Source organism: Acinonyx jubatus, chromosome C1 (assembly GCF_027475565.1).
Source record: "Acinonyx jubatus isolate Ajub_Pintada_27869175 chromosome C1, VMU_Ajub_asm_v1.0, whole genome shotgun sequence".
Taxonomy (NCBI): domain Eukaryota; kingdom Metazoa; phylum Chordata; class Mammalia; order Carnivora; family Felidae; genus Acinonyx; species Acinonyx jubatus.
In genome coordinates this window covers 150,184,816-150,256,904 of record NC_069381.1, presented here as the reverse complement: position 1 = coordinate 150,256,904, position 72,089 = coordinate 150,184,816, and the positions used below count along the sequence as shown (strand labels likewise).

General features: G+C 38.8%; 1 pseudogene; it reads left to right on the top strand.

Moving 5' to 3' along the window:
- The first annotated feature begins 40,853 nt into the window (after positions 1 to 40,853).
- LOC128314046 (peptidyl-prolyl cis-trans isomerase A-like) lies at positions 40,854 to 70,930 on the top strand (annotated as a pseudogene).
- Positions 70,931 to 72,089: the final 1,159 nt, after the last annotated feature.

The window sequence follows — 72,089 nt, the reverse complement described above, 5'->3', positions numbered from 1 at the left end:
TGCTACAAAGGGCCATATTTCATTCTTTCTCATTGCCACGTAGTACTCCATTGTGTATATAAACCACAATTTCTTTATCCATTCATCAGTTGATGGACATTTCGGCTCTTTCCATAATTTGGCTATTGTTGAGAGTGCTGCTATAAACATTGGGGTACAAGTGCCCCTATGCTTCAGCACTCCTGTATCCCTTGGGTAAATTCCTAGCAGTGCTATTGCTGGGTCATAGGGTAGATCTATTTTTAATTTTTTGAGGAACCTCCACACTGTTTTCCAGAGCGGCTGCACCAGTTTGCATTCCTACCAACAGTGCAAGAGGGTTCTCGTTTCTCCACATCCTCTCCAGCATCTATCGTCTCCTGATTTGTTCATTTTGGCCACTCTGACTGGTGTGAGGTGATATCTGAGTGTGGTTTTGATTTGTATTTCCTTGATGAGGAGCGACGTTTCATGTGCCTGTTGGCCATCTGGATGTCTTCTTTAGAGAAGTGTCTATTCATGTTTTCTGCCCATTTCTTCACTGGGTTATTTGTTTTTCGGGTGTGGAGTTTGGTGAGCTCTTTATAGATTCTGGATACTAGCCCTTTGTCCAATATGTCATTTGCAAATATCTTTTCCCATTCCGTTGGTTGCCTTTTAGTTTTGTTGGTTGTTTCCTTTGCTGTGCAGAAGCTTTTTATCTTCATAAGGTCCCAGTAGTTCATTTTTGCTTTTAATTCCCTTGCCTTTGGGGATATATCAAGTAAGAAATTGCTACGACTGAGGTCAGAGAGGTCTTTTCCTGCTTTCTCCTCTAGGGTTTGGATGGTTTCCTGTCTCACACTCAGGTCCTTTATCCATTTTGAGTTTATTTTTGTGAATGGTGTAAGAAAGTGGTCTAGTTTCAATCTTCTGCATGTTGCTGTCCAGTTCTCCCAGCACCATTTGTTAAAGAGACTGTCTTTTTTCCAGTGGATGTTCTTTCCTGCTTTGTCAAAGATTAGCTGGCCATACGTTTGTGGGTCTAGTTCTGGGGTTTCTATTCTATTCCATTGGTCTATGTGTCTGTTTTTGTGCCAATACCATGCTGTCTTGATGATTAGAGCTTTGTAGTAGAGGCTAAAGTCTGGGATTGTGATGCCTTCTGCTTTGGTCTTCTTCAAAATTACTTTGGCTATTCGGGGCTTTTTGTGGTTCCATATGAATTTTAGGATTGCTTGTTCTAGTTCTGAGAGGAATGCTGGTGCAATTTTGATTGGGATTGCATTGAATGTGTAGATAGCTTTGGGTAGTATTGACATTTTATAAATATTTATTCTTCCAATCCATGAGCACGGAATGTTTTTCCATTTCTTTTTATCTTCTTCAATTTCCTTCATAAGCTTTCTATAGTTTTCAGCATACAGATCTTTTACATCTTTGGTTAGATATATTCCTAGGTATTTTATGCTTCTTGGTGCAATTGTGAATGGGATCAGTTTCTTTATTTGTCTTTCTGTTGCTTCATTGTTAGTGTATAAGAATGGAACTGATTTCTGTACATTGATTTTGTATCCTGCAACTTTGCTGAATTCATGTATCAGTTCTAGCAGACTTCTGGTGGAGTCTATCGGATTTTCCATGTATAATATCATGTCATCTGCAAAAAGTGAAAACTTGACTTCATTTTTGCCAATTTTGATGACTTTGATTTCCTTTTGTTGTCTGATTGCTGATGCTAGAACTTCCAACACTATGTTAAACAACAGCAGTGAGAGTGGACATCCCTGTCGTGTTCCTTATCTCAGGGAAAAAGCTCTCATTTTTCCCCATTGAGGATGATGTTAGCTGTGGGCTTTTCATTAATGGCTTTTATGATCTTTAAGTATGTTCCTTCTATCCCGACTTTCTCCAGGGTTTTTATTAAGAAAGGTGCTGAATTTTGTCAAATGCCTTTTCTGCATCGATTGACAGGATCATATGGTTCTTATCTTTTCTTTTATTAATGTGATGTATCACAGTGATTGATTTGCGAATGTTGAACCAGCCCTGCATCCCAGGAATGAATCCCACTTGATCATGGTGAATAATTCTTTTTATATGCTGTTGAATTCGATTTGCTAGTATCTTATTGAGAATTTTTGCATCCATATTCATCAGGGATATTGGCCTGTAGTTCTCTTTTTTTACTGGGTCTCTGTCTGGTTTAGGAATCAAAGTAATACTGGCTTCATAGAATGAGTCTGGAAGATTTCCTTCCCTTTCTATTTTTTGGAATAGCTTGAGAAAGATAGGTATTATTTCTGCTTTAAACGTCTGGTAGAACTCCCCTGGGAAGCCATCTTGTCCTGGACTCTTATTTGTTGGGAGATTTTTGATAACTGATTCAATTTCTTCACTGGTTATGGGTCTGTTCAAGCTTTCTACTTCCTCCTGATTGAGTTTTGGAAGAGTGTGGGTGTTTAGGAATTTGTCCATTTTTTCCAGGTTGTTCAGTTTGTTGGCATATAATTTTTCATAGTATTCCCTGATAATTGCTTGTAACTCTGAGGGATTGGTTGTAATAATTCCATTTTCATTCATGATTTTATCTATTTGGGCCATCTCCCTTTTCTTTTTGAGAAGCCTGGCTAGAGGTTTATCAATTTTGTTTATTTTTTCAAAAAACCAACTCTTGGTTTCATTGATCTGCTCCACAGTTTTTTTAGATTCTATATTATTTCTGCTCTGATCTTTATTATTTCTCTTCTTCTGCTGGGTTTAGGCTGTCTTTGCTGTTCTGCTTCTATTTCCTTTAGGTGTGCTGTTAGATTTTGTATTTGGGATTTTTCTTGTTTCTTGAGATAGGCCTGGATTGCAATGTGTTTTCCTCTCAGGACTGCCTTTGCTGCATCCCAAAGCATTTGGATTGTTGTATTTTCATTTTCGTTTGTTTCCATATATTTTTTTAATTTCTTCTCTAATTGCCTGGTTGACCCACTCATTCTTTAGTAGGGTGTTCTTTAACCTTCATGCTTTTGGAGGTTTTCCAGACTTTTTCCTGTGGTTGATTTCAAGCTTCATAGCATTGTGGTCTGAAAGTATGCATGGTATGATCTCAATTCTTGTATACTTATGAAGGGCTGTTTTGTGACCCAGTATATGATCTATCTTGGAGAATGTTCCATGTGCACTCGAGAAGAAAGTATATGCTGTTGCTTTGGGATGCAGAGTTCTAAATATACCTGTCAAGTCCATCTGATTCAATGTATCATTCAGGGCCCTTGTTTCTTTATTGACCGTGTGTCTAGATGATCTATCCATTTCTGTAAGTGGAGTGTTAAAGTCCCCTGCAATTACCACATTCTTATCAATAAGGTTGCTTATGTTTGTGAGTGATTGTTTTATTTATATATTTGGGGGCTCCTGTATTCGGCACATAGACATTTATAATTGTTAGCTCTTCCTGTTGGATAGACCCTGTAATTATTATATAATTCCCTTCTTCATCTCTTGTTACAGCCTTTAATTGAAAGTCTAGTTTGTCTGATACAAGTATGGCTACTCCAGCTTTCTCTTGACTTCCAGTAGCATGATAAATAGTTCTCCATCCCCTCACTCTCAATCTGAAGGTGTCCTCAGGTCTAAAATGAGTCTCTTGTAGACAGCAAATAGATGGGTCTTGTTTTTTTATCCATTCTGATACCCTACATCTCTTGGTTGGAGCATTTAGTCCATTTACATTCAGTGTTATTATAGAAAGATATGGGTTTAGAGTCATTGTGATGTCTGTATGTTTTATGCTTGTAGCAATGTCTCTGGTACTTTGTCTCACAGGATTCCCTTAGGATCTCTTGTAGGGCTGGTTTAGTGGTGACGAATTCCTTCAGTTTTTGTTTGTTTGGGAACACCTTTATCTCTCTTTCTATTCTAAATGACAGACTTGCTGGATAAAGGATTCTCGGCTGCATATTTTTCCTGTTCATCACATTGAAGATCTCCTGCCATTCGTTTCTGGCCTGCCAAGTTTCAGAAGAGAGATCGCTCAAGAGTCTTATAAGTCTCCCTTTATATGTTAGAGCACGTTTATCCCTCGCTGCTTTCAGAATTTTCTCTTTATCCTTGTATTTTGCCAGTTTCACTATGATATGTGGTGCAGAAGATCGATTCAAGTTACGTCTGAAGGGAGTTCTCTGTGCCTCTTGGATTTCAATGCCTTTTTCCTTCCCCAGATCAGGGAAGTTCTTAGCTATTATTTCTTCAAGTACACCTTCAGCACATTTCCCTCTCTCTTCCTCCTCTGGAATAGTAATTATGTGTATATTATTTCTCTTTAGTGCATCACTTAGTTCTCTAATTTTCCCCTCATACTCCTGGATTTTTTAATCTCTCTTTTTCTCAGCTTCTTCTTTTTCCATAATTTTATCTTCTAGTTCACCTATTCTCTCCTCTGCCTCTTCAATCTGAGCCGTGGTCGTTTCCATTTTATTTTGCAGCTCGTTTATAGCATTTTTTAGCTCCTCCTGACTGTTTCTTAGTCCCTTGATCTCTGTAGCAATAGATTCTTTGCTGTCCTCTATACTGTTTTCAAGCCCAGTGATTAATTTTATGACTATTATTCTAAATTCACTTTCTGTTATATTGTTTAAATCCTTTTTGATCAGTTCATTAGCTGTTGTTATTTCCTGGAGATTCTTTTGAGGGGAATTCTTCCATTTCGTCATTTTGGATAGTCCTTGGAGTGGTGCAGGACTGAGGGGCAGTTCCCCTGTGCTGTCTTGAATAACTCTCTTTGGTGGGTGGGGCCGCCTTCAGTCCTGATGTCTGCCCACAGCCCACCGCAGGGGCCACAGTCAGACTGGTGTGTGCCTTCTCTTTCCCTCTCCTAGGGGCGGGATTCACTGTGGGGTGGCGTGGCCCATCTGGGCTACTTGCACACTGCCAGGCTTCTGGTGCTGGGGATCTGGTGTATTAGCTGGGGTGGATCGGCAAGGTGCACAGGGGTGGGAGGGGCAGGCTCAGCTCGCTTTTCCTTCGGAGATCTGCTTTGGGAGGGGCCCTGTGGCACCAGGAGGGAGTCAGACCCACCAGAGGGATGGATCTGCAGAAGCGCAGCATTGGGTGTTTGCATGGTGCAAGCAAATTCCCTGGCAGGAACTGGTTCCCTTTGGGATTTTGGCTGGGGGATGGGCGAGGGAGATGGCGCTGGTGAGCGCCTTTGTTCCCCGCCAAACTGAGCTCTGTCATCCCAGGGCTCAGCAACTCTCCCTCCCGTTGTCCTCCAGCCCTCCCGCTCTGCGAGCAGAGCTGTTAACTTATAACCTTCTAGATGTTAAGTCCCGCTTGCAGTCCGAACACACTGCGTCTGGCCCCTCCGCTTTTGCACGCCAGACTCGGGGGCTCTGCTTGGCCAGCGGGACGCCCCTCCTCCCGGCTCCCTCCCGCCAGTCCATGGAGCACACACCGCCCCACCGCCCTTCCTACCCTCTTCCATGGGCCTCTCGTCTGCGCTTGGCTCTGGAGACTCTGTCCTGCTAGTCTTCTGGTGGTTTTCTGGGTTATTTAGGCAGGTGCAGGTGGAAATTAAGTGATCAGCACAACCCGGTGAGCCCAGCGTCCTCCTACACCACCATCTTCAGTCTATTTATTTATTTTTTAAATATGAAATTTATTGTCAAATTGGTTTCCATACAACATCCAGTGCTCATCCCAACAGGTGCTCTCCTCAATGCCCATCAGCCACTTTCCCCTCCCTCGCACCCCCACCAACCCTCACTTTTTTCTCAGTTTTTAAGAGTCTCTTATGGTTTGCTTCCCTCCCTCATGAGGCCCATCTTTTAGACAAAGTGGGGAATAGCGGTAAGTCTCACTATGAGGATGAAGCAGAGCCGATGACACAACTGAGGTATGGAGGGCGTTGGATGTCTTGGCCAAGATCACACAGGTTGGGCACCTGCTTGCTTTTCCAAGGATCCTGATCCATTCCACTGAAACCATAAATCATTTAATTAACAAAATATTGCTGAAGGTGAATTAGAGGTTAAATTGCCTCTAATTTTGTACAAATGGAATAGTTCCTTTTATTATAGGTCTTGTACCACTTGCAGTGGAAAGCCAGTGTGATTATTGCTCTCCTCTGGGAACCTTCCAGGCAGCCATGGAACATCTAGCAGAGATGCTGGGGAGGTGAGTGTCCTCAGGAGCCATGTAATGCAATGGCAGTAGCTGATTCCAGGAGTGACAAAGACTAAAGGACCACATCATATTCTAAGGGAGTATTTAGGGCAATCTCACCCAAAAGTTTCAGAAGTCAGAGAAATCACATGCTATTCGGGAACAGTGGTTAGTGATGTAGGCAGCAATCCTAGGAACTCATTAGAGATCAGTAATGGGACTGGATATGGCTCAAAATTAAAACTACTTCTGAAAGGACTTATTTCCCATCACATGTGGCAGACGCATAACTCTGTCAAATTCAATGGGGAAAACTCAACAAATCTCAGGCGCTGATACTAGTTAGGAACTATTATGAACAGAGAGCGGTCCCTGAGTCTTAACTCCACTTGCTCTCGTTGTGAGAGAGAATTCTGACCTTTGATTACAAAGGATCTTGAAGCACGTATTCTTGACTTAAAGTCAAGCCAGGTAGCAGTCTGTGCAGGGTTTGGCGCAATGGGCAAAGGAGACAGAGAGACCTAGGCTCAAATTCCCATCTTCCCAATTACTGGCTTTGGCAGGTAATTTAGTCAGTTTTCTCATCTGTCAAATAGGGATGCCTAATTTGTTTTGGAAAGATTAAAGACAAAGCATACTATCTGGCACCTAGAAGTCTACCAATGACTATTGTAATGGTGGCTATTGGTTTTTAAAATGAGACGTGGACACACTAGCTTGAGATCTGTAAATGAGAATGTCAGGTCTTACAGGGATTGTTTAGATTAATAACTAACATCATGATAGATGTTTTCCTTTTTTTTAACTTTAAAAACTAAAAATTTTTTAAATCTTGAGCTGATTCTATGATATCTATCGACTGCCACTCAGCTGTAGGATTGCAAACATCTGTTTGGTAGCCTGAACCAGAGGCTCAAAGAAGTGAACACAGCCCTTGAGTAAGTGAAGAGAAGACCAGCAGGTCACAAATGGCAAAGTTAATCACGTGTTCCTTGGCCCAGTGGTGTCACTTCTCTGATCTGTAACTTCCTCATCTTTAAAATGGTGGCAACTGGAGTTATGTCTTCTTCACAAAATGTCTAAAGCACCTGGCACAGTAAAATAAAGTTAAAAAGCTTCTCCCTCACCCCTTCCTCTCCCATTTCAAAAATGTGAATCAATGGATGACAGCACTTAATGATAAAATACTAGGGAGATCTTCAGTGTCTCATGCAGGCCCCACACTATGAACTGTAGCAGGTCTTTCGTTAGCCTTTGGTCCTAGGAAGAACTAGAGACATTGGCTCAGAGCCTGGCTTGCTTGGCTGAGCCTTTTCTGCTCTCCTCGTGCAGTTCAGAACCAAATAAATAATTAAACTCTTAAGTTGAGTAACTGATTTTTAGCAAGTGAGTTTCTCCTACGAACTGCGACAGCATTTAGTTGAAATGGGTAGTGCGTGAACAACTATTTTACAGAGCCTACAGTTTTCTGCAAACCCCATACATATTCCTATTTTGAGTGAACGCTCTATTCCAGTAGGCAGAGGGTTACCTTAATAGCCTAAGTAGTGTGACTTCCAGATTGATCCCAGGGGCCTCTCATACTCAAAGCACCTAAGCTCTGGAGGATTCCTCGGGCAGTAGCCATACAGCTATATACACATGGACATTGGCTGCTAGGTAGGCTGTTATGTAAAGATAAGAGGGGATGACTGTCGCTGCATGGTCTGATTTTTATTTGTAGCTTTTGAAGACTGTTAGAATGAACTCTGCTTGCAAGTATCATTGTAACTGCAGCGTGTAAAATTTCCTTAAGAAAAGTCATTCCTTTTGCTTTTAAGTCATTGTTCTACTAGAAATCCCCTGTTGAAGTTTAGATTCTCCCAAGTCTCTAACACATTAATTTGCCATCAGTCATAGATATCTTAGAAGAGGAAAAAGTCTAGTTGTCATGCTAGGGGAGAGGAAGCACAAAGGAGGCTGAGAGGTTCTAAATGAAGATTTCTGTATTTTAATTTGTTTGGTCTCCGGACAGCTTTGATGTAGCTTGGCAATAGCATCCTGACTGAACCAGTGTGCTGATAAAGGGGTGGACTGGCTTAGCTTGTATCAGAAGACCTCAACCCCTGTAGGAACATACAAATTGTCCAATAATGTAGAGATGTGGTCACTGTCCTTCTTATGGCCCTGGAAAAGGGACATATAGAAGACTCATGGAAAAGGGTATCTATTTTATTTGTGGGGGTGGAGCAGGGGGGAGGTCAGATGATCAGAGGTGAGGAAAATGATAAGTAGTTATTCTGGCTTCATATGGATGAATATAAATTGGATTAGTCAAATAGTCTTACGATATGTTTTATGAAATGTGGATATGAGATCATTTTAGATGCCAGGTAACTCTTATGGAAACGGAAAACACCATCTAAGCCAAAATAGTGATTTATAATATGGACTATGAACACTAAGACTTCATTTCAACTTCAGTTTTTACCATGTCCCAGTTTATCTTTCAAGAAAAAAATAATATCTTTTACCAATATATCATGATAAAATAACCTTAAAGGTGGTCTGCTTGCTCTTGGAAAAGTTCTTTAAAAATTAGACCCCATTTTCCAGGGTTTTCTGGATGCTTCCTCATTCTACAATTTTATCTTTCATTATTTTCCAAAGGGTATACTCTATGTTAGTAAGTCATTCTTCTACTAACATACTCTATGTTAGTAGGTTAGTTCGAATCGCTGGCCTGATTCCAACATATTTATTCCTGATCCCAGGAATTTTTCATGCTCTCTCCATGTCTAAGAGGTATTTTCCCTTAATTTTGACATCTAATCCTGCTCATCATTCAGGGCACAACTCAACTTCTACTTCCTCCATAAATTTTTCCCTATTCCTCTAAAACTGTATTTGATATCTTGAGCGGGGGTTGGAAAACTTTCTACTAGGATAAGATAGTAAATATTTTAGACTTGTGGGCACACAGACTCCCTTACAACTCTGCGGTTGCAGCCATACATAATGCATTGAAGAATGATCATGGTTTGGTTCCAATAAAACTTTAGTCATGAACACTAACATTTAATATGGGAGGAGTGCTGGCTTCATGGACATATGACCTGTGCAAGTTGCTCAGAATTCTGCACTTAGAAGGATTTCATGCTTACTTTAGTACTTGGCTACTACCATACTGAAATTCTTAATAATTTTTTAACAAAAAATTTTTTGGCCCACATTTTTATTTTTCAGTGGGGCCTTAGATAGCCTATCCTGGGTGGGAGTACATATTCTATTAAATGTCAAGATTTACTGTAAAGCATTAGGAATTTAGACAGTGTGGCTTTAGTGCAGGGTTGTATAAATTGTTGGATTTCACAATTCTAAGAACAGAATAGAATTAAGAAATGGTGCATACTTAAATGGACCTTTGATTTATGACAAAGGTGGCATTCACTGCAGGACATTGGAGAAAGACTGTAAGATAAGGCTGGAAAAATTGGGTGTCTATTCTGAAAAAAAAATGAAATTGGATTTATAACTCATACTCAGAACTTAGTGTGGATTATAGACTTAAATGTAAATAGTACAACACAAAAGGCTTTAGGAGAGCATACGGGAACACCTTCACCCCAGAGTAGGTAAGATTTGTTCCACAAGACACAAAAAAACCGGTAACCACAATGAAAAAGATTTATAAATTTGACCACATTATTATGGTTGAAATGAAGCATGGAGCCCCACAGTCAACTCCTCAGAGTCTCTGTTTGACTCCACAGAGTCAAATACCAGGATCATAATACTGGGAATGTAGGATTAAGGGAAAAGGTTGTAGAGGGAATCAGAGAAGTAATGGCAGAGAGGAGTGAGGGCATAGAGACTATGTAGGCAATTTGGGGCCATTTCTCTTCTAAAGACAAATGATTATAGCCCATCGATTATATCCACATGTTACCTAAACTCCTTTTAGTGGAAAGTATAACCTGTGGGGATTGTTCCAGCTATCTATTCCAGTGGAACAAACCACTCTGAAACTTATCGGCTTAAAAGAGTAGCAATCATTTATTGTGTCCAAGAATCTGAAATTTTGGCGGGGCTCGGTAGGGATAGGTGGGACAGCCCAAACGAGGAGAGAGATTTGCTTCTAAGATGGTTTGTTTATATGGCTGGCAAGTTGATTCTGGCTGTTGGTTCCTCTGCATACCTACCTCTCCATGAGAGATCTTGGGCTTCCTCACAGCATGGTGGCTGGGTTCTAAGACCAAGTATCCCAAGAGAATTGGGAAGTGTAAGCTGCCAGTGTCATTTACACTGTGCTTTACGGGTCAAAGAGCTACATATCTAAGGGGAGAGAATGTAGACCACATTTATCAATACATAGCATGTTTAAGAATCTGGGGACCAATCTTCCACATGGACAGAAGCAAATATAAAACCTAAGAGATGGAGTCGTGAATTTGATAGCCTGGATGATAACACAAGATTTAATAAAGAGATATCTGAGGCAGTTACTGGAACTGCTGTGATCTGGGTTTGCCTTGGTGCACAAAGGAGGTGGATCCATGCACAGTTTTCTTGGTGCAGAAGACATGCATTTGTTCAATGCTCATGATTTTTTACATGATCTGTTTTCATAAATAGTAATTGGAGAAAGTCCTGACCGTTTGGAAGCGACCAAGAAAAAAATGTTCGGGTTTTAGGTTTTTGGTTTAACTAATTGAACATAACCCAATTTGGGGGAAAGTAAATATAAAACCCTCAGTTTTAAAAGGGACATTCTTTTGCATATGCTTAGTATGCACAGCTGCAAAACTGTACCATAACAATAAGGCTGATCACACTCAAAATGACCAGGGGCTGCGAAATAAGTAAATAAATAAGCTTCTATTTAAAAATGCCTTTAAATGTTTCCGAGTTAGGAAATTGCTAAAGTTTGCCTAGGCTACACATGGAGAAAAACTCATACAATTAAGCTTTGACAGTCATATTTCTGATATTGGAGTGGCTTATAAAAATTGTAGGATGTCTTCAGGAATAGAACTGATGGTGAATGATTCTGAAGTCTGTTTGATCTGTAGTTCGCATTACCAGGAGAAAGGAAAGAAAAGGAAGGGGTTTACCTTTCCGAGTGCTGGGCACTGGATGGAGTGCTTTTTATCTGTCATCTCATTTATCCCCCAAACCACTGTCCGTGGCAGGTATTAGCAACCCTATTTTTACAGTTGAAGAAATTGAGGCTCAGAGACACCAAATAACTTGCCCAAAGTGCCACAAAGTAGTTTTCCCAGGTAGGATTTGAACCCACGGCTGTCTGATTACAAAGCCCTTGCTCTTTCCAATATATTAAACTGCCTCTGAAATCAGAGGTCTGTCCCCAGCAAGAACTTGAGAACTTGGTGGTGTTCAGTTTGATATTAAAGGAAGAATTGTGAAGTATTAAAAATGCTGCCCATTGAAGCTAATGTATAATTTTACCTCGTGTGTCTTTTAGGGTCATAAACACTTCATATTTCTACATGAAAGTATATAAAAAGGAGTTGACATATGGACATTTTCACACTACCTTCGAGAGAAGCACAAAATCAGGCTGCGAACGGGCATGCTTAACCTGCAATGGGCTTGATCGTCAGGCATGTTGGAATCTCCACCGCAAAAATAGGCCAGTGAGAAAGAATAGGAAGCTAGGGGAGGAAGCCACCAAACTCGTGGCCTGGGTGAAGCGATTCGAGTTTAGTGCTGGCCTTCGAGAGAGGAAACCGACAGTCCAGTATAGTTTCCAAAGGAACCTGGTGAACCTGAAATGGTGCGGGCTGGTGTCATCTATTATCCAGCCGGAAAGTGAGGCGGTGGCCACATTCCACCAAATTGGGGGCAGCGTTATGTTTTGGTATTATGTTTTGGTATTGTCAGTCATATTGGGAGAGGGGACCAAGCCATTGGAGAGGGTCAAGGGCCAAAATCCAGCTTTCCCTACTCTGACAAAAGATAGGAAGGAAACCAAAGACTCAAGTACATGGACTGAAGTGTAGAGCTGAACTTTAATTCTGGAAGGAAATTGGAGCACTAAACAGGAAACTTAAGGCTGAAGCCTAAGCATACAGACTGGAGGAGACGGCAGCAGCAGGAAAAGGCTGTATATAATACGACCGATACACCACTGTCTAGTGCTCAATGAAGGCTCATCAGATACTATAAAACTAATTCCAGACTCCAGTGGCTGGTGAGTCTGAGCTCACAGAATATTCTGCTTCCCTGGCTTTGGATTAATTTAAGAGTATAAAAGACATAAGATCTTAAGTGCAGAAGGGTCTGAAAAGATAGTGAAAAGATAGCAGCTGAATGGGCAGAGCAGTAAGTATGAACTTTTATTCAATCATTCCTTCAATTTTTGTTCACTCGTTAAACTATCTATTCCAGGTCTTTATGCATATAGGCGTAGTGAATTTTGTTATTATACAACATTTCAAAATATAGGCTAGTAAATACTGCTTATGTAAAACCATGCACGATTACTTAATTTGGTCTGATACTTATGTCTGATCAATCAGCAAGCACGAAATCAGTACGTGCCTATCACGCACTAATCTCTTTACCTTATCAAGAAATGCTATCATTTTTGATAGCTTTCTTTTTTTAAATTTTTTAAAAAAATTTTGTTAACATTTATTCATTTTTGAAAGACAGAGAGAGACAGAGCGCAAACGGGGGAGGGCTAAAGAGAGAGCGAGACACAGAATCCGAAGCAGGCTCCAGGCTCTGAAGTGTCAGCACAGAGCCAGACACGGGGCTCAAACTTGTGGACCGGGAGATCATGGCCTGAGCTGAAGTCAGCCGCTTAACCGACTGAGCCACCCAGGGGCCCCGGTTTTTTGATAGTTTTCTTTATCAATAATTACTTATTTCTCTATTCTCTCCCTTGAAACTCCCTTTTTTTCCTTCCTCAGCACGAAAAGATGTTCAAGTGTCTATGAAGCAAAAGAATCCTCCTTCGATCCTTATCAAGCCTTAAAATAATACTCTGTGTGCTGGACACAGTTCTAAATGTTCTGTATTTAGTAACTCATAACAATCTTATCAAGTAGATAATAATATTTCTCCATTTGATGGATAAGGACATTGAGGCTCAGAAAAGTCAAATGAATTGTTCCCGATCATATACAAGCAGTCCAACTCCTCGTGTGTCTTTTTGCCACTATGTTGTGTTCCCCTCTGGGATCCTCTTTACCTCTCTGCCTACTTTTCTTCTCAGTCACTTTTCTTGATCAACTGTCCTATCAGATTTTATCACCTGCATTCCGTTCAATTCACACACCTCTCCAGATTTTGTCTGGCCCCTGCTGCCTCCTAGGTCCTTGGCTGCTTGCTCAGTGGACAATTTCCATATACCCAGCTGTCTTCTCAGCTACTGCTTATTGTGGATTGTTCCAGGACAAGGGCTGGGCCCTGGCCTGGCTGGGTCACACTTTTCCAGGAAAGAGACACAGCTGTTGCTGCGCCAGGGTCTGAGCTGACCAGATCCACAAAGGCTCTGGCTCCTTCCACCACTTGGGACTCGGAGGCAGAGCTGTGTGGCAGTGACAGCCCTGGAAGGCTGTGCCGCATAGCTTGGGAGTCAGGGGGCTTAACAGCCCTGACGGTAAACTTTGACAATGGGAGAGAAGAGATACAGGATGGGGCAGGAGGAGAGCCAGCAGATAAATTTCTGTATTTTAGATTATTCCTCACTGTGGGTGGTTCCATATGGTCTATCCAGGCAACAAGCAGCTGGCTGGATTTTCTCAAAAATTTGAGATTCCATTTCTCAATGAAGCATTGGCTTCAGCGTCTCTTTTCTATGGATATTGAAGATACTAAGTGTTCTTCCACTGCCGTGGGCTATATCCCCACTTCTCAAACTGTTTTCACGGAGATTACCAGTTGATCTCATTGCTAAATTGAATGAACATTTTTCAGTTCTTATTTTGTTTGAACTCTCCACTGCATTTAACATTTTTGACCATTTCTCCCCAGTACATCGTGATAATTTATTCCCCTGGTCCTCTTTTCACTTGGTCAATGCTGCCATTTGTACCATTCACCTGCTGTTTCCTTAACCGGACGTTAAATGTTGGAGTTGCTCAAGATTCTCCCTTTGTCTCTCTCTCTTTTTTTAAAAATCCCTCTTTAGTTATTTCATCTGCTCTTGTGGTTTCAACTACCTGTGGTTTAATAGAGTCCAAATGCATTTGTTTAGTACAGAACCTTCCTCCTGAACTTCAGAGCCTGGATTTCTATTCCCCATCTGAATATTCTATAAACACATGCCACTTGTCATGTGCAAAACTAAACTTACACCCTCAAGTCTATATCACTGTTGAAGATCTTTCATTTATACTTCAAGATCCACTTTTCATCCTTAAGTACCCAGCTTTGGGCTCAGGAAGGTGGATCTGTATGGACTATCACAGCTCTGGAGAGCAACCTCTTGCTCTCCAGCTTCTGATTGAGTTCAGCCATTTGGCAAGCACAAGTGGGGCAGGAGAAGGTAGAAGGAGACTAACTCTGGTTCCTTATGGCCCCAGCATCCTCCTTAGGAGGTGGCTGTGTCCCTGGTTACAGGGTCACAGCTGTTGGCAGTCAGTCCTCTCTACACGGCTCTTTTGGACACTTTTTATCAATATGCCATAGATTCTATCATATTACATTGTAATTATTGTCTTCTCTGTCTTCCCCACAAAACTTCCTGCAAGCAGAGACCTTATCTTATTCATTTCTCTATCCTTAATAACTGTCTTAGCTCCTTATAAATAATAGTATGTCCTCAATAAGTGCTTAGGGTTTAAAAATGTTTTCAAATCTATGCCAAGTAGAAAACAGAGAGAGAATAATAAGATTTTGCCCCACTCTCAAAGAATTGGAAGTTCATTTGAGGAGCTAAGACTGCCATGTGGAAACAATTATTAGGAATTAATAAAATGTCAATTTCTTCGACACTTCAAGAAATGGGCTTCTCAGGACTCAGAGCTTTCTATGCTATTAAGGCCAGCAGGATTTCATAAACTAAGGAAACGTGCTTGGGATTGGAGACTTAGCCTCCAAATCAGCTCGCAAATAAGTCACCAACACTCAAAACAAAAATGTCCAAAACAGAAACAGCAATAGCAGCAATAACCAAAAACAACACACAATAAAACTAAACGCTACCAACCTTTTCTCTTTCCGGCCCCTGCATTGTTACTTAAAAATAAGTGAAATTGACATTCTTTGGTATTCATTCTAAGCAAGGAGATGACTGGCTATTTCTAAGGTTGACTTAAATGTCACTCAGAGTTCTCTCTGCAGGTATTGAACTAGCCTGACCTCCGGCTTTGGTTTTAAAAGATTATGGAAATCGGGGATGCGAGGTTGTGTGTGTGCGTGTAGAGGTGGAGAGAGGGAAGCTGTCGACTCTATTCCAGAACTATACAGATTCAAAGTAGAAATCCCACCAAGGCAGATAGTTTTTGTGTTTCAGTTTGTGGCAAACCTTCTTGGGATTTAAAAGCCAATTAACATAAGCCCCGCAGCCCAGCTTTGGTCCTTCTAGTTTCCACCAAAGAATTGTTCCTATTGACACAGTTGGAGAGCGCTAGTTTCAGGAAACAATAATTCCTCCTCCAAACTGTCACTGGTTCATTCATTTGGTGAAGTGGGTCTATCACACACACATTACCTTTATTTATTTATTTATTTATTTATTTATTTATTTATTTATTTCTGTGTTAGTTTTTTTAATGTTTATTCATTTTCGAGAGACAGAGAGAGACTGAGCGTGAATGGGGGAGGAGCAGGGAGAGAGGGAGACACAGAATCCTGAGAAGTCTCCAGGCTCTGAGCTTCAGCACAGAGCCCGATGCGGGGCTTGAACTCACCGACTGTGAGATCGTGACCTTAGGCGAAGTTGGATGCTTAACCGACTGAGCCACCCAGACGCCCCTCTTTATTTTTAATTGTACAGTTTTCTGCCTCTAAACACACCAGGGTTTCCTACTTAAGCTTGCTATTTGTGGTAACTCATCAGGGAAGTGAAATATGGAAACATGCTGAAAATAAATGAAGTCGTGCTTACTTCATTAATTTTTGGTGCAGCATAGAATACAATGCGAACGAACATCAGTGAATGGTAATAGAATACTTTTTTTCATACAACACTTGTATTAATGTCTCCAAACTGTCAGCCATATTCTTTTCTGCCTTAAACTTCTCCTGTCCTTTCCAGTCAGAGAGTCCTGAAAACTGGATCTAGTTCACTGAAGTGCTTTCTCCATGCCTCTGTCTATACCTTCAGACCAGACACATCATCTTTACATGGGATGATCCATAAACGTAATTCCTAAGCACCCCCCCCCCCCCTTAACATCTTATGTTATAATGACTGTTAAACAGAGGCCATTTATACCAATGCTGGCAGTGTGGACTTTATGATTAGCAGGGTTAAAGATAGAGGAACTGACATGGGGGTAATTCTTAGCACTTGGGGCATAGTAAATCAGTATAGAGATGTGAACATACTTTTAATGTTTATTTATTTTTGAAGGAAAGAGAGACAGATCGTGGGGGGGGGGGAGGGGCAGAGAGAAAGGGAGACACAGAATCCAAAATGGGTTCCAGGTTCTGAGCTGTCAGCGGCAGAGCCCCACGCGGGGCTTGAACTCACAAACCACGAGATCATGACCTGAGCTGAAGTCGGTCGCTTAACCGACTGAGCCACCCAGGCGCCCCAAGATGTGAACACACTTTTAACATGATTTTAAACTTGAGTAATTTAAAGAGTAGAGTCAATGTATAGTTAGATGATTCAGACAGAAAACTAGTCTAGTTAACACAGAACAAAACATTTTTTAAAGTTAGAAATATGTATTACAGAGCATTTTATGCTAGGAATTACCCATTCATTTGTTGAACAAACATATTGAATATGCCAGTTATGCCAGACATAAGCCTAGGTTCTGGGAAGGCAATAAGGAAAAATTTCAATCATGGTTTTGGGAATTTGGCATGGGGGAAACCAAAGTAGTGTTGGAAATGCTCAGAATCTGCAGAATCATGGTACTTGGACATTTGTGAAGAGTCATAAATAAGAATATGTGTTCCTGTTTGATGGGAGGAGACTATGATTTGCGGCATAAGTGGACATCTTAAGACACATGAGGAAGGGCAGACAGTTGATACAATAATTTTTTGAGAGAGGAAAGAAAGGAGGGAGAGGTACAGTAGAAACAACTAAAATGGCTCAGTTTGAGTAGGAATGACTGAGTTCCACCGTAGGGCCAGAAGTAAAATTTTCTGGCTCCCTCAAGTTTATGACATAGTCTTGAGTTGACAGAAGATAGATTAATGCCAGAAGTCTAAATTGTTTTTTTTTTTAAGTTTATTTATTTATTTTGAGAGAGAGAGAGAGAGAGAGAGAGAGAGAGAGAGAGAGAGAATCCCAAGCAGGCTCCGCACTGTCAGTGCACAACCTGACGTGGGGCTTGAACTCATGAACCATGAGCCAAAATCAAGAGTTGGACACTTAACCGACTGAGCCATCTAGGTGCCCCTAACTTGTTTCATTGCAAATGAAAATATGGAGGTCTGTTCTTATTCATTTGGTGAGCAGACGATTTGAAAAAAATTGTTCTTCAATGCCTATTATTTGGATTTCTAAATTTATTTTGTTTTTGTCTTAATTTTTTTCCCTACAGCTACACTTGCTAGTGTTTCACCTCAAACTAATCATGGTTAATGACAATTTGGTCAAATATGATGACATACGTTGCTAACTTTTGTCATAGAGGATGGCACTGGTAGTGACTGAGAACAGAATTCTGGTGGAGTCAATCACAATGGAACTTGAAGCCTTGAGTTATCATAGAAATCTTTCTTTGTTACTTTTCAGATCTTTCCTGTAGGCACACTCACTATTCGCCCTTCTTTCACCCATGTTGACTTGAAAATATCACTCACACGATGAAGGCCTGGGTAAACAGGATGTCCTCCTGGATTTATTTTTCAGGTGACTCCTTAGAACATCTCTTGTATCTCTTCTACTTCAGCCTACTGGCTATTCAACAGTTGTTTAGGTGTCTTGTCATACCTGTTTTCTCTACATATTCATCTTGATGGAATTGTATTGTGATAAGCGGTACTTCAATAGTGGTAGATTGGCTACATTTAAGAACTATACTGTTGGTGATTGTCTTGCCATGTGAAAATATGTAACATCTATCTTTCAAACACATTGAGGATTCAATAGCACCAAGGTTTGGACAATAGAATGCCAACTAGAGCGCCATTTTGGCATATGTATGGAGTGTGTGTGTGTGTGTGTGTGTGTGTGTGTGTGTATGTGCATGTGTGTGAAAGAAACAGAAAGACAGAGAGAGAGACAGAGAACTGTAGAAGGCAGAGTCCAGAATATCTTTCATAAGACAGAACAGAAATAATTTTTTAAAAATATACTCAGACTATATTTGATGACTAATGATATGCTTTCTCATAAAATTGCAGATCTATATTTCACTTTCAGGAATAGACATACTATTTCCTTTCAGCTATAGACAAAGGCTCATTCAGGGAAGACAGTATTTTACCTTACAATCACACAACGTCAAGCCAGAGCCATTGTTCTAAAGGAACTGAACCTTCTGCCACTTCAACAACCCCTAAGTGCTGACTGTTAACTCATTTTTCTTTTCCTTTGATGTGACTGTGACAAGAAACAAATTCATAGAAGTGGAATTATCTGTGATGGTAGACCCTTGGATAGCTGACCTTGGAAAAATTAATACAATAAGTGAGTAGTAGTATTCACTACCATCAGATCTGTGCCAGAGTTGCAATTAGGAACATACAGACTTTTATCTGTTGCTAATTCATAATATTCCAGATACAGAGGTTGTTTTAAACATTATTTGTTAGATTTGTCATTGTGGTCGATATTTGTTGTTTATTTGTTTATACTGAAGTATATGGTTGTAGTACTTATAAGAATAATTTAAAAATATTTATTTAGGTACCAAGAAATGAGTGTGTGTGTGTGTGTGTGCACATGGGTGTGCATGCATGCCTATGTCTATGTGTGTCTTTAATGAATAACATGACTTCCATAGGCTTTAAAGTAGAAGGAATCCTTTCTAGGAACAAGTGCTTGGCTACTTCAATATTTATTTCAGCTTAGTTTTAGAATGCTTGGTGGAATCTTTCCAGGACAGTATGTTTACCTTTCTAATGTTATTCTTATGAAGGAGAGTGAGTTTATACTTTCTAACTCTTTGCATCCTCTACTTTAGGTTTTTGCCTAAGTGTGCTTTGGCCACATTCTACAATATTCCCGCTCCCCTGGTATTTAATTATGCTGCTAACCTCTCTCTACACACTTACCCTTGCTCTGCTTATGATTTAAATGCCACAATCTCCTATCCCAATTGACTTCATGTTTCTTTTTTATGTAAATATTAGTGGGGCTCCACCATATTGAACCACATGAATGAGCCTAAGAACTTAATCAAACAGTAGGTCAATTCAATCAAATATCCATCTAGTTTGATTATTATTTTTACTTAATTGATGGATTGAGTAAATTTACTTAGTTGATTGATAATTTGGCCATAGGTCTTGTGTATGAATATATACAATACACAATTTTACATATTTGTATATGTGTGTATATATGCATATCTTAAATATATATGTAATATATGTATGTATGTAATATATGTATGTAATATGTATGTATGATATATATGTAATATATACATCATATTATAGCATATTTGCTTTGTTGACTCATTCATTCATACATTCAGTCTGTCATTCAATCCATGCTCACTAATAGTGTATCAAGAACACAAAGCTAAGTATAACATGACCTTGGTATTGAAGAGCTTAAACTCTAATGGCACATTGGTTTGACTGATAAGCTCTTATTAGCTAATAATAGTAGTAATAATAGCTAATATTTCTTGACTATCATTTATATGCTTGGCATTGTACTAAGTGTTTTATATGCATTATCTCATTTGATATTTATGGCAAGCTCATAAGACATGAATTACTTAGCTTTATTTTAAGATCAAGGAACTGAGGTCCAGAGAAATGAACTAATCCATGCTAGGCTACATAGCTAATGAGTTATAGAACCAGAAGTTGAATTTGGGCAGCCTGAATCCTAGAAGCTCACCCCTAGGCACTGTATCCATATACCTTAGGAGGACAGACCAGGATGGCATGTGTGTAATTTTCTGCCGTAGCACCTGACCATTTAGAGCTTTCACACGCATGTTGATCGTGATAAAGGAAAAATAAATGCATAGGCTACTGAGTGATAGAGATAAGTAAGGCAATTTGAGATTAAATATTTTCTAAATGACATTTCTAATATGCAGGTAATTAATACTATACTCTTTATCCTTCCAATTTTACATACATCTTTTTTAATTTTTACTTTAATATTTTAGAGAGGCAAAGTTTATTTTCACTATGAAACACAAATATTTAATCCTGACATATATGGAGACCAGGAAGGAATAAAAATTTGATTTCTGGGAATGAAGTGATATGGTTTAGAAAAATATTTTACAACTACATATGTGATGCTAAAGATTCCTTTCCCACAGTTTTTCTTTTCCTTTAGGAATTTTATCCTTGAGTTCCTACAGTGGTATTGTAATATTCAAATAGCATCTGATATTTATTTCCACTTACCAACAATATGTATGTGAATACATATACATATAGTATTATGTGCAGGATAATGAGCCATATTTTAGATTTGCTCTTCTCTTGATGATCTTAAATGAGATTTTTTTTTAATTTAGAGAAAGCACAGATTTAGAGAGTCCAGATTGTACATAGAGATCTGAAGGAGAAATTTTGCCCTTGATCATTGCCTGGTTTTCCTTAAGATAATGCACATACACACTCTAAGTTATTGTTATACTTAGACTGCACATTACTTCAAATGTTGAGAATATTCTGATCTCTTGGTATACCGGTAAAATGGGGCATCTGTGAGACTGAACTTTTAAATTTTTCAAGTTTCAAATGATCGTAAGGTTGTATATTTTTGTACGACATTGTAGAAAAAAGAAGTTAGGTTTGTTAATGTTTTGCTTTTCCAGTTTTCTTCCCTATAGAATTTTTTTCTTCAGCAATAGGAGAGTCCTAAATAGACTATTAAATAGGTTTTAATATCATTATTTACAATATAGACAATTGTTTCAATTGTGTTATATTATAGGTGGAAAAAACCTACCTAGGTTTCTGTTAAGATTTGAGTTGAACTCACACTCTGCAAATAGTCAATAAATATTTTCGTGAATATATATCTTTTTTTCCCCCAGTAAGTCAAAGAATGGAAAAGACTTTAAAAAATAGTTCCCCAACTCTCAGAAATCCAGGGCATCAGTGGAGTTGTGCACATGAGGCATATAAACACAGAATGATTAGGAAGAGGTTCTGTCTCTGACTTTGGGTTAGTAACCCAGTCTCTTAATGCCTCAGTTTCCTCATCTGTGATATTGAGATAATAATTTCACCTTACTGAGGTATCATGCAGATCAAATGAGATAATAAGTGAAAACAGTTCTTCTGGGTTAAGTAGATGCATTTATCCCCTCTTTCACTAGATAAGGTGGGAGACAGTCTCATGTGTTATCCTCTTAGTAACCCGGATGCTTAATACGTGTCTGGCAAAGGCCAAACAAGAAATATGTTTTTAGTGGATAGATGCATTTTCCTGGAGGGTGTAGTGCAAACTATAATTGTTCTAGGAATTCACAAAAATGAAAGAGAAGTATTCCTGGAGCGTCCACGGAGAGATTTGTGATCGAATTTAGATTTAAGCTGGTACTTGAAGGATTTGCAGTATTTTGATAGGAGGAGAGGACAGGGAAAGGGATTCCAGTAGGAAGCTGTATATATCACAAACAAAGATACAGAAAGGAGAGGGAAATCTGTTTACAGAGCATTCTAAGTGATAACTCACACAATAAAACATTTACTGATAAAATAACAAGTTTTAGAATTAACCCTAATTTTTACCTATTTATATTAATTTTTAATCGAAAGAGAGTTGACATGCAATATTGTATCAGTTTCAGGTGTACAACATAGCAATTTGACAATTACAAAATGCTCACCATACTAAGTATAATTACCATCTGTCTCCACACACAATTACAATATTATTGACCATATTCCTTGCGCTGTGCTTTGCATCTGTGTGATGTATTTATTTTATGACTGGAGGTTTCTACCTCTTAATGCACTTCCCCTATTTCACTCATTCCCTCATCCTCCCTCCCCTCCCCCCAAATTGGGAAACCAACAGTTTGCTCACTAGATGAGTCTGTTTACGTTTTTGTTGTTATTTATTTTGTTTTGTTTTGTTTTTAGACTCCACATATAAGTGAAATCATATGGTATTTGTCTTTGTCAGACTTATTTCATTTAGAATAATACCCTCTAGATCCATCCATGTTGTCACAAATGGCAAGATCTCGTCCTTTTTATGACTGAGTAGTATTCCATTGTGTGTATGTATCATATCTTCTTTACCCATTCGTGTACAGATGGGCACTTAGCTTGCTTCCATATATTGGTATTGTAAGTAATGCTGCAAAACAGATACAGGTGCATGTATCTTTTCAGATTAGCGTTTTTGAACTAATTAGTGTTTGTTCTGGTAAATACCCGGTAGTGGAATTACTGGGTTGTATAATAGTTCTTTTTTTTTTAGTTTTTTGAGAAACCTCCATTGTTTTCCACAGTGGTGGCTCCAATTTACATTCCCACCAAGAGTGCATGAGAGAATCAGTCCTGATTTTTAAAATCATATGTGCCAGGATAAATTTCTAAAGATTAAAGCTTCAAGTTTCCTGCTAGCTTGTAACTACAGATGAGAAACTTAAAACACTTTAGAATAGCCTTTCTGTTTCTACAAGAGAAATGAGAAAAGTTATCCAAAGTAGCACTCTTCATTTACCTATGTGAAACATTATTTGCTATTTAAAATGATTGTTGGTCTGAAGTGGAAAACTGATTAGAAAACCTTTTACATTTTCCACCCTTTACATCACAGTGACTTCTTTTTTTTTTTTAAATTTTTGTTAATGTTTATTTATTCTTGAGGCAGAGAGACAGAGTGCAAGGGGGGGAGGGGCGGAGAGAGAAGGCAACACAGAACCCAAAACAGGCTCCAGACTCTGAGCTGTCAGCACAGAGCCTCACTGTGCGGCTCGAACTCACAAGTGGTGAGATCATGACCTGAGTCGAAGTCGGTCACTTAACTGACTGAGCCACCCAGGCACCCCTATATCACAATGACTTCTTGCATAATTTTAGTTCTAAGTTAAATTTCTATGCCTGCTGGCCCAGTTAATAATGGACAGTACTGAGCCTTTTGGATCTGTGAACTGAAATAGAAGACCACAGCCCCTATTTTACTATATAGATTCCATTTTTTTTCCTTCTGATTATGAATCTACAGTTATACAGGTAAAATCTCACGCAAATAGTATTGTAAACACAGAGATTTGGGGGAGACAAATAGGCGTGGCCATTTAAAATGCGTTGAGGACAACATGAATAGATTAATGGTTAAAGTAAAATCAATAATAAGTTTGAAACAGAACCAAAGAATTCTCTTCATAGACTCTGATTCAGAAGGCTTTTGATTTTTAGCATTAGGTGACTTTATGGTCACTTGTTTGCTGAACCTGCTCTGTGTGAGTCTGACACAAACATTTTGCATGTCAAAAGTTGACTGACACTTTTTCTATATACATTTTAGTGTCAAGGCTAAACCCATCAATGAACAGAAAGTCTTTCTCAAATAATAGTGTATTTGTTTACTGGTGTCTACTGTCTGCTTTGAGAGTATTAGCTCATCAAAAAGATATTAAAAACCTAATTTTAGTCATGGGAATAAAATAAAACACAGCACACGATTTATTATTTTATAAGGCTCAGCCGATATATTGATAATGACAGTTGAACAAACAAATTATTAGGTTAGGAACTAAAGTGTCAAACTTGGCATAATCTGTAACTATGATAACTGTCAATGCACATTCATTAATCTTATCTGCATAGAAAATTTTATACAAAGTGTGAAATCATTGCTATCAGAAATTGAATGTTTCTTGCACAATTTCCTTTTAATTCATGGTAGAAATCATTGTAAGATGATCAGGAATGCTCTTTCTTTCTTTCTTTCTTTCTTTTTTTTTTTTTGAGAAATAGGAAAACTCAGATGTAGAAAGAGCACATCATTTTGCTCCATCATTATAATACCATATTCTTTATGCATGCCATAGTTTTCAAAGCATTTTTACTGCATTATCTCATGGAGGAGAAGAAAGATCACTGGACAAGAAATTGAACACAGTGACCTAACCCCAGTTCTGCTATTAAGCAGACTGACCTTGAGTAAGTCTCTTAAGTTTTCTGGGCTACTTTTTTTTTTTTTTAATGAAATAGAGGAATTTGACTAATGCATAGCTTGGGTATTTCTTGTTCCAAAATACCTTAAGAAATCATTCCTAATGTAACCCTGTGCAACAGGCAAGACATATTTTCTCTTACTTTGAAAACAAGAAACCTGAGGTTTAGTGAGGTTGTCACATAGAGACAGGAAATATTACAGCCAGGCCTGGAACACTAAAAATCTGAGGGTTTTGCTATTACAGAGGACCCCTCGTTAGATATGGTTACTTAAATCTGACTTGGCTCATCTGTGAAGTTATTCCCTTGAATGATTGAATATTTATACCTTAAACATCATCAGTAGTTTTCAATAACAGAATTGAAAATCTATATGTTTACTTACATGATTCGTTAGTTGCTTCGATAGTTAACAAGGGGTGATCACATGTGTAGAAGATGTTGGATTTGCCTTAGAAAGCTAGTCATGTTGAGACAGTGATGATGAAGGCGGCATGAGGCGATGAGAGCTAAACTTGAAAACTTACCTTTTGCCTCTGCAGCAGTGTGACTCTTTTTACTCTATCTCACCAAACAAAATGAGATAAATGAGTGTGTTAGTGTAGATAAGCATTTAGCTGGACTGAACGTATCTAGAAGTGATGACGCTTTCTGCTTCGCGGTGTACCTACGCCTGACACCTAACGCCTCCCAAGATAGATGGAGATCCTGATCGTCATTTATCCTCCCTGCGGTTATTTTGATCCTGTCCTTAAGTTTTAAAAATGTTCTGCTTGTAACCATCTAACTTCTCGCGATCTCTGGTAGTAATCAACAATAGATTTTTGTCTCTTTTGTTCACTGAGAGATTCCTAGCGCCTAACGGTGTCTGACACATAGTAGGTGCTCAAGTCTTTGTTAAATGCACACATGAAAAGTGACCTCCAAGTCAGTTCTTATTACAAAAAAGAAAAAAAGCAACCCCCAGCAGTGTTTGTTTGCTTGTTTTTTGGTTTTGTTTTTGTTTTTTTTTTTACAATCGGGAGTACTATATAAACATTTGTGAGCAGAAGTAATTTAAGTCAGAGAGACTTTTCGCCTTTGTTTTTACAGAGATTTTTCCTCCTTAGAAAATGGATGTGCCATATTTGAAGATAGGCTTTTTTGTTGTTGTTTCAACATGTCACTTGGAAGCTAGTGTATTTGAAATTTAAAAAAAGACACAGCATTTATGTCAGGTAGCCATAATGTTCCCCAGAAAGTTTTTGTCTCTTCCCTCATCGTGTGTTCACCTTTCCCATTGTTAGAATGTGTGCAGAGAAGGCAGATGGCGGAGATGACTTTTTTCCTACCTTTTCCAACTTTCTCAGTTTCACTGATTATTCTTTTCTCCTGCTCCCCTCACCCCAACTCCCACTCGGGCTTCCTTTTTTCTGGTTGTGTGCTTTCCCCTCCGTACAATCAAAATGAATTTGACGTGAATGATGAAAAATATAACTAAGGAGGTGAGGGAGGGTCGGGCACCCAGGGACCTGAACCCAGGTCACCATCCTTACACTGCAGTCTGTGTTTCTGGATTTACACAGGTGAAATGTTGACCTAGAAGTATAGTCTATGGAACAACTACTGCAGCTTTAAGCTGTGGAGGTTTATCGGAAAAGAGCAGAAACAAAGGCAAGCAGATGGCTAAAGATGAAGGTCACATCAGATTGAGAAGTTTGTCAAAATGTGATGACATAGGTAATCTGTAAACTGTTATTGCGCCTAGCTGGAGGTGCTGAAAAACATTTTGAAATTACAAAAAACACTGGAGTCGCCAGCACAGAGGCAGAAATGATAGCCTGGAGTGGTTCTGGTCTATGGATGAATGCCAGATGTGGAAAGCGACATATCTGGAATTAATGATATTAAACATGCTTTTCTTTTATGCTCAATAATAACTCTATTATGATTGATACAAACCGCAGACACTTTATCTAGTACAAATGGAATCGTCTGTCATTGACTATATTAAATCATCAATTTCTGCATGATGAGGATCGTTTAGGGTAACTAATCATCTGTCTCGTTCTGAAGTCTTTAAGGCTGATCAGATAACGTTTTGAATACTGCCTGAGCAGCCATGACAATCTAACCCTTCCATGTAAGGATTGAGAGGGGCCCATTATGCCGTCAAAGCCTGTGGAAATATCACAGCTCTTTCTCTACATAATACCCTGCTGTAAATAAATCACTCTCCACCACAAACTTTATTGATCACAAGCACTTCCATGCTTGTGTCTAGTGAAGTCTCTACAGAATAAAATGCTGCTTTATATTTTGTCTTGTCAAAATATTAAACGGCTGTGTCAAGCAGAGTCAGGCTAGCAGTGATGGTGTAATTCTGTGCTAGCCCTTCTCATTCCCTCCTTCTATCTCAGCTGCCAAGCTTACAAAGCAGGATTTTTTTTTTTATAAACTTTCCAATTATAGTCTCGTAAGATTATGAAGCCTTAAGATAAAGTGTCCTAATTTAGAGTGGTGGAGTATTGAGCTCCTAGGAAAGCGACCGTTAGATAAAACAGCATCTCTCCCAAGGAAAAAGATAACCTGGCTTATTTATATACACAACTTTAATGGGCAGTGGGGGTTAGGCTGAAAAAAAAAAATCTCTTTAATTTTGCCTCGCAAAATGGAGGGCGGGGTGGAATCTAAATTAGTTTGCCCTAAAGTTCTTATTATTCATGCTTACAAAATGATGCGTTATGATCGAAACCAGCTTGGGGGGTGGGGATCGAGTTAACACCGAAGTCCATCATTAACACAACACACGCTTTCCAAACGGCAGGGATGGGTTGCCCAGCCCCTAAGTGGTACCACATACTGTAATATGTTTGTGGCAATCCCCAGAAACAACAAGCAGATTAAAAGTGTAATTTACTGCCTGCTAACGCTGAATTTCCTGGGCAGCATCTGGTTTTAATGCAATGTAAAAGAAGTTTCATCCTTTGTCCCTTATAAAGGGGTAGGATTTTGCTTTCAATAGGGAAAGAAAGACCCCGAAATCACTTACAGAGGAGTAGAAGATTTAGTGCTCTGGGCCATTAGTGCTGCTCAGAGGACACTAGGTTTGATCTTTATTCCCTTTTGGAAGATCATTAACTCTTTTAGACATTTAGCAAATAACCTCTTCAAGGCTGGGAGAGTTTCTACACCAACCATAAGAGAGCATTTTGCTCCTGTCCTGCCGGTTTCCAAGCCAGATATTTATTGAAACTTCTGTTTGGTCAGTGTTAAAAAGAAGTTAAGCCGTAAGATAAATTGGTAATCCTGGACAGCGAATTTATTTTGGAGTCATAAAAATTGGATGCCACATAAACGGAAAGCGCAAGTCTCTGCGGATCTCCGTGCACACCTCCATCCCTGCCTGGAAGAGATTCTAATGAAGAGAGAACAAATTTTAGCTTAGAGACGGAGTTAAACCCACTGGCATATTTCAAAGAAGCAAGTAAACAGCTTTTTACTTTTTTGATGGTAATAAATTTGAGCCATCAACAACCTTAGCTTTAATTCAAGTTGTAATTCATCTCCATGGTCCCCTGACCAGTATTTTTTCAAGTACTATAATGGGCAGTAAACCTCAAAGATAGTGGTATCAATCAGTTCTGTTTTTAAACAATAGGTCATTAAATCCTACTGAATTGTTTAGTCTCCTTCCAAGTAACGATGGCCGTGTATTTTCTTGGGAGGAAAATGAAATGTGCCGACATATTTGCAAATGGGTTGTTGGAAATCTTTTGCTTCGAGTTCGAGTTTCCCCCTTACCCGGCCAACGTTTACTAAATTCACACACCAGGTACTCCTGGCCTCAGGAGGGAGAGCCCGACCTTGAGAGGCTCAGGGTTCACTTAGACTTCTAAACAAACGATAACAGCGCAGCGTAAGGAAGCTACGATGTGGTTACCTACAGTGTTAGCCTTCATCTTGGATTTACCTATAAGATGCATGTAGGTTACTTTTCACATAAGAATTTAATAGACATCTGTTATTTATGCCCACTTAATTTTCTTATAACGCCTTCTTGATTTTTTTTTTCTTCACTGATCTCAAACCAGCTGGAGCTTCCACTCATGCCTGCTCAGAGGTGGGGACACAATGCAGGCCAGGTCATTTGACCTCCTGGCCACTATCTATTCAGGGATAGCCAGGAGTCACACAGTCAGGAAGGGGCAGAGCAGGTGTTTACCCAGGCATGATGGCTCGTGAGTGCATGTTCCTAACCACTATGTTTCACTCTTTTTTAGTTTACCTACTGTGGAAGATGCACTGACTGGGTGCGATGAATGCACTGAAGGTAAAAAAGACCCAAGCCAGTGCACCGAGATTCGTCACTGGGACTTTTACTGGAACATCACACTTCTGCTGATTTGCTAAGCTAGGATGCCAAGCTGTCCAAGGACCACTATTCTGAAGAAAGAACTCACCAGACAATGAAGCCAATGGCAAAAGAAAGAAACTCTGAGAGGTGGAGAGATGGGAGGAGGGAAACACTGGAGACTGAATGAACTGAGTGGTACCGTTTGATTTTGTGGATCTGTTCTTCAAGTATCTACCCCTGGATATTTTTTTCATTATGAGAGCCAGCAATGGACTACCCTTGCTAAAGTTAGTCTCAGTTAGGCTTCTCTACTAATAATAATGTGGTTAAAAAGATGAATACATAACTCTATTTATGGCTCAATTGGGAGAAAGTAGAGCACCGCCTCTAAGGGATCTTAGAAGCTCTTAGAGTTTGATGGGGGAAGAGACTGGGAGGGGGAGGCTTCAAAGGGAAGTTATCATTTATGAGCCTCAAAATAGGACTTGGATTTCATGGCAACCTTGGTATTGGGTAATAAGGATATAGCTGATAATTGCGCCCTATAATTTCTATTAGAAGATTTTTAAAAATCTATTATCTAAATATTTACTTTCCTTCTATTTAGTGAGCCAAGTTCTCCTAGTTTCTGGGTTTCCCCTGGTTTGCACAGCAGATACTTAGAAGAAGAGTTGTGTAAATCCTCTTTAGCGTATGAAGGTATCATTTAATATCCTGGGAGGTAGCTCTTTTCAGCCACCAGAAAACCGGTTATCATACCATACATGAAAGCGTTAATGCAGTTTCCTCAAGTATGTAGCATACTCCTGGGGAGTAGCTTACACTGTGGGAGAATCTAGGTCAATGTGCATGACTGAAAATAGCTTAACAGTGAATCCAATATGAATTGAAAAAATAATGAGATGAGATCCCAGCCAGGAGATACCCTGACTAGACTGATATTGGGCCTAAAAATCAAGCATCCCAGGTCTTGGAATAGGTGTAGTGGTCAGCCCAACTTTCTTTCCTGGCCTTGCAGAACTGTTGTGAAGAAGCATTGGGTGCTTAGATCCAAGTTCGGCCAAAGAGGCTGCCAAAAAGACGAAGAACCCTGTTCCATCAAGAGGCCACATTGCAGTTCGGAAGGGAAACAAAAACTTCTAGTGAAGCGACACTACATTTCTAGGCAATTTTATGTTTTTGCTCAGGATTCCATTACTGCCCCCTGAAGGTATTGCATTTCCTCAGGTTAATATGAATTTATTTGGCTATAAAAAGAGACATTGAAATCTTTCACTGTTCTACATTTTGGTTAGCAGAATGATTATGTAAGGAAGTAAACAAAATATTCTTTTTTATTTTGGGGAAAAAATGCCTTCAGATTGCTATATTTGTCAACCTGTAACATAGAAAATACTTAAATGATTGCTATCACATTCCCGGTTTTTGTTACAGGGGAATAGTTTACTGATAACCTCAATATTCATAAAGTAAGATAATTTTCTTAAATAGAAAATAACAATCTCTATAAACCTAGCGTTTAAAATAACTTTTTTTTGTCACTTATACAAGATACGATTAAGTAGCTGTCGATACTATCAATCATAATTGCCATTCTATCATTGCGCCATCTAGGTAGTGTTTCTGAAAAGGAAACGTGTCTCATTTTTGTCAAAACCTTAAACTACTCAATTCTTCTCCAACGAGAGGAAACAAATAACTCCTAAGTGTTTGCTATGGGCTGTCAGTTTGCCTGATAAGCAGTGCTAGGTATTGTGTGAAATACAAAAGTAGTTAAGACTTGGATGCTACTGTCCTGGATCTTTCAAGCCAATTGCATCTTCAGGGGTGGTTGGTAAGTGAGTAGGGCAAGGAAGCAGAAATGTATGCAATTACTATACAATATGGAAAGCTAAAGTAAGTGCTAAATAGAGGCCCAAGTGCCAGGGGAGACACACGCAAGAGTGATTAACTCTGACTCAGAGACTCAAGGATGGACTCGTGAAAATAATCTTGGCTTTGAATTCTCACGTATTTGAGATGTGGAGTAGGCATTCCTGGTCGAAAGGAGAGCGTAATCAAAGGCATGGTGGCGTGAATGCATGCTGTATTTGGGAACACTAAGTTAAATTGGTATGTTTGGAGGTTAGGAGTTGAGGAAGATTGAACCAGGTAGTGATAAAGATAGGTTGAGTCTAGATAGATTTTTGAGCATTTTAAATAGTAGTCTCAGGGTTTTTTTTTGTTTTTTGTCTTTGTTTTTTGTTTTTGTTTTTTTTTTGGCAATGGGGAGGCATGGATGGGGAGTGATATAATTTAGTCCGGATATTTAGGAGACTAATGTTAACAGCATAACAACAGTAGCTAACATTTATTGGGTGCTTGGCATGTGCCAAGCACTGTTCTATATGTGTAGTGTATATTAACTCATCTAACCCTCACCATAGGTACATATGTAGTTATCATTATCATCCTCCTTTTACAATGAGGCACAAGGAGCTTAGGCAATTTGATAATAGCCACATAGCTAAGAAGGAACAAAGCCAGGTTTTTGTCCAGACTTAATGGCTTCATAGTCTATGCTTCTAACTTCTATTTATGCTCTCAATATCCAATGTAGAGGATGTTGTGAGTAAGTGAAATGTTGGAGGCAGGAAAAACATTCAGTGAGTCCAGGAGGATTATGATGAAGACCTGAATAGGAAGTTAGTGGGGGAAATAAAAATAAAAGGATACATTTAAGAAAAAACACAGATGAAGAAGTAACTAATTTGGGCAATCAACTGGACCTTGGGAGTGAAAGAAAAGGAGGAGACGAAGACAACTTCAAGGTCTTAAAATGAAAGAAAGTGGTGAATTCCAGTAACAAAGATAAGGACTGCATGGGGCATAGGAGTATAGAGGGGGGTTTGATATAATGTTTGGTTGCTAATATGCTAAGTATAATATGCTAAGTAGTTCATTTCTATGCATATGGAATTTGGAAATGGAAGTCTGATGCCCAGGAGAGGGATCAAGGCTGGACCAAATTTACAGAAGTTGACAGTCACTCATCTGAAATGTTTTGAGTACCCATCATCTGCCTAATTCTGTATTAGAGGTACAGTGTCGAACAAGTAAACATGGTCTCTACCTTCATGGAGCTCACCATGGAAGATAGACACTGTCATATAAATTGATAGATAATTTAAATGGTTATTGATTCCATGAAGAAAAGTGAATGGTAGAACTGGGCCTTTTAATAGCGATCTAACTTTAATTGTGGGAAATTGAAAAGATTTTTCTGAAGATGTTTAATTTGAGCAGAAACCAGAAGAATAAGAAGGAATTCCCTGAATTAATGATCCTGGATGTTCAGTCAGAGGGAACAGCATGTATGGAAATGCTGATGTTAGAAAGAGCTGTGAGAATATGGAACTCAGCAAAGATGAGAGTGGCTGAAGTTTAGAGAATCAAAGACAAATTCCGAGAAAAAATTTGTAAAGAGAGTCAGAAACCAGATCACACAAGACATTTTAGGCTGTGTTAAGGATTTTAGAATTTATTTTCTAAAATAAATTGTTGGCAAATTATTGATTTTAAGCAGAGAAGTGGCATGGGAAGATCTGCGTTTTATTGTGGCTTCTAAGAGGTAGGGCAGATGATCAGGCTTAAACAAGGACATGGTTTATTTTTTTATTTTATTATTATTTTCTTTTTATTTTAGAGAGATAGTGTGTGTAAGTGTGAGGGATGGGGAGAGAGAGAGAGAGAATCTCAAACAAGCTCCATCGAAGCCTGTCTCGATCCCATAACACTGGGACCATAACCTGAACTGAAATCAAGAGTTGGATGCTCAACCGATTGGGCCACCCAGACTCCCCCAAAAAGGACATGGTTTAATTAGGATGTTACACCAATAATACCAGCGGCAGTTGATAGGGATTCAATTGCCGTGGTGGTAGTGGAGGAAAAGAGACGAGGAGGCAGAGTTGAAAGATATGATGATGAATCCTCGATGGGAAGTGAGAAAGAAATAGATACAAAAGGTGACTTGTAGGTCGCTTTGAAGGACACTTGAGTGGACTGTTTCCAATCTCAACTAAGCAGATGGATATTGTCCCACACTGGGAACAAGAGTTTAAGAATAGTTGCAGCTCGTTTTTTTTCAAACACGAGTTCAAGGTCCCTGTAATAATTCTAATGGGAGACAATATGCATGTAGCTGATCATGTTTCTGGAGCTCAGAACACAGCATGTGGGAAGTTATACAGATCTGTATTTGCAAATATATAGTATGCAGATGATGTTTAAAGACATGCCGATTTGTCAGATGTCTATGGCACGATGCAAGACTGAGAAGAGAAGGGGTATATGAACCAAGACTTGAAGAACATCAACAGTCAGAGCTAGGGTAGATGACAAGATACTGCTGGTCCAAGAAGACTTAGAATTACGTAGAAGAGAATGAGGTAAACCAAGAGTCTGGTGTCATGGAAGGCTAGCTAAGTAGACAGGTATTTTGTGTGTCTAAAATGTTAAGAAAGATGAGCACAGAACAATGTCCACTAGATATAATATCATGGATATCAGAGGTGACCTTAATGAAAACAGTTTTGATACAGTGGGTCTAGTCAGATCGGACCACATTGAAGAGTAAAGAGTAGATGAGAAAGTGGAGATGTGCAGATAGGCAATGCTCTCCAGAGCTCGACTGTAAAGGAGAGAAAAGAATTAGGGCGCTTGGGGCAGCTCAGTCAGTGAAGTGCCTGATTTCAGCTCAGGTCATGATCTCAAGGTCTGTGAGTTTGAGCCCTGCATCATGCTCTCTGCTGTCAGTGTAGAGCCTGCTTCAGATCCTCTGTCTCCTTCTCTCTGCTCTTCCCCTACAAGTGTTCTTTCTCTCTCTCTCTCAAAAATAAATAAACTTAAAAAAAAGAAAAGAATTGAAGCAGGAGCTTGAAAGACGTGTGAGGAAAAGGCAAGGCTTATTGTTGTATTTTGTTTTAAATATGAGAACTATTAAATATATTTGAATGCCAAGGAAGGACTTTAGTAGAAAAAGAGATTATGCATGAAAAGACATGGAAACAGATGGAACAAGGTCCCTGAGAGGGCTGGAACTGACGAGATCTGAGCTAAAAGTGGAGGAATTGGTCTTTGTTTTTGTGGGAAGGATACACACCTATGTTCTAAAGAAGAGGTACAGTGAGGACAGGGCCGAGGCAGCTGGGCTTAGAGATTTGGTGGTGGGCAGATAAAGGCACATTGGCCTGATGGCTTTTTTTTTTTTACTCTGAGATTCATGAAGCAAGGTCATGCATGGAGGTGACAAGAGAGAAATACAACTTTTGAGAGTCAGTGGTCTCAAGTCTAGAATGTATTGTGAAAGGAAAAATGTTGTGAGGTCAGAAACTTAGAGAATGACTGCATTTAAGGATCCAAGGGAGAAAGAGAAGTGTGTGCAGAACAATAGGAAGGGATGGGCCCAGAGGCACAAGGAGAGTAAAGACTCTAAGTTATAACAGAAAAAAGTTCTGGTGTCCCCAGAGGGAGAGTCAACGTCAGGTGACCTGACTAAAGCTATTGGAAAAAGAATGTTTTTAAAATATTTATTTATTTATTTATTTGAAAAGTGAGAGAGATTTAGAGCTTGAGCACGGGAGAGGCAGAAGAGTGGGGGAGAGAGAATCCCAAGCAGGCTCCACGCCTTCAACTCAGAGCCAGACACAGAGCTCGAACTCACAAACCATGAGATCATGACCCGATCCCAAATCAGGAGTTGGATGTTGAACCGACTGAACCACCCAGATGCCCCAAGATAGTATTTTTTTTAAAGTCTGTGTCATCTGACAAGTGCTGTACTAAGTGCTTCATATGAATTAGTTCATGGCAAAGGCTAAGAAGAATGTAATATTAACTGTAGACAGATTAAGTGACTTGTCTAAGCTCAAATGGCAAAGAATTATGTAGTGAGGCTTTTCATGTAGGAAAGACAGAACCCGAAGCCCATGAACTCACCACCCTGCATACTACCTCAAAAGGCTAACGAATGTATATTGGGCCTTTGCTATTAGTAAGCATTTTGCTAAGCATTTTATTTATGGAAGGGTTTAGGTTGCTATTCAAAATAGGAAAAAATAATCAATTAAAAATAGAGTTGCCAGTATTGGTGCTTACCTGAGATAGGAGAATGTGCTGTGCTCAGAAACCACAGTAAGCTATTTTATTAAACTCATAAATAATAGTATTTATTAAGTTGCTCATTCCTTAAACACAAAATTGAAAGATGGAAAGGGGTGAGATGGGGTTAGATCAAGATATTCTCTCACCTGTGGGAGTTTACTAGGTATGAAGGACTCCATACAACCAAAGAACAATGGAATCATCATTAAAAAATAAATACGTGAATAAAATATTGATAGTGAGTAAATGCAAAGATAGTGCTCAACACAGAGAACATTTTAGGAGTTGGTTGTTCAGATCCAGATCAGAGTACTTCTTCCTGGAAGTTGGGCTACTTGATGAAATTTCTGGAGAAACATGGTATTTTTGCCCTATGTCCCTAAAGCTCCCTAAAAAAAAAAAAAACAAAAAAAAAAAAACAAAAAAAACCATTATGCTCCAGGGGGTCCAGATTCTAAACAAGGCCAGATTACAATGAAAATAGATGATGTCGCTGATGCCTTATAAGGAAGGCCAGAGTGGGTAGTTCAAAGGTCAGGATGGGGTGCTGGTGGTGTTGAGGGCTGCTGAGTTAAGAACACTCTTGCTGGTCCCAGAGTCAAGTATAGAATCTTCATACACTAATGGCACATAAAAGGAAAATGTGAGGAATATTCATCACTATGTCTAGTTATGTCTATATGTATATCATTCTGTTCATTATTCTATTATTATTCTATTCTATATCATATCTATTCATCTATCACCTATCTTCTACGTATTTATTGTTCTCTGACACTGAAACAGATAGAAAAAAATATAAATGTATTGTCAATGCCTTATAATAGCTTCAGGTATTTTTATTATATTGCAGTTTCTATATTAGAAAATGATCTCCATGTTCAAGTAGATGGATCATATTCACAGAACTTGGTTGATTTGATTAAGGCAGCTACTCTACTTAAGAAGTCTAGGATAATCGCTACTCAGTCTCCATCCACATGACAATTTCTCTTTATGAGGAAAAAAATCCAATTTAATCCTGTTTATAGAGGTATTATTTGCTAATCATTGTAAAGTAAAAGTTTCAAGACATTAACTCTTGGGATGTGAGGTGCTTTACCACATTTTGATTAATAACTGCTTTTTATACTTAAACACTTTAAATACCTCCTGTGTGTCTATCTGTCTGTCTTAATAAAATCAGGGCACTGAGAGAAAGTAAGAATATTTTGTGTATTTGTGGGGCGAAAACAGGTTTTGTACAGGGCAAATCTCCATTTTCTTCTCATTAAGAAGACTTGCCCACTTCCAGCCCTTAGAGAAAAGCAGTTTCTAGAAATCTGTGCATTATAAAAAAAAAAAAAAAATTCACAGTGGAATGTATCATGAGCTTTGGCGAGAGTGGTTTTGCTTGCCATACGAAGAAGCGTTCAGAGGAGAAGAGGGATTCTGGATCAAAATGAAGACGGCTAACTTGAAGTGAGTAAAGCATTGGGTATAAAGGACGCCCCTACCACATGGAAATTTCTCTTCTTGTGACCCTTTGTTCTCCCCCTAAGACCTTGATTTTAAGGCTGTGGTTTCTGAGGGGTGGGAATTTCTGGGAATGGCTGGAAAAGGAATCCTGAGTGATTTTCTCGTCCTTTCGAAATCTTCTTTAAAGTCTGGACATGTCAGGCCACTGCTAAATCCGTCTGGCATAGCATTCCTGACAGGCAAAATTACTATCTTGGAGTCTGCCTTCACTAGAGCTTCTGTTTGAACTCCCTGGAAGCTGACATCCCCATAGAGTATGAAATCCACCACACTGGCTGTCAACAAGCCGGCAGCTTACTGACTTGTGTATTACCTGCTGGCTGTTCCTCCAGAGTGAAGAGTCTTGTCTGATGATTTACCCCAGAAAAGAGTCTTGCAGATTAACTGGGAATGAGCATCCTGTGACCAAATAAGAGTGTGATTCTCGTTCACCTACCTGTTTGTCTCCTATTCTCCAGTGTCCTAAGGGCAAAGATCTAACAGGCTACTTTCTAGCAACGCATTATTTTAGTCATCTTTCAGCTAAACGAAAAATCCAGAAGCAAAATAGATCATTGGGGTCTACTGTATGAAGTGGCAATGCTGCAGAGATCAGCAGATCGATACCTATTTATAAACAGATTTATCTGATTTCATTTACCATCGAGAGTATATGTCAGTGCGTGTGTTTCCTTATGTATATACATCTAGCAAGTTTGGGATAAAATATTTAAATATGAATAAAAAAGAATAAGCCCAAATGATCTGGATAAGAAGTCACTTATAATTTATAAATACACAGTCAGTTGGAAAATAGATAGCTGCCTAACTAGATAGACGGGTAAATACATACACACAGCAAAAGAAATTGACACTAAACTGAAACATAATTAATTCAGGGATTTTTTGGAGTACACGGAAAATTCTGCTACCAACAAGATTTCGCCACTCCCTTTTCTCCCACCCGTGACACGGGTTACTTCTCTCTCTTCTTTTTCTTCTCCCTTCCCTTCCTTTCCTGCTCTACATAATACTTGCTCAGCCCCGAGGAGTGTACTGAGTGGTGGGGCTGGCAGCAGGCAGCAGATTAGCAGTAATATTTGAGAGACAGACTCCGGCTGCCTCCCTTCATCACTTTGCTCTCACTTCCAACTTCAACCCTTCCCCCACCACCTGAAAGGCAATCAAAGATTAAGTGGAAGAGAAAAATATGTCAACGTTTTTTCTCTTACAAAAGAAGTCTATTTGTCTTACAGCTTGATTAAATGCCCTAGTAGGTTATGTTTACTTAAGTTTTTTGTTTCTTTTTTTTTTTGGTTTTTTGTTTTTTTGTTTTTTTGTTTTTAATTGGATGGCTAGCCCCGTGGTTCTGAAGCACACCACATGGACCCCACAGACTAGTCAGCCGCAGTCACTCTAAACAAATATCTAGCCTGGAGTATGACTACAAGTTTGTAGAGTTTTTTTCCCCCTCTAGTGAGCCTAACTAGTTCATAGTAGGTGGTTTTGTGTACCAGCATCAATTTTTAAAGAGATTCAGGGATGGAAGCAACGCTTATCTCTTCTGTCCTGTGTCTGTAAAACAGGAAAAAAATAATTTTAAAATATGTAGTTCCATTGTCACCTTAAGAGTCTTGTATTCGTCAGACCATGTAGCCTGATTTTAGGTAGCCAGGATAATATTGTTTCTTTCTGATGGTACCTCCAGCTGTAGACATTTCCTGTTAAAATCTACTAGTTAAGCAAACACTAAGACTGTCAGAAAATCGGTATTTTCATCTGTACAATGGGGATAATGGTACTAGTAAGGGATTAAATACCATCCATATATTATATATTAGCATTGTCTACTATGATACCTATAATTACATAAGAAGTATACAGCCAACATTAGCTTAATTGAATTTAACCATTCCTACAGATTCTAATGAGCACCCCCATTGATACTAATGGAATAAAGCATTACTATTATCATGTAAATTTATGCACATAATAGCCTCTTTTAAGGGCAAGCGCCTTAACCCTAAATCTTGATATTAATGGTAATAAGCAATCTATATATACATAGCACTTTACAGATATCGAAGATATGTAATATCCATCATCTCACTTTACCCTTCCAATGATCCCAAGATATTTTAAACAGAAGATTACTGAAACTCCTGAAGTTTAAAAAGCACATTCGAGGTCATACATGTACCATGCAGTGGATGAGAGATTGGAACTCAGAATCTAGAACCCATCTGGAATCAATGTTTACTAATTTTAATAGAGGACAAAGCAGGTAGGACATGAGATGTGTTTATAGTAACCAAATCAGGCAAATGTCTGTCTTCTCCAGCTTTAGGCAGCAGCCGTATTTTACTGAATCTCCTGAAGCCAACATTTATACGCCAACGTGTGGCTAATCTCTATGAACCCCACACCAACAATACAAGGGTTTATCATTTTTTCACACAGTCTCAAGCATTGAAAAACTAAGATTTTCCTATGTCGGGGGGATATAAGTGGACCTCTAACTATAATTCTGTGAGCGCTACCCATTTGTTAGAGTTCATGATAGCAGTGACAGGGGCACAGGTGGCAGGAAAAGGGAAACTATGGAATACATGTAACAAGTTATCCTTACATAAATACCACTGCTTATTTATTTATTTTGAGAGAGAGAGAGTGTGAGAGAGCGTGAAGAGGGAAGGGGCAGAGAGAGGGAGAGAGAGAATGCCAAGCAGACTACACTGTCAGCCCAGAGCCCGACGTGGGGCTCGATCCCACGAACCGTGAAGTCATGACCTGAGCTGAAATTAAGAGTCACATGGTTAACTGACCGAGCCACCCAGGCACCACAACAACATCTAATTTTTGACAAGAGGCGGTTCCATTTTGAACGATTCTAGAAACTCTAAGCTTTGTCCATTTCGTAGGACCAATAAAGTAGTTGCGAATTATTATCACAGTCATTGTCAATTCTGATCTTTCTCAGTAAGAAATGTCTTAGTAAGACATTGATTCATCATTGCGTGTTCCAGAAAGACATTTAGAGTGTTTATTATGATCTTTATTTTTCGAAAAGAAAAGAATATCTTCATTTTGTATGAGTAATCTGTGACAGTGTGAGGGAAACAAGCTAATTACATTGTGTGTAATTACATTGTCAAATTCCAACAATGCTCAAATTAATCTTCCTATTTGGTTTTGCATTAATCATATTTTTAATAAAGATCACTTGCCCCTGTGCAGACATTTCGGTACTCTGGCCCAATATCTTGTCTGAAAAACGAGCTCCTCCTACAACAAGCCTCATGCCTGGTTGTTCTCACATCAAAAATGTCTTCGCAGCATGCATTGGAACCCTTTTTAGAAAAAGATCTCAAAAAAGAGAATGCTTTGGGGTCAGCTGTTTGCTTTTACCAAAAAGTCAAGAAAACACGGCCTGGTTAATGTGAATGTGAACTCTAAAAATCTCATTCTTGAACAGTAGGAATACTACGAGGCTAGAGGATGTAAATTGCAGCAGTTGCCAGTAACCACTGGCCTCGCCACGGCCCTTTGGAGTGTTATAAGACTTTTCTTATTTTTTATTGGAACTACACCAGGAATTACACTCGGAATTATGTCAGTCCTGCGGCAATTTTCAAGAAGCCGCAAGTCCGCGATCCTGAAACTTTGACTGCTGACAAGAACTTGCTCGGAGCAGCAGTGTTATTAACAAGCCACCTTTCCGGCACCCCATCTGCACTGGAAGCCATCCCCAACTCATCACCTCCATCTGTCTCTCCGTACGACGGGGCGTGCACACCAGCAGGCTTCGGCCACGAGGTTCAGTTTGCTGCTGAGTTACTCATCAAACATCCCGTGCTGTGTGGACTCCTTACTCTCAGTACTGTGGGGTGCAGGCGACCAGTCTGTGAGCCTGACAGAAATGTACTTACCTCCTTTTATAATGAAGGCGCTTTAGGCAGTCATTGTGAGGCCTTGAGAATGAAGATATTTAAGCATGTGCCCAAAGAAATACATTCGGTACCGTGGGTGGCTCTCTGGGATTTATTACACCCCTCAGGGGAAGTGGGATCCCTCGATTTGATGTCATCCGGGCTTTGTTCTCTGCACAGTGTCCTCTGAAGGCTACCAGCTCTGGATTCTTGTTCCAGCTTTTAAAAGGCCTCTGAGGACTCATAAATTCAATGCTTCTGTATTAAAGCACAGGATATGCATGTGCCTACTGTTCTGTTCAGGTCCGGTCTTTTCCTGGCAAGACTCCACTTTCACTCTTGCTGCTGGGTACCGAATGGTATGCAAATGACTTACCACCCACTAGGGTTTTGTTGTTGTTGTTATTTGTTTATTTATTTATCTTTTTTTTAAGGAATTTTTTTTTTCAACGTTTATTTATTTTTGGGACAGAGAGAGACAGAGCATGAACGGGGGAGGGGCAGAGAGAGAGGAAGACACAGAATCGGAAGCAGGCTCCAGGCTCCGAGCCATCAGCCCAGAGCCCGACGCGGGGCTCGAACTCACGGACCGCGAGATCGTGACCTGGCCGAAGTCGGACGCTTAACCGACTGCGCCACCCAGGCGCCCCTTTTTTTCTTTTTTTTTTCTTTTAATTAAACTGGCCCCGTAACTCCCACTTTGCTTCAGAATGGTGGGTTATCCACGTTACTCCTGAGAAATTTGATTTTCATTTTTTTAAAGTCTTAGCTTCCTTTCTGGGTAGAAATGGGGAAATAGCGGGGGGGCGTTTCTCACATTGTTAGCTTTCTCGGATTCCGTGCGCGGTTGTGATATAGGGAAATCTCAATGACTGGCCACAGAACAGAATCGTACACAGATCCTAGAAGTCATATTTCCTTTGGGCTCGGTGCACGATGGAGCACATGGGCTGTAGAAAGCGAAGCCTTATGATGTAATTGGCAAGGGCAAGGCATGGATACTGTGGTAAAACTGTATTTCCACATCCAGCTTTGTCCCTTGCCAGCTACTTGGCCTTGAGTAAGTTAAATGACCTAAGCCTCAGTTCGGTCATCTGTAAAAAGAAGGAAATAGTGTCCAACTTTTAGGTAACTTTGGGATGTGGTAGTAATGAAACCAGATAGTACATATACTGGACTAGCACAGAACGTGGCAAATAGTAAATACTTAACTGTTAGGTTATACCCCTGTTATGACTGAGGACAGAATGTTCTTCTAAAAGCAAAGGAGAAAATTAAACCAAATGATTCTTTTCGATTTTCCTGTAGCCAAACTTTCTGCTTTATCATAGCCTACGATTTTTAACTCACGGGTGGAGAAACTGAAAGAGAAAATTAAAAGTGCTATTTGGTGATTATATTCTGGAGTTCTGCAATAGGACTCAACCACGAATTCAAGACTTCGGGTCCTCCAGATGTGTCTCTATCCATAAAACTGTATTTCCTTTGACTCGTATAGAACTGTGTACCCAGAGGGCACTCAATAAAAATAATGACAAAAATCAACCCATTGCTGCACACAGGAGTGAACTTGAAGATCGATTTCATATTATTTTTAGTGTTCTTCAAAGCACCCGGTTTCTTGGGGGAAAAGCAAGCCATATTGCTTGTAAGCTTTTATGTTTTCTTGTTTAACATCTGTCTTGGTCTCAGACTTTGCTACCCTCACTGTCATGTGGCAAACTGGTCCTTGAAATTAAATGTTATCAAACATACTAACTAGCTTATTTTATGGAACCAGGGAGATAGCTAGCTTTAGATTGAGGCACCAAATGACACCTACCCATCATATACCACGACAAAGGTTAATAAAAATGGTTCTTACACTAGAACATTGAAATCTTTAAGCCAAATGGCACACAAATGAGTCTAAGTAAAACTGGGAAAACATGAATAAGATGGGTTGAGTCCATCAATGACAATATCCTGATTGTAACCCTAGACTATAATTTTGCAAACTGTTACCATTGGGAAAGATTGGGGGAAGTATAGAGGAAAGATATTTCTGTATTGTTTTTCACAACTGCATGTGAATCTACAATTATCTTAATAAAATGTTTAATTAAAAATATGGAAGATAGATATCTTCATAACGATTCATACTTATAAGGATTGTTTCTAACACACCTTTAATTGCTCATTGCTTTGTATACCATCTAAGTGAGATGTTTTCTACAATTGAACGATTCAGTTGGTCCATAGTCTTTAGATTTCATGGAAAAATGGAATGAAGTGGCTAAACTACTATAGCCTGTTTGTTCTTTCAAACAAACCTAGGAAATTGGAACAGTCCTTACTTTTGGACTTAAAAAAAAATTGGCCAGAGGATAAACAGAATCCACAAAAAAATTTGCGTGTAAAGCAGCACAGAAAGGCCTTCAAGAGAAGAGCATCTCTCATTGATCTATTTTTAAAATATATTGTGACAAAATCCAAAAGTTTCCATCTTTCGGTTCTGAAATGTATATAACCATTAGCAGCAGCAGATGTTACTCCTGCTGGGACCTTAAACATAGTTATTTTCTGATTGTCCTTTCTGACGCCTTAATGTCCCATGGCCTATGGTGTTTGTTTATTTTTTATGTCAGATTTTCTTAATATTCTTGCTAAAATCACTGGGTGCAGATTCATGTTTCTCATGGTAACAGTGATTTTAATCCACTCACGTGAGCATAAACAATTGTTATCAATACTAAAGATCCAAAATGACTCTAGATCACTAGAGGTGGTACACTTGAGTGTTAGCATGGCAGGAGTCAGTGACAATACACCTTTTTCTTTTAGACGTCAGTAGAGCCGTGCTGATTTTAGCCATGGGAAAGAGTGCGGAAGGGGAGGAAACCATGGCTTTCTAGCTGTGTTTCTGTAACTCAGGTATTTACAGCTGAGATAACTAATCCTCTTGGCTTTTCTTTGCTTTAGTGAAAACGACAACAACACATAATGTATAAGACCGGATCTGATCATGGTGGAGTGTTACTTATATTTGTTTCGAACTATGTTAAAGGAAAAGGAGGGAAAGATGCTTTATTTTGGTTACCTAGCAATTATTTCCACATCTACTCCCCGTTATCTCACAACCCCTCCCCCAAGACTGTAGAGATCAGTATGGACAGTAAGTTTTACATTTTCAATATTTCCAGATACCATTCAGTCCTTAAAAATCTGAAAATTGTGTTCAGAAACTCTGAAACATCTATCCCTTTAACTTAGGTTGTTAAATAATGAGTTATAGGGAAAGACATGGAACACACATCTTTTTCTCTGATTGTAACTCAGGTGCCTTGGGGATATGATTTCACAGACCTTTAAACTAAAAGCATTCATAGCGTCTTTGCCTACTTTTCCCACAATCTGCATGTTGGGTCTTTCATCATCCACTCTCAGATTTAGTTGGAAATCTCCCAAAGTGTAGCTCATATAACTCTCCTTGAAAGGCACCTGCCCAATCAACCACACTTGACTTCAAGGAAGTTTTGTGGAAACTAATTACAGGAGAATCATGATAATCCCCAAACTCTTAGGTAAGTAGGAGACCCTGTGGAAGTATGTGGTCATATTAACAGCTTATTTATGGAATGTGGTCTTTATTTTGGCAATGTTTTTAACGGGTTCACTGTACACTTTTAAGGCACATGAGTATGCATTTGCTGCTCATTACTCGCTGCAGTTCTGGGGCAAAGCTGGGTACAAAGAGTCTCTGAAGGACAAACCCGACCATTCATCTGTACACATGTACCATGCTGGCTGCTGTGTGTTGTAGAAAGAGGCTCTGCAGATTCTCCAATCGGAGGAAATAATGAGCTTAAAGCAACAGCTCCTCTGAAAACAGTTGGCAGTTAGATAATGATGGATATGCTACAAATTCCAGATATACCAGCCAAGAGAGACGAACGATGCATACAAAGAAAGGAAGGCTAAAATCTATTACCTCTGTTTTAGGGGTGAAAACACAAGATGCTGTTCAGTATGGTGGCGACATTGTTTGAGGAACATTGTGCTACATAATAAACAGCACCACATTCCAAAACAAATTTCTTCCTGAAGGAGGTTATTAAGAAAAAAAAAAAAAATGGATGTGATGGGAAGAGCTGGAAAGTGAAAGTTGAAATCCTGGCCTCACGTTGAGGTTTTCATCTGTGCTCTTTTACGGAAATAACTTCACAATCAGCAACTTGGACCTTTTTTGTAAGGGGCACATGGTCTGGTCAACTTAAGACTGTGTTGATGGACGTCAATACCATCGATTAAAAAGTAAAAGTTCTGTCAAACAGTAGTTTGATCTTCATGACAGCAAACAGCCTGTTTGATGTTTTTATTGAATCAATGGATTTTTTTTTCGCTGAATTGATTGGTTGTTTTACTGTCATGTGGGCACTTCCTAAATCAACATGTGCCTCTGTAGAGGCGTTTTTAAAATCGCCTGAATTCATAGATGTGTCTAGAATTTTAGACTAACAGAATCTTATGAAATCCAAACTGCATCAGAATAAATGGCATCAATGCCGAGAAAGAGCTTTTTGTTTTTCCTTTTCCTAAAGTTGGATTTGAATTTCAGAATTCAAGCAACTCAGTGTTACAGACCGATAAAAGGTCATTTTTTTTCTTATCTCTTTTAAGTATGTACTTTGGGTGTTGACTGAGTTGTTAGAGAATACGCTATCAATAAAGGGAAATTGATTTGTAATAGATTTTTAAGGATAAAGAAAAAGGAAATAGATCCTTATGCTGCCACATCTCTTTAATAGATAAGCTGACACATTAGCCAGGTTTTCCTGCCTTTCAGGGGAGGTATCTACTATTCACTGTGGTCAAGATTTTATAAATGCCCAGTGGGTCCTGCAAAATGTCATTGTTTCTCTAATATATTTAGATTTACCAATAGGCTTTCGTTTTAACAGTGGAGGGTAAGCACAAAGATAAAGTCTGCTATATTCTGCCATGAAAGAGATGTATTGGCTCTTTTACTCTGCATATGGTGGGAGAAAGCGGTTGCAGATTTGTTTTATCTGTTCTGGTTTCAATGCAACATATTAAACACCACATCTCAAAGAAAAGACATTGATGCCACTTGTATAATCAGCGTGTCTTGTCTCCCACAGGGGCTGCAGTAGGATCTCTTTATAAGGTGGACTGTGATGACCCTGTAGGGTCAGTTTATAATGGCTCTGACCTATCCACTTTCAACACACTTTGGGGTTATTCAAAACTCCAAATTCACTTAATAATGAGATTCTACCTATTCGGTGCATCCCTTCCTTTGACACTAACTAACCAAAGTGTGCCTCTAGATTTTCTTCTGTTGTCCGTCCATCCATCCATCTATCCATCCATCCATTCACCGTCTTTCAGCCCTCAGATCCTCTTCAAGACATCTGACTTACAGCAAATACCTTTGATTCCTACTTGCTTGATCACAGTTATCTGACACAAGTTTTCCTACTTCCTGTCTTACGCAAACTTCCAAAATACCTTTGTTCTGGTATCCTTCTTATCACCCCAATAAGTCCATATATTTTTAGCTCTTTTTTCTTTGCATCCTATCATGTAAGGACAATTTAATGATCCAGAGCTTTCCTTTTCCTCTTATGTATCTGTGCTTTGTAATTATTTCCTGATTCTTCTGAATGAGCATTGATTTCTAGTAGCTCTATCACCACTGCCCACAAATATTTTTATGTCTTCCCTAACAAAAGGAAACGATGTCTCCAGCTCATAGTACTCTTCAGAGTTACTACACTTTTACTGCCAAGTTTCTCCAGAGAGCAATTTACAATTCCAGCCATCATTCCCTCACCATCCCTTCACTGACAGTCTGGCTTCCAGCCTCATCACTTTACAGGAACTCCTTTTCCCAAGGTCACCAGTGTCTTCCTAATTGCCAAATCCAACAGTGTGTTATCAGTCCTAATTCCTGAAATCACTGTAGCATTAAACACTTACTTGACTTCTTTGACTCTTGCCTACATTTTTTTTTTGTCCCTCAGAGAACTTGCACATTCTCATGGCTTCAATTTTAAGCATCAGGGATGGATGGACAAGGAGCTTTGATATCAGAAAGATATCCATTTTAATTCTCAATGGTTCTCCCATTTATTAGCTATATGATCTTGGATACAGTTTTTACCTCTTGTAACCTAAGTTTATGCCTCTAAAAAGTAGAGCTAATAACGTTTTTGCATGGGATAAATAGGATTAAGTAAAAATGAGCAGCATACAGTGGATGCTTAACAAATGTTCATGTCCTTGATTTTCCTGAATAATTTTCTGGACTTCCTGCTAAGTTTCAGTCATATAGTCTCCTTAGTTGCTTACTTCTACTGTGTGCTCCCAGTACCCCCTCAGTTGTCCATATTTAAGCATACACATCGTTTTTCCTCTCATGCCCATCACCCCAAACTTCCTCTTCTAAAATTCTTTGTTTCAGAGTCACCATGGCCTTCACAAAGGCCAGTGACAGCTGCCTGGGTTCACTTGGGAAGCTCTTGACTGCTGATCCTCAAAAGGGTTCATGGCCAAAGTTCTGAGGAATCTCCATATCTGTGGCTGCTAGTATTTCTCTTGATGCAATTCTAACTCTATGCTATATGAAAATATAACAAGAAATTGCTTGGTAAGCTGGCTTGCTCCTGACTTCTACCCTTGACTTTCTCTTCTGGGCCCAAGAGAGAATCTGGGTCCTGGTTTGGGTCCATTCTTGGCTCTCTCCTCAGCTCTCTCTGGTTTTGCTGCTTTCCCTAGAGGTTGATAAGCAAATTCATGGTTGCCCAGGCCACCTAAGTTGCCTCCCTAGATAGCTTTCTATTGCTCTCCCCTTTAGGGTGTGACAAGTGATGTCATCACTTTCAACCTCTCAACCTGGAGCACTTGAATTAGGTTTTCACTTTTATTCCCCTCCTCTCTCTCTAGGACAACTCCCTGATCCATTCAACCCTAAATAACTGTAACTTTGCAAAGCTTCATACATGCCTCTTTTCTTTTATTATTTATACCAGTAGAATAATAATGTCACTTAATAATGTTCTTACAGCAACAACAACAGCTAAGATTTGTTGAGAGCCTATGGTGTGCTAGCCATTTTGGCAAGACTTTACAAGCTTCGTCTGTTTTAAAAGAGAAAATTGAGGCTTAAGGTCATAGTAAGTACTGGAGCTAGGGATTTAGCTCAGATTTGTCAGCTCCCAAACCCATGTTCTTATTCACTGTTGTACTTTCTTTGAAACGATCACATTTCCTTGATAGAAGCATTTATGTGTTTTTCATAAGTATTTTTCAAACTGCGTATCTTTCTAACCACACATTTTGTGAAATTGCACTGAACAAGCGATTTCAGGGAATTAGAAATAAATTGTAAATAAATTATTACGTTAGTAAAGATTCACCCAGTATTAGCCAGAAAAAAGAACAGTCCCAATACTGAGAGAAACCAGGAGAGGGGAATAGTGTGATAGCACAGAGAAAGGAAATGTTGACAATTTACTCTCCAGTGATGTCAACTTGTTCATCAGTGGAGGCATTCTCTGGTTGGGAAGAAATAAAAGGGAGTGTCCTTGGAAAGAGTCAAAACTGAAACAAAGCAAATGGTGTCAGGCAATAGGAAGTCAATGGAGAGGAGCAGTGGTGTGGTTTAGGAGAACAGTTTCCTGCTTGAAATATTTCCCATTAGCATGAAGCCCTTGAACATGTGCACTGTAATGTCAAGACATTTGTATGGAAATTTTAGCACTCTTTGTGCATAGTCTGAGACAGCAATGGACTTGCAATCTGAACACTGAATTTTCTTCCTACCTCTACCACCAAACAGCTGCTTGACCTTGGACGGATCTCCCAACCGTCTTGGTCCTGAGTTTTCTCATCTCTAAAATCCCTGGAGTTGGACTGTGTGGGCTGTAAAGCTCTCCCCTGTTTTAGCAAGAGGTATTCCACCTGCTCAAAACGTGGTGAGGACTTAGAGCTTAGGTTTGTGGACCACCACCCCTGCGACCCAATTACTAATTCCATATGGATGTCACGGGTTGCTCTGCTCACTCGGATTGTGGAGGAAATTTAAAATCTTGATAGGAGAGTCCCCACATGGGGGATAAGCACACGACCTCAGAGGTTACACACCTTTTGTAAAGTACCAGAGTGTGTTAGCACTCAACTCTGCCAGCAAGATCCCTTTCTAATTCTTGAGTCAAGCCCTCTTCTGCCCCTGGGTGCATCCATTTCATCGCAACTGCTGCATATAACTTCGGTTGGCCTGTGGCCTGGGAGGGTCTGTGCAACCGCAATGTGCAGGAACAATTACAACCGAACAAGGGAATAATTTGGTCAGTAGTTTAGTATCTCAAGATCTAAAGAATGATCACCTTCCGTTAGACTAGTAGACCCAAATTGCCCTTTTTATTGCTTCGCTAAAACACACCACTTTGCCCAGTTCATTTATTGACTTTTTCATCTCAAGCACAAATTCTTACCTAGGTGGAAGTTAAAGGCCCACAACACACTAATTGTAAAAGCGAAGAGTGCCAATTCAACAGAATTCCAAAACCACGGGAAATGCCTGTGAACTTGACAACTCTTGTGTAAATGAAGCCTGAAAATGATTTTTTTTTTAAAAGAGGCCTTGGGTGTTCCTCAAAAAAACTTTACCTCTCTGTTACAAGAGCGCGTTTACCTATGGAAAATGACAGAAGCACTTGGTGTTAGTTGCAGTAAAGAGTAGGAAACACCGAGGTTGCTTTTTGGGAAATAACAAAAAACCAGCTGCTAAGATTTGATTTAAATCACACCCCCAAAATACCACCCTAGCATCCAGAAACATACATCATCTGCATAAAGAATCTAACCCTCCCCACCCCCACCCCCACCCCCACCACTGTTCTGCTTTGCAGGAAGCGAGCAAGAGTTAAAACACAAGAGCAATTTTTAGAGGAAACCTTACGACTAGCAATCAGTGCTAATAAGATTCTTTTCCTCTTGCAAGATTCACAGAAAGCCCTAGATCCATGCCGAGCACATTCAAAGGCAAGGGACTAAGAGCTCCTCTCACAGGTTCATTATCATTCTCAGGTTATCCCAAGCCAAGTGAATCAGGAAAGCAAATGAATTAGTGAGAATTACGGAGCCTCTGTGGTCTGAACCCACTCCAAATCTCGGTGAAGATGAAAGGTAGACGCTGATGTCTTATGTCCCAAGGTTCTCAGGATTGGAGCCCCAGCGCCTAGCTGTTCCTCGAGAGCCTTGCAGAAATGTGCAGGCAGTTAATGTTGCCTAACGTCTTCTGACCGTGGGTTCAGCCATGTGGGAAAAGTTTTACGAGGCTGCAAAACCAAACCCCCTTTCACTCACAATTAATTACAGAAGACTTGCTATAGCACCTAGCTTTCAATGAGTCCAGCATGGGCACTTTTCTTCTTATTTTGGTCACTTGCTAATAATCAAAGATACCAGGGTAATGCTTTATTATATGATGCTACCAAATGGGATTTTTGAAGGAAAAAAAAATGTATAAAATATTTGAAGTGCTAAGTGGTAAGCTTCTTTGCAAGAGCCGCTTTGAGCTGAGGGGCAGGATTTAATTTGAACTAAAGTCTTGGAATTACAGAAGTTGTTGTTGCTGTTGTTGTTTCTCTTGTTTTAAAGGCTCCTGGCAAACGGGGGTGGGCAGAATGGGGAGGTGGCATGAATTTGTGCTTGTGGTAGAGATACAGTGTTCCTTGGAGCATCTATGAAATTTAAACAAAACATGTAGTAAAGGTTTGGGAGTAGCAGTTTGTTTTCATTAAATACTTGTTACTGCTAATTATATTTGATCACTATAAAGAATACAGTTTAATTAAAGAAACACGGTGGTTAGAGAAATATTTGATTTCCAAAGGAGAACAATTTATCTTTTCATTAGTAAGTAGAGAAAAAAGTAATGGCGACTGTATGTTTTTCAGCATGTTATTGGTTTTTATGTAGAGGCTTTATTCCATTCCTAGGGGAAAATCTTATATCTGTTCCTAAAATTGTGGTACGCTAACATCATATCATGTTGTTTTCATGCATGCTTCAATTTATTTAATGTAAGTGATTATTTTAAAACGAAACATTTGGCAAATGATACAAAACAACATATTCTAACATCAATCTCAATAAATGTATCTTCTTTCTCTTTGGAGATAGTTTCCGTGTTAACTCTTTCAGTGAATGTTGAAAAGTACTGTGACGTTAACGTTTTCCCTAATCAACATATGGTTTTCATTTTCATTTTGCAAGGTAATATTTCAGCAGTGGTCTGGAGGAAATTAATGGAAAATGAAGGCAGATAACTATCCTTGTAACTAAAGCTTAGTATTCATGTTGCTTGTATATCATTGCATATAATAATTCTTTTAAGCAGTCACAAAATTTAGAAATTTTGACTTGTAGAAATGTATCCTCTCTACATCAGTTGTGTTTGAGTGAACGCCCATGAGTTCTGCAAGTGTAATGGACAAGGGCATATCTTAGTATAACTGTTATAATCTTAGGAAAAAGGATGATTCAAATATTGTGTTTATGGTATGTAAATGTCAGGGAGGACTCAGACTTAGGACAAGAGAAGTCCCTTTCTTTGTGATCTGCATACCAGAAACGGCATTGGAAAATAAGTACATTTAGAGGTTTGTGTCACGTTTTTAAAGGAAGTGATTTTCGCCTTACCATCTTGAATATATTGCCTGTAAATTTTGGACAATATTTTGTTTGTGAACTCTTTAGATGGTCTGCTGATTTTAACCATTTTTTTTTGTTATAACTCTCAAACACCACTAAGTTTACATATTAATGTGTTTGGATAATTATACTTTTCAAAACTTTTTCTTTTATCTCACAGGGAAAGGTGACCCTAAAAATTCATATTTAAAAGTACAGTGTAGATGTGTTTGAAGCTTCACAGCTATTTTTTCTTTTTACATTGTCATTCAAATGTGTAATTTCTCCTTAGCATATACAAAAATTGCATCGAACACAAGAGAACATAAAACATAAGCTCCTGATTCTCTCCAGGTAGAAGAGACATAGTCTCATTTTTGCTTTTGTGTTGCATATTCTGCTGTTGTCGCCGTTGTTATTTCCTACCATTACCACCTCCTTTCCAAGGAGAAGTTTTTCCTCTCTTTTTTGTAAAACTGAAATAATTTGACACTTCTGGGTAGAGGAGGAAAACAAACTTCCAGCTTTTGATAAATTACATGAATGCCTGTGAAAACCTGCATGTTCAAAACTGCTAAATCTGTAAGCAATTTCACACTGAAATCAGCTTTTTACTAGATCTCTGAATAAAGCACAGGAAAGCAATTAGAGCAGTTTGGTATACAATGAACAGCCTAGAAAGCTGCACTCTGCACGCTTCCATCAAAGCAGAAACACACCTTTGTTAATAGAAATATTATTTAAAATGCCGTGGACGGGCGGCAGCCCGCAGCAGACGCAAGGGCTCCTGCGTTAGCACAGAGGCCTGCTCTGCCCTCGCGCTGCCCACAAATGACCAGGGAAATCCCAGAGGTGCTCTTGAATTTCTGCATTCTCATTTCTTCGGCTGTAAAATATCTGTCACTCACATCCCACACTGGCCAAAGTGACACCTGCCAGTCTCAAGAACAAGGACAAATTATTGTCCGTCTGCCAACCGCGTCTCGGCAATGAGAGCAGAGCAGTGGTAGGCACGTGCATCTAATGGTGTATTGTTAAAGTCCGTAATCTGGTTTTTTTGGTGTTTCTTTCAAGGAGGTTGAGTTTCAGCATATTGTTGTTTAACATTCAGAACCTGGGTTTTTGCGGTCCGCTGTGCATCGTAACGACTCATTTAAGAATATTTGCAAACAGGTGGCAAAATATATATCGAATAAGCTCAGGCATCACTGTTCAGGGCAATATGATGTTATTGTCACAACAGACCCGTGGCATTCGTTATCCTTGGAATACTCCTAGGATCCTTTCAGGGCCAAAATCCAAAAGCATTTCCTCAGACCCACAATTCTGACCTAAAAGTTTTGTGGTGTGTGTGTGTGTGTGTGTGTGTGTGACACAGTGAGAGAGAGAGAGAGAGAGAGATCTGTCATCATGTCATATGAAGTTATGCAACATTCTATCCCTTGTTGATGAAATGCAACATGACAGAATGTAATGTAATGTAACGTATCAAAAATGTAAATAATATACTTTGCGGGATGAGATATTGGCTGTCAATTCCTATAGTAGGGCTCTGAACTGAACTTACTGAGGCGGACAGAAGCTCGGTGAACGCCAAACTGGCCGTGGTGTTTGAGAACCAGCACATACCACAGTTCACTGATTTCCCCAATTACTTTGGGGTACTTTGGCACATATAGAAATGTTCAACAAAAGTTCTCTTGTTGGACACTTCTGGGAAGTAATTTGATTGTTAATTACAAACGCTCAGGGTGATTGCTCTGCATAATTGTTTTACTCCTTCAGTCCTCCGTGAGAAGCTTATCTGCTGAAGGTTTATTTTTAGATCTTTGAATTTTTAACGTCTATGTCACACTGATGCAACATGAGTGACCTCTCCAGATAAAAATCCTTTAAAAATCTGTGAGAGGTACAAGTGGGGAGACAGTAGGACCACATGCATTTTATCACCGATAGCATCTGTAATCACAGAACACACACACGCACACACACACACACACATTTCAAAATTCTGTGCCATTTGAGAAATAACTTCAGCTATATGCTCTAAATGGCTTGAAAATCATAAAGAGTAAAAGGCACATCTCAGAATTAAACCGAATGCATTCCAGATACTATTCCTTTTTATTACCGAGCTGTGGTCTTGACTCTTAACAATAGACAACACAAAACAAGTCCGCATTGCTTGAAAGGTGAGTGGGCAGAGGCTCATCTGATACTGCATTCCTGAGAATGGAACCTTTTATTTGCTGTCATAGTGATGACTTTTAATTGTCCTAATAAATAAGCTTTTAAAAAGCTTCTAAAATGTTCTCTAATAACATACTTTGGTCTTTAGCCATAGAAATGCAGAAATAATTAGAAGTGGCATTTTGTGCACTGCCTTCTGGACTGGGCTGAAGGTGAAGGAGAAAGTCTCATGCTATCCTTGTCAGCTGCAAGGGTAATTACTGCTGGCTGAAATTACTCAACATTTGTTTATAAGCTCCCCAGAGCACGCTGTAAATAGATTGTCTGTTATAGTCCAATCACATTAAAACACTGCTCCTTGCAAACTGCTACCTCCTGTTTTCTGTAAGCTAGACACAGAGAGCCCGCTGCTCACTTATTGAGCACCGAGCAGGGAAGAGCTATGTGTAATGTGATTGTTTTCATTAGATTCCTCTCTGTCCAAGATCACATTTGGCGTTTGCAGAGTCTGAATGCTAGTGGGGTCCATTACGTTCATTAGGACCCTTTTATTTGCTTTAGGGAGGATGGATATCTTTATTACGGGATATGTATGTCACAGTTTGGAAGGAAATTTAAAACAGTACAGAAGAGTGACCACATACATTTCCTTCCACACTTAGGATTTGTTCATCTATATTGAGTTTTAGGAAGTTCATAGCATTTACTGGTTACACCAGTTTGATTTCATTTAGCTCATACTTATGGAGTCCTTGCTATATGCCTAACATGGGGCTAGGTACTGTGAAGATAAATATTTATTGTTTTTAAGGAGACTTAAATATAGCTGGGGAAAACTGACTTAGATGCACGATAAAGTTAAAGACTAATAAGATATGCGATAAAATACAGATTTGAAATACAATATGCACCAACACGAACATGCGAAGGCTACATATGGGTGATCAGCAAGTTTTTGTGTTTAGAGAGCAAATCGAATTTACTGTTTCATAAAGGTAATAAGGCTTTATGAATTAAATTAATTGTGTCCCCTTCAAAAGGCACCAGAGACAACCCAAAGAGTAGTTAGCTCAGCTTTTTGCTGAACCTTGCTTCCCATTTATTATTTCACATGAGAGAGATTTGACTGGACCTTTAGGCTGGCTGTCCTAAAATGTTTTGAATACAGAAGAGAACAGGAAATTAAAAGCAGCTCAACAGAAAAACCCTGGATATTCACTGAACCAAATCCTAGAATAGTCCAAGTTTGGTCTCTAATTGGTTAGTAAATAAGTTTAGCTATTTTGTTTTTGTTCATGTTGGGAAAAGAATTGGGAATCATTCCTGAGTTGTTTCCATTTATCATTGACCAAGATTTCCAAAACCTGGGTGATTATGTCAGTTTCATAACTGGGTGTCAGCAGTTTCAAATTAAAAAGCAAAAAACAAAAAACAAACAAACAAAAAACACATTATAAACCTATTTTGAAAAGGGAGACATATTGGATTATTGATTATGACTGGGTGTCAGCAGTTTCAAATTAAAAAACAAACAAACAAACAAACAACACATTATAAACCTGTTTTGAAAAGAGAGAGATATTGGAAGAAAAACATTGCAGAGAAGAGATGTTACTCAGTAAATGGCAGGCACAGGAATAAGAAATACAAATTGAATTTATATTCAGATCTGAGACACAAAAGGACTAGCTGTGAATTGGAAGAAAAATGGGCATAATCTTACTTTCCAGGAAATCTTTAAATATTTAGCCTTTCCCTTCTTCTACACCATTCCAAAGTTTTCTCAGGGAAATTATCCTTCTTTTTCATCTAATCTGGAATTGATATGGGGTTTTGGAAAACTCTCATTTCCTATTATGTATACCAATGTCACTGGAGAGCAGTTCAAGAGGTAGAGACATTTGGGTATCAGAAACGATGATTCAATTAGATTTTACGGTAATTCCCGGAAGTATTGTATTCTAGGGTTTAGTGCAGAAAAGAGCAGCAAATGCAGATCAGATTTGGGGTAGGCACGTATATTGCCATGGAAAGCCAGTGATACTTTACATAGAAAACTAAATGAACGTAAGGATGCCAGTGGTGTGTCCATTTCAGAATGTTTGGCTAAATTTATTTTCAAGAGAAAACTAAAGCCAAATAAAATTGTCCTTTAGGGCTGGCACACATTGTCTTAAAATAGACCAAATCCATTTGTAATCTATATAACATTTTTATATGCTCCCCATTACTCACTTTATGCCATTAGCAAAGCACTGAATCTTTAAAGAGAAACTTCCTACAGCTAAAAAAGACATTAAGGGGGAAAAATGCTGGGAGCCATAGTGACAGGTACAACTAAGCTTGTATCCTTCGGTTCCCTGGAAACCAGTCAAACACTATCTCATCTTGCAATGGTTGTGTCTGATCCTTTGCTTCAGACATCTTCCTAATAATGGCAACTGCAGAGGTGACTCTCTGCAAATAAGGGTTTGCAGCCACTGGGCATCCATCACATTTCTCCAGAGCAACATTAGACCACCCTAATGGGTACTACCGTCTTCATTATGATATTAATTCTCTAAATTTCCAAAGTGATTTCATTTGTAATATGACAAAGGCTGGCCGCTCAGGAGACAAACTGTTTTCATCCCCCTCCTGCATGCTCACAAAGGCTTGCTCTCTTTAGTCTTTGGGGGAAAAGGAATTTGATAGCATCAGATCTCTTGTGATACACAAGGCTGGCTAACAGCTACACCACCTGCCAGCACTTGATGCCTGCCCATCCAGCCCGAAGCTTTCTAAAGCAGTGGTTGATGAGTGGAACGTGGATGTTGGTTTGGAAAGAAACTATGTAGAGAGAAAACAGCGGCAGAATAAAAAACTCGGCATGGAAGCTGAGTGGGATTTGAGGGTAACATTGGGGTCAGAGAGAGGCTGGAAACAGAATCTATTGCGATAGGGCTAGTTTGGGAGATGCTATCTCACATCGTGCTTTTTCTCCCTCCTACCCTGGGTCTTTGCTGTGGCTACAAATTCCACCACTGCCAACTGAAAACAACCTCCAAAATATGGTAATTCATTTTTCTTTCAATATGCTAGCCCCTATGGACTTTAATTCAATCCACCCACATCAAAATTAGCTTATCTTCTACAATGTTTACTAGATATAAAACTTAACACTTCAAAAAAATCCCGTCTCAATCAATATTGAGGATTTTCCACTCACCGACGATCATGGTTTCTAACTGAATTAGCATCATGGATAGAATGTCTGAATTGAGTGACCCAAAGCTAAATTTTTGAGAGGCCCAGCATTGGTCAAACTACTGAAGCAGATTAAATTTTCCTCTGCTTTCTCCTTCCTTTCCTTCTTCTAGAAGCTTCTTTCTCTTACTTCTTGTTTCTTACTTCTTACCACTGACGCCTATTATGTTTAAAGAAATTCTTATTAGAAAATTCTAAAAAATGTTATTATTTTTGAGTAAAGCATGGACTAATTAGTAGTTTACTCTTTGACCCCAGTACTCTAATCAGAGCTGGCACATTTTAGTGGTAAACATCAGCAAAAGCTGAGTTTTGTTCCATCAGCGAATTTTATAATTTTGTCAAAGTGAATGAGAGAAATTACCTGGCTTCGAGGTCTTCAATTTCAAAGTGAAGGAACTGGGCCTTGACTTTGCCACCACCCGTGCTGCCCAGCCATGGTCAATCCCCCCGTGCTCTTAGACGTTGTCCTGGACAGTGACCCCTTGGGCAGAATCTCCTAACTGTTTCCAAAGTTCCAAAGACAGCAGAGAACTTTTGTGCACCGAGCACTGGGAAGAAAGGATCGGGTTATAAAGCTTCCTGCTTTCACAGGATTTTTCTGGGATTTATGTGCCAGGGTGGTGACCTCACACACCCTAAGAGCCCTGGTGGCAAGTCTACCTATGGGGAGAAATTTGATGATGAGAATTTCATCCTGAAGCACACGGGTCCTGGCACCTTGTCCATGGCAAATGCTGGACCCGATAAAAATGGTTCCCAATTTTTCATCTGCCAGGACTGAGTGGTTGGAGGGCAAGCACGTGGCCTTTGGTAAGGTGTAAGACGGCGTGGATATTAAGGAAACCATGGAACGCTTTGGGTCCAGGAATGGCAAGACCAGCAAGATCACCAGGGCTGACTGTGGACAAATTTAATAAATTTGACTTGTGTTATGTTAACCACCAGACCGTTCTTTCTACAGCTCAGGAGACCACCCCTCCCCCCTCCCCCCCATACGCTCAAAATATCCTATAATCTTTGTGCTGTTGCTGGAGTTCTATGGGTTCCATATTTTCCTTACTCCCCTCCACATCTACCTGGATTGCAGAGTTACGTTTATGACTATGAAATAAAAACTAAGCAATGATAATAATAATAATAATAAAGTGGAGGAACTGGATTGTAGACTCCAATTTTACTATTTTCTATTATTTCATATTATATTTATATTAATACTTTAAATATCATTTTATATTATATCTGATTTTTTGTCCATATATGTTCAAACACCTGGTGCTATTGCAGGATACAGTTAGGCCATATCTCATCATCACAAATGTTAATTGAATATTCATATCATTGATCTACAATTTCAGGATATTTGACATAACTCAGAATCTTCAAGACATTATCATTTAGAAAACAACTGTAAAGCTTTTATACTTGAGTAGATTTCCTTTAGATTTTATTATTAATGGAATCTAATCATATGCATTATATACATCGCTTTTAGAAATATCAAAATATAAATGTACAGATTTTTAACAAAGTAAAGCCATTATTTCAGTAAAGCAATTATTGCAACTTTCCCCAAACCACAAATACTTAAAAAAAATTATTTGGAGCAAAAGAACATTACTGAATATTTCATTTCTCGTCCATCCTATTTTTCAATTTAAGAGACTGTCTTACGAATTTCTTAAAGTTGTTGCTTGTTTGGTTTTAAAAATATATTCAAACTAAGCTTTGTTTTTTAATCTAAACTTTTGTAAATGTCACATTTTCCCTTTAGAAGTTGAGAGTTGGCTATTTCTTCTTATAGTTTAATTTCTAGAATAAGTCATATCTCAAGTTGTAATGTCCTGCTTGGTACAGAAGATAAGGGTATGCCCTAAAACTTAACATGAATCTTATGAATGTTTGTAAAGTTTGTGTTTAGACTATTCCCAAATTAGCAATGTCTGATTTCAAATGGCTCTTACATTCAACCGCCAGGCACTTCCGATTGCACTGCTGATAGAACTTCACAGAATCCTGTGCCCTTCCTAGTCTCTTCTGCAGCACTTGAATGTCAGAATCCCTTGCCATGACTGTAGCATAAAACCTCATGGCCTGATGTGTTGGGCAGGGAGCAGCATGGAGATTCCTGATACCACTGGAGGCTTTTCACTGTGAGAGATATCTTCCTTGGGTCCCAAAACAAAAGAGCTGAGTTACTGTTGAATCATCAGAATTTTATTGACAGCCCACTATGTACAAACTAGCCCTTCCCCTCCAAATGTCCTCCTCAGAACATAGTGTTTCACTTTCTTCAAATGTTTGGGATTGTATGGGTCCATAACCTGTACCTAAGGCATAAGGCCTTTGCTGTGGGATTAGTTCTGGATGGATGATATTTACAGCAACCCAAATAAAATATAAACAAATATAGGATTATTGAGTCTCTGACCTCTGACTGAAACTCTAAATTAAATCTAGTTCTTTGAGTTAAGGTTTATTTCTTAATTGTATTTTCATTATCTATGCTTAGGATTTAGTAGGGCCTCAATATATGTTGGTTGAACTAAGCTGAACCTACGCCAAGATCCACAACTGATACATTTCCTTTAGTTTACAATATAGAAATTCAAACTCATGGCTTGGAAAATTTGCGTCACTAATGGGGACTGTGCAAAGAGTAATAACATGCTATTATGTTGATAGTACAATATAGCATATTTCAGTAACATCTTGTATGGTGGTAAGAATTTTTAGTAATCAATAACTTAATTTTAGGCTAAGCAAAACAAGTGCCTAAATTATTTTAGGTTACTCTTGAAAATCAAACTAACTTGAAGAACTATTTAAAATTACTTCTATATTGCTATTTTTATAACTGACTCTCAGCTAATATATTTCAAGATATTATTTCTTAGAAATGTTTTTCACTTAAAAATAAAATGAGCAAAGAAATCATTGATGGCTGTTCTTGTAGTGGTAAAATGATGAATAAACATACACAAGCTGGGGATCAGACTGGATTGATTAATCCAATGATTTCACATAAACCTAGCCAGCTGGCAGATATTTAGTTTCCTGTTTTCTATGATTGCCATCTGCAAAGATCCAGAACAGGGTTGAGACTCTACCCTAATGAGTGTTGAATCCTAGATCTCATCCTTCTAATCCAACAGGTCCCACTGATGCCTTTTTAAAGCATTGGTGAAGGTCCTAAATTAATCTAGCTCTTCCCAATCACGAACCAGGGCTCAGGGCGTTTGGCTCAGAGAGTTACAGCCGTGTTAGTATTGAGAAAAACAGCCTTCCTGATAGAACATGCTCTCACATTCCTGTAGTCACGGAGGGCAAGGCTTGGTGGACACACTAAAAAAATGTTGAGCTCTTTACAGTCATTGGGGATTAGCCCATAACCTGAAAAATAACAAGTATCATAGTTTTTATTTATTTATTTATTTATTTATTTATTTTAATTCACTAGTAGAATGTGGTATGTAGGGAATAAGGGTACTAGTCTACAAATTAAGAACCATCAATTCAGGTTCCAGCTTGACCAAATCAATGGCTCCTTGTCCTTGGACAAGCCATGTACTCCCTAGTGTTTTAGTTTTCTTAATGGCCAAAAGGAAATTGAGCACCTGAAGCTCACGGTTTGTGAGATGAAGTCCCCGTGCTCATAGCACAGAGTCCACTTGGGATTCTCTCTCTTCCTCTCTGCCCCACCTCCACAACTGCACACACACACACACACACACACACACACACATGTTCGTTCTCTCTCTCAAAAATAAATAAATAAAAACTTTAAAAAAACAAAAGAGGACATTGATGAAGATAATCTCTTAAATCTCTTAAACGTTCTAAAATAATTGCTATTTTTAAAAAACAAAAATTCTACTTCCTTAATTATTCATTTACAACGATTACTTACTCCCTTTTTTGAGAGTATATAGAATGTTCATTTATTGTATTATTTTTAATAATACTCACAAAGGAAATATATCATTTTTGAAGTCTATTTGTCTACCCTGAAATCAATATCACTGTGTCTTGATGTTTATTTTTGAGAGAGACAGAGCGTGAGCAAGGGAGGGGCAGAGAAAGAGGGAGACACAGATTCTGAAGTGAGCTCCAGGCTCTGTGCCTTTCTTATACCTTCAATATTTTTCAGCACAGAGCCTGATGTGGGGCTCGAACTTACAAGCCGTGAGTAAGATCATGACCTGAGCTGAAGTCACACGCTTAACCGACTGAGCCACCTAGGCGCCCCTATCATTTTTTAACATCATCGTGCCATTGTCTGTTAGTCATTATTGTTACTGTTCAAAGTAACCTTGGGAGTTTTGGTAAAAGGGTTTTCTATAAGTAGCTTTTTTCAATAGACGTTTTCCTCCAGAGTAGCTAAATTCTATTGGCATTGTTTCAGTTATAGCAGAAGCATTGAGTCAAGTTGCAATCTTGAAAGAAGTGTTTGGAAAGTACTGATTTATTTTCTACTCGGTTTCAAAAAAACCAAGTACAGAAATTATGACGAAATTAAGCATAAAACCGCTATCAGTTTTCTTCGATCCTCAGCTAAGACAACCAAAAAGTATGCTAGAGGTACAAGCTCTCACATGTTTACGTAAAGATAGAGCTTTCTCTAAGAGGAGATCTGTGTTTGCTTGGAAAGCTCTTGTCCCGAATATCTGCGTGTTTATCACTTCATTCAGGTGTGTGCTAAGATGTCACCTCATCAGAGAGAACATTCCTGGTCCCCTGTAGAAAGTAGCATCCCCTGTGGTGCTTGAGCTCCTTCCTTTTCATTTTTCTCTACATAATACTTGTCATCACTTGAATGTACTTATTTGTTGTCAACGTCCCCTCTCGTCGCCACTGAACTGGAATAGAAGCTCTGTGAGAACAGGCACGATGTATCGCCAGCAGGCACTACCTTGTCACCAGTGCCCAGGACAGAACTTGGCATGTAGAAGCAGCTGAACAAACAATGAATGAATGCCTGAAAAAAACTTAGTGCTACACCAAACCGGTCAAGTGAAGGATAGACCAATGTGGAGTAAAGAATAGCATGCAATAAATAATATTCCTTGCATCAGGGGGAAGTCCCAGCTCTAAGCTAGAGCTTACCAGCTCAAATGTCTACAAGGATCCATAAGTTAATTGTAAATACGTGGGTAAAAACAATAGGGAGCGGTAAGAACAGTTGCAAACTGGATAATGTATTCAAACCTAAAGATATCCGCACATTTCGAACACCTGGAAGCCAAAGCGAAACAGCAGTGTGCTATATTTGGTCCACAGGCCATCTGCTTGTAATGTGTGCCAGGTAACCGTTGTGGAATGGTGCAGGTAAGAATGGCCTTGTGCTCTCTTATGAAGGAGGAGAAATGTAAAGCAAAATAAATAAAACTTCAAACGGAAGCTACCTGTACATTTGAATAGCTATTGATGTAGAAGGTCACCAAGAAACAGAACTTGAGCTCCTGGCTATTGAGCCTGATGGTAACATCAGAGTGTTTATCAATAATTAACTTGATATTTCTGGGGGAGTGATGTTTAATGTGATTCTAAGTGTTCGATATAAATCAATATTTTTCAAGCTATACGTCCCTTGCTTCTAGAGCAAAGCTCCTTTATCTGCAATCGGATTCCTTTCAGGAAGTCAGATCGTTACAGATATCATATTTCTGACATTTCTTTTTAAAGCAGAAATGACAAACTTGCATATTCTAATTGCCCTCTAATCTTTCATTTGCATAGTACTATTTCAGGTTTCTTATACCTTCAAGAACCCTTTATCGAGAGTGTGTATTGAAAATAATACATGCAGGTATACAGAATTTGAGTTACAGAAACGTTTTTGTTCCAAGAGGCATACTTCATTCCAGAAAGCTGTGCTGACTTCAGGGCGCTTACCATACTGTTTCAAGCTACAGTTAAAGCACTTTTAAACCTAGATTTTCTACCACTTGTTTATAATTGTTCCAACTTCAGCTCATCAAGTAACAGTTGTTCAAGGTCTAGTTTGATTTTTTCCCTTAACTTAGCTTCAGATAAAGCCAACAACACACACATATATATAAGGTATACCTATATATATACATATACATATATATGTGAATGTATGTATCACCTTAGGTACAAGAAGTACATCTGCTTAGCTCTTGAGATATTTTGTGCTTCTTAGATCTTCCTAATATCTGCCACAATACTTAATATTAAAACTCAGCTTGCAAGTCAATGTGGAGGTAGCCTGCTCCCAGTCTTTTGCTGACTTCCAGGAACCGGTAGGAATCAGAGTCAGCAGGAGGGAGTTGGTTGCAGAATTCTCTTTCCTCTCTATTTACAATTTTTCTCCCCTGACCCTCATTCAGTTCTAGGGATGGAAAAGCCTATCTTCTTCAGCATTCCTAACTAAGCGATAAAGACAGTCAAGAAAGGTGGAGTCAGACCTGAATATATAAAGAGGCTGCTGATGTTCAGTTTAATTCATTAGACATTTATTGAAAGCCTCCAATGTTCTAGACCCTGTGTCTGGCTTCTGCTTCGGTCTAGCGGGGGAGATGACAGGCCTTCTGGGCACATTACATACATAGTAGCACAAAGAACCACCAGGCAAGACATATAAATGCCATAATGGTGTGTTTGACCATTAGGCAGCCTTTTCTATTAGGTGTGTATCATCACATTATATTTCCCATTTTTTAATTTAAAAAACTTCATATTTTTAATAGCATATCCATCTTAAGTTCCAATTTAAATATTGACCAGTGGTCAAAAATACAAAAGAGTTTCTTTCCGGACGTGCCAATCAAGAAGGGTGGGTTTTGTTGTATTCCTCAAGCTGTATTTGTCTGGGGGGAAAAGTAAATTCCAGGGGTAGCCTAGTTTCCCAGAGTTCAAACCTGGAAACTATTAACAGAAGTGCTGATCTTAGCTGTCCTGAGGGTGTTGGGAGAAAAGGGTGTATCTCAGTCCCTAAATATAGATTTACAGAGCTCCCATCAAACAGTGATGTTCTGCAGGAGCAAAGACAGGCAGCACATATCTTGGGAAACAAAATGAAGGTTGAAAGAAGTCATTGTGAACAGTGCATGTTTTCCATTATGCACTGCTGTGCACGTGACAAGTATATACGTAGCCAAAGTGAAAAACGCATGAGTGCCAAACTGGGCACACACTCCCCTCTTGACACAATTGAAGCAGAGCTTCTAATGCATCTGTGATTGTGGGTCAGTTGATATATACCTGGAGTCCTGTCAGGAGGAAATATGAATGTGCATAAAACTCTTAAATTTAGTGTTTGAGGTGGTTGGTATGAGCCATTCACCTTCCCTTTTCCCCTCCTCCTGGCTTCTCCTTTTCTCTTTTCTTCTCCCTCCGCCCTTTGTGAATTTATGATTCAGAAATTATTCAAACTGACTTCAAGCTCTGTCATTTCTTCATGGGTGTTTTATGCGTGTTCTTGGACTTTCATGTTGTCACTGGGTCTAGAAGCAGTGGTATATCATCACATTAGAACATTTTACTGTGCGGAATCTGTCCGCTTGGTTAAACCCAGGGTGGCAGAGCCACACCACCTTCTGAAATGATCCCCTGAATCTTCTCTGCAAACACTAAAGAGAGAAAAAAATTAGTTCCATAAGTTGAACAAATGCTACACTAAAAATAAAGGGCTACGTAGTTTGACACTGAAGCTTTTATCGATGATTTTATTTAAATTGCTAAAATATCAGTTTTGGGGTGCTCTTACACACAGCTGATGTAAATGGAGGTTAAATACTACTTAATTAACGGTTCTTATCTTGTCCTTTTCTTTAATGGTTACATACTCTACTCGTTCTATTCCCCGACTAATGACTACAACTTGCTGTGTGTCATTATAATATATATGTTGGCGTTTTTTAGTCTTTGCTGTGCAATCTCCAGAACCATACAACAGAAGGGCAATTATCTCATCCTAAATATATAGCCTTAGAAAGAACCTTGAGTATATACTTCTCTTTCTCTTTCTTCCTCTCTCTTTTTCTCTCTTTCCAAAATTTGCATGTGCTTGTCTGGAGACAACCGAATTTTCTCAGTGAGAACAAGATGACGCTTAATCAGCTGGGTTCCTATCTGTGTTTAACTGCCTGTCTCTAGCATCGAATGGGAGGAGTTCTTGTAGTAGTTTACCAAAGTGGTTTGCATTATACATATACCTGTTAGAATCGTTGTATTAATAATATATGTCATCGACAACCTGTCACTTGAGTACGTTTTAGGATGTCTGTAGGAGACCATAACATAAATCTGAATTCTGGGCAAAACTATACAATCGCTTCTAAACTCTATTACGTGTAAGGTTAAAACCTTGAAGGTTTACAATGACAGGTTCATGGTCAAGCTCACTGTACTTTTTATCCTGAAGGGACAAAAGACTTTGTGTCCTCTTAGGTCTTCATGAAAACTCTACCAGTGCTCTTCAGAAGAGCACACTGTGCTGGTGAGGTCTCTACCACTGTCAGGGTATCTTGTAGTGCTCTCCATCTGGATGGGATAGGGAAAAAATGGATACAAGAAATGGAGGGAAAAGTGTTTCGTTTTGTTTTGTTGTCGGTTGTTTGTTTCAAGTCACCAGATGCTTATTTCTCTCCTCTCTCTCTTTCTCTGTGTTTAATTTTTATAGCTTTGTTATGATTAGTCTTTTGCAGCCATACCTGGGAGCTTACATGTTGAAAAATGAATCACATGAGTAATGTCTAAAAAGTCTAGAGAATTGTTTCCTGATGAAATGGCCACTTGTGGCAAGCTAGAATTTGCTCTGTGTTTGGAAAGATGCTACCCTCACCCAGAAACGTTACTATCGACAGATCACTAGCCAGCCTTTCCATACAATGGAGTCATCCCTTGAAAATTTGAATGTAGATGGCTGCATTTCCCAGATTTATCTTCTAAGACTACATGAGTTTTTGAACCTCCAACAATGAAGGTTATAGAGTATCACCTGGGGGAGGGCTGCTTCAGAAAGAAAAATGCACAGCAATATTCTCAAGTACCCCTATTCAAAACAGATTCTCTGAATGTAAATTACAACAAAGTAAGTGCAATAAACTGTAAATTATCTGTTTTAATGCAGAGGTGCATCTGTTAAAAGCCATTTATATTAAATTTGGATGACGTCCGTCAGTTGGCAGTGGTTGGGGTGTATTATATTTATTATTTAAATTATGTTGCATCTAGGCTAATATTAGAATCTCAGTAGTTTGCATTTCCTGTGCAAGTCATAATAAGAGGGAAAAGGCTCAGAGGTGTGTAGATGGCAAACGGAAGCTGCTCTGATAGCAATCATTTCTAACAGATAAGCCAGGAAGTAGATAATTTACACTTGGGTGATCTGTAGATTACTAGAAATGACTGTAGGTATGTGCTTAGAATTCATGCTTCTATGTACATTGCTATCAGGCTGATTTCTGAAAAGGAATGTCAACAGATAAATGATGTTGAGGTAAGAGCATTTTTTGTGTGTGGGCCAAAGGACTTAGATTTGAACCCATCTCTGATCTTAACAGTTTCTGAAAAAGTCTTCAAAATCTCTCACTAGCAGGGCACCTGGGTGGCTCAGTCTGTTAAAGCATCTGACTTGATCTCAGCTCAGGTCTTGATCTCAGCGTTTTGAATTCAGACCCCATGTTGGGCCCCTGCATTGAGCCTCATGCTGGGCCCGGCACTGGGCTTGAAGCCTACTTAAAAAAAAAGTCTCTGAGTTTCAATTTCTCTATCCATAATATGGAATGGTAGACCTGCCTTTCTTACCTAATGTGTATTATATCCTGAAGTTAGGTACAGATAGTTAAAAAGATTGGTAAGACACAATCTTGGGCCACGAGGAGATTGGGGGTGAGCAGGGAGCAGACGATAAATAAGCAACTTCACTAACACAGGAAGAGTTATAAGAGGGGTTGCCTTAAGTAATTCTATAACCTGCCTTGTAATAATATATATAATATCCTATGTAATATAATATATACAGGCATATCTGTATCTGCTGAACCATGAGATACTCCAAGTTAGGAATCATGTATAATTTACTTTTGAATCATCAGAAACTAGTTCAGGCATAGGCCGTAAAAGGCCCACAAAGCTTTTTTTGTGGAATAAATGATCCTTAAGTTACTCAGGTGAGAAACACTTTGTACCTTGGATTGGGAAAGTTAGACTTAGAAGCAAGTACTGTTTGCATGCTGCTGGGTCAGCACCAACCTTACAAGTAGGTTATTTAATGATATTTTATTTCTAATTTATCTAGCAGAACCTCATTAAACAGAATATGTGCCATGGCATAGGGAGTAGGAGCCATTAAAATACCTAAAATGTCACTCCAAATATCTGATCTTACTTATTGGTTGGAATACCACTAGACATTTGCTCTGACAACTAGGGAATTATATCCCTGGAAGTCTTTCTTGAAATTTTGATGCCCTGAGGAAAAATACAACTTGCAAAGTATGGTCAACCTCTAAACTATAGTGTGAATTAACTTTTGATATTAGCAAGCTTAATATCATAATCCAAAGGGTATATGAGTTATACTAGAGAAGTTCGGTAAGAAAGAAAAAAGGAAAGGTCTATAGTCTGGAACCCTGCAGGTGAGAGCCCGACCCATTGGGTGGATGCTGGGGTGGGATGGTGTTCTCTCTTCAGCCAGGATCAATGTGACGGTACTGACTCTCTGAGCTCCAGCACTTGGGAATGTTCTGCTCTCAAGGGGTGAGAGGACCCTGGTTGCAATCTTCACCTAGATGTGGACTAGACCTGCCTGTTTCTGTAAATCTGCCAACAACAGTAGAGAGGGAGGAGAAATGTCACATATTAAACTCCTTCCACTCACCATGAGAAGTGAGAAACTCAAGAATTCATTGAAGTGAGAATTTTGATGGGGGTTAAAATGGCCACATCTGTACATTTCCTTCCCTGTTCCTAAGTTACCAGGACAAGACATCAATTAAGCTAAACTGGGCAAGTTGGTATGAGGTAGGAAGCAGATAAGAAGAGCTCTGTAGACACTTTGATTACCCATTTCCCCCTTCCAAGTCGAGTGCCACTCATTTAGGCAATCTTGTGCAGAAAGAGCTATCGAGCTAAGTCTTATAAGGGAAATGCCAAGACAAAAATATCAGTATGCACATTAAATGTTGAATGGAAGTCAAATACTGGTAATGAAGAATACTGGTAATGAAAATTCCAAAGCCACGGGTAGAGATAAGTCCTGCACTTTTCGTATAAGATTTAGCAGTGTGTGATTTTTTTTTGTTTTTTTTTTTTTAGTGTTAGAGAATAATCCATTTTATTAGAGTGTTTGCAGGAGATACATGAATGGCGTAAATTACATATTATAATTTGCCATGGAGATCTTACTGTCCCAATTAAGTGTCTGTTTAGTTAACACATTCTGCAGTGAGCCATCCTTCTAAGGCTTGGTGGTATTTCATGGTACGTCAGTCAATAACCCGCTTCCCCAGCCTAATTGCCAAAAGGCTATATCCTGACTCTTAGCCAGAGGTTGGCCTTGAAAGTATAAAGTTATGTTTGTTAAATGCAAGCCTCATGATCTCTGGAAGGCGTTAGCAATAATCTTCCTGCCCATTGCACAAATTTCTCCCTGTAAATGCCAGTGATCATGGTGTAGACAAGCATGTGCTCCAATCCCATGATTTTACTTGAAAACTAAACTTCCTGTCAGCTTCTAAAGCCTTGCTCTCTCTTTTAACGTTAGCATTTCATTAGAGTAAGTGGAATTAGAAGTAGAAATAAATCATTTTAATCACACATGAAGCACAATTTTTCATGAGTACTTCCGACATTTTGATATGAAACAATGGAAACATGAATGTGTTAATTTGCAATCAAATTGAAAAATTCTAAAAAAAAATATTTGATTTTCATTCTAAACTCTTGTCTATATTATTTAGAAGTAAATATTTTTTTATTGTTTTATTTTTTTGTCCTGCACTTCATCTGTGTCTTTGTAATAGACATTTTTGGGGTTTTTTAATTGAAATATAGTTGAAATAGAATATTATATTAGTTTCAGGTGTACAACATAGTGATTTGACATTTATATACAATGAGAAATGATCACCATGAGAAGACCAGTAACCATCTGTCACCATACAAAGTTATTACAATATTATGACTATATACATGGTTGTACTTTATATCCCTGTGACTTATTTGAAATAAATCTCTTTTAGATTACCTAACTCTGAGTCTAGAATTAAATGACAAATTTTCTCTACTATTGTTTATTCTAAAGAGAAAGAAATTCTCATGCATGTGTACATACACATAAATACACACACATAGCTTTTTAAAATTCAAGTGCAAATTTGTATAATTCATCTCTCAATATAGTATATCAGTGTAATAAAGGTATGGATTTCATATGAGTAAACTAACTTGCATTGTGAAGAGACAGTCAATATAATGGCTAAGGATAAGTTTCTCAATATGTAACAGAGCTTAAATTTCGTTTTTTATTTTTAAAACTTTTTCTTTTTTATTTTCTTTTTAAAATTTAATTTATTTTTTCAATTTACATCCATGTTAGTTAGCATATAGTGCAACAATGATTTCAGGAGTAGATTCCTTAATTCCTCTTACCCATTTAGCCCTTCTGCCCCTCCCACAACCCTTCCAGTAACCCTCTGTTTGTTCTCTATATTTAAGAGTCTTTTATGTTTTGTCCCCTCCCTGTTTTTATATTGTTTTTGATTCCCTTCCTTTATGTTAATCTGTTTTGTATCCTAAAGTCCTCATATGAGTGAAGTCATATGATATTTGTCTTCCTTTGACTAATTTTGCTTAGCATCATACCCTCTGGTTCCATCCATGTAGTTGCAAATGGCATTAAGTTTCATTTTAACACAGACCTGATTCTTACAAAATAAAGCCCTAGTGAAAGCAAAGATTCCCCTAACTGGTGTAGGTGGTGAAGAATCTATCTTTTGAGTTATTTTGAAATTCTTATTGAATTTGTTATTATTTTGAAAAATGAACCCAGGTAACAATCACGTTTATTTGCCACAATTTTCTATTTTACATTAGGAAGAAATAAATGCACTAATTAGAAACATCAAAAACCCTGTGATGAAAAGATTTACATTTAATTTAATTCTTTGCTCAATCAAAACACTGATTCAGGGCTGCTGTATAAGGTTGTGCAGTTTGTGTATTGCACAAAATTGACGGGTTGAAGATCTAGGTGGAACTCTAAATCAAGCCTGTTTTCAGCTGCTTAACCTTTGCTTTGGGGGCAGCAACGATTGTTTTATCTAATCCCTAAAAACGTTTCATATAGACACTCTGCATTTTTTTAAGTAAATTTTAGACTCAACGTGGGGCTCCACTTCATGACCCCGAGATGAAGAGTCACATGCTCTATCGACTGGGCCAGCCAGACACCCCAACACTCTATAGTTTTAATTCAAGTTTCATTTTTAGTTTTAAAGTCAGCTTTCTAAGACTTTAGGGACTCCAATTAAGTCCAAATTTTAAAGAAATAATAACTAGAAAGAATCGGACAAATGTGACTTGATTCCCCCCTTCTACCTCATTTTGTTGACTTAAATCATGTCTTTGTCATGAAGTAACAAAACTTTAATCCAGAAAAATTCAGCCAATATTAAGGTTTCATTTTTATCCTTTCCATGCTACCCCTAATGAAAATTGAATAATCTCATTGGAGGAAACTTTTACCTGTTTTTAAAATCAGGGTTTATTTGTAATAGATATTTATAATAGATTCTTTTTTTCTCATATAACTTAATAGTTACAGAAAGCAGTAGCTATAGATTTTTTTAAACCTAAATATATGCTACAAAATAATCTTATCACTTGTTTTTACACTCTTAATTGTCATTAAAAACATACACGTTAGATGAATAATACCATGAGTTTTTGTTGAGTTGTGGTCTGCAATTTGATTAACATTTCACTTACATTTATCTTAAAAATAGGTACCTCTTTGAATTATGATATCAAGTTTAGAGGGAACCACATTGACAACTTCTAGGTCATGTCATTAAAGACAAAGGTGTTCATCCTGAATATAATGGTAGCTGGAACAAGGCAACAAGTTTGGATTGAGAGATGGGGCCGTATGATGAAGATAGCTAAGTTGATTGCCCAGTTTGAATACCTGAATGACGTGATAGAGCAGAACTTTCTACTGCCCTAAAGCATCTCCCAATCATTGACCATCACGTCTCATTTAATGCCACTATATCTGGGGGTTTCTTTGTTATAGCAGTTTAGTCTAGACCCTGACTAACAAATTTACATGTGGGATAATCTGCTTCCTCTTAATTTCTTTTATTTGTTCAAGATATGGCCTTTAGATGGGCGCCTGGGTGGCTTAGTCGGTTGGGCGACCGACTTCGGCTGAGGTCATGATCTCGCTGTCCGTGAGTTCGAGCCCCGCGTCAGGCTCTGTGCTGACAGCTCAGAGCCTGGTACCTGTTTCGGATTCTGTGTCTCCCTCTCTCTGACCCTCCCCCATTCATGCTCTGTCTCTCTCTCTATCTCAAAAATAAATAAACGTTAAAAAAAATTAAAAAAAAAGATATGGCCTTTAGAATTGTACAGAATTCGTATTCTCCCTTTCAAATATTGTACCATTTTAGCTATTGAGGGATAATGACTGTCTGCTGTACATTTATTCTTCTTTCCTAAATCTTCATCAGACTCTATTCCTCCAATGCCTGAGCATTACCTCCCTTATCTGGATACCATAACCCACTAATGCAGCCTGGGTTTGCTGCTCTGTCACATTCTCCTGTTCTTTTCATGAAGAAATCTCAGGTCTCCCCTATAATGATCTCCTACGAAGCACTTAATTTATCTCACAACAACCCTATTATTATTCCTATATTTCCAATAAGTAAATGAGCCTTCGAAGGAAAAGATGGCTATGGTTCTACACAGGTAGAACAATAGCATAGTCAAGTGCAAACCCAGATTGGTATGACACCCAAACTTAATTAGCCAATAGATTCTAATGCCATTTGATATGCTTTAGTTTCTGAAAAGTACAGGCTTCTGCCTTATGCAAGGTTCTGTGTCTGGAAAAGAATAAGACATATATTTACCTGTCATCACAAAAGCATGTGCTTTTCAGTGTCTATTTTGGTCAGGTTTTTAACTTGAAAGCAAGAGAAGAAAACATTCTAAGTAATTTAGAAAACCAAATCTATCAAATTATTAAACCTGCTTTATACACAGAAGATTCTTGATTCTTTTCTCTTTACTGAAAACACGGGATATGTTCTACTCAAATCTTTTTGCCACACAGTTTTGGCAACTGCATTTGATCCTGAAAAAGATGGTCTGGTTTCTTCTTCCATTGTTCAATTTTTTTTTTTTCTCCAGCTAGAAAGACATTATGATTCTCAGGACCACAGTCAGCTTTCTAGAAGACTTAATGTTTTTTGCTTGAGGTTTCCTTCCTTTGCTGAGTTGGCTGGGAGGTTTCTAACATGCCAGATCTTGAAGTTGAT